The 64,321-nt window shown below is 43.1% G+C and overlaps 1 protein-coding gene and 1 pseudogene across 3 annotated transcripts; one reads left to right on the top strand and one right to left on the bottom strand.

Moving 5' to 3' along the window:
* The first annotated feature begins 9,857 nt into the window (after positions 1-9,857).
* ALDH8A1 (aldehyde dehydrogenase 8 family member A1) lies at positions 9,858-42,469 on the top strand. 3 transcript variants are annotated; one of them, XM_025383079.1, is made up of 7 exons: positions 9,858-10,064; positions 16,215-16,362; positions 17,925-18,080; positions 20,828-20,977; positions 26,575-26,831; positions 30,352-30,513; positions 40,986-42,469. In XM_025383079.1, exons 1-7 carry the CDS (start codon positions 9,927-9,929, stop codon positions 41,436-41,438), a joined length of 1,464 nt encoding a protein of 487 aa, XP_025238864.1. In that variant the 5' UTR covers positions 9,858-9,926; the 3' UTR covers positions 41,439-42,469. The 3 variants fall into 3 exon arrangements, with proteins under 3 accessions (XP_025238864.1, XP_025238866.1, XP_025238867.1); XM_025383081.1 differs by lacking the exon at positions 20,828-20,977; XM_025383082.1 differs by lacking the exon at positions 30,352-30,513.
* Positions 42,470-61,036: 18,567 nt separating this feature from the next.
* LOC112623438 lies at positions 61,037-61,917 on the bottom strand (annotated as a pseudogene).
* Between the last annotated feature and the right edge of the window lie 2,404 nt (positions 61,918-64,321).

Raw genomic sequence — 64,321 nt, 5'->3', positions numbered from 1 at the left:
TGGTTCCGTAATTGTGGCAAATGTATTATTCTAGTATAAGATGTTCATATTGGGGGGAAACTGGCTGCAGTATTTCTATAAATATGAAACTGTTCTAAATAATAAAATCTTTAAATTTTTGTTATATAGTAATTAATACAAGCAAAAGAACATTTGTAATTAATATGTAGATTAAAACAATTAAGAAAACCCCATAAACTCTTCCCTCTACTAATGATTAGAACATTAGCAATAAGTGCCATCGAAGCTATCCTAATATATCACAGCCTTTCCCCAGCCCTGACATTTCCCTTCTTTAAAAAAAATTTTTTTATGGGATATGAATAATATGTTCATGATATGAGGTAAGAATCCACTTCCTTTTCTGTTATGAATATTTTGGAAAATATTTCAAATAAATGAAAAGTTCCAAGTCCAATAGAAACAATTTTTTTCCTAAACCATGTTGCCACATGATGTCCCATCACTACTGAATTGAATATCTGTTTCCTACAAAATATTCTCCAGAGTGTGGTGGCTCACACCTATAATCCCAGCACTTTGGGAGGCCGAGGCCAATACCAGGAGAATACTTGAGCCAGGAGTTCAAGACCAGCCTGGGCAACATAGTGAGACCCCATCTCTACAAAAAATAATAAAAAAATAGCCAGTCATGGTAGTGCATGCCTGTAATTCCAGCTACTTGGGAGGCTGGGGTGGGAGGATTGCCTGATACCAGGAGGTGGAGGCTGTAGTGAGCCATGTTCATGCCACTGCATTCCAGCTTGGATGACAGAGTGAGACTATATCATCTATCTATCTTTCTATCTGTCTATATCTATCTATATCTATCTTAGCTAGCTAGCTAGCTCTATCTTCTGCATAACCACAATAATAATCAAAATTGAGAAATTAATATGTGTAGATTACAGCTGTTCAACTAGCCTCTATTAACATTTCACCAATTGAAACAAAAATGTCTCTAACCCCACTTTGTTCCTGATGTAGGGAGGGCAAGGCTATTCTCTGACTTGTCTTGGAGCCCTGCTGTCTAGGGGTTAGGGAAATCCCACACTCAGCCCCCACTCCCACCACCATAGTTCTTCAGTGGATGGAGAATTGTTGAGAACGTGACCTTCACTTTTCTGGCTCAGCATCCAGCACAGGGTCTCACTGTTACCCAGGCTGGAGTATAGTGAGCAATGATTGTGCCACTGCACGATCACGGTTCACAGCAACCTTGACCGCCTGGAGCTCAAGTGATCCACCTCAGCCTCCCAAGTAGCTGGGACTACAAGCATGCACCGCCACACCCGGCTAATTTTTTTCTATTTTTTTGTAGAGATAGGGGTCTCACTTTGTTGCCTGGGCTGGTCTCAAACTCCTGGGCTCAAGTGATCCTTCCACCTCGGGCCTCCCAAAGTCCTAGGATTATAGACATGAGCCACCATGCCCGGCATTAAAGAATCCACTTCAAGATACAGAGCCTTTTTCTGAAAGATCCCTGTTTGTGTTGCCTGTGAATCCTACATGCCATAGAGAATTTTTATCTCCACTTTGTTGTTATTCCTGGCACCTTAACAGAGTGTCAGTGTAGATTTCTGGATACCTATTCTGCCTAATGCTGATCCTTGTTTAGCTATATACTGGGCAAGTCTTTGCATCTGTCCTTTGTTCTTGATCCCTGAATGGAAGTCTAGGCAACCAGGGCTTCCTCCCAGGGTGAACAAATAAGCAGTGAGATCCCTGGCCTCATTCCTGGTTATTTGTATACATAGCCCGAGAAGCCCATGTTATAAGCCCTGCACCTCTTCTAGATATGCCTGAAAACATCTTGTTAAATCTCCTGGATGATAAGAAGTGGTCCCTGGCCAAGTAAAATCCTTCCTGTGAAAATCAATTCCTAAAAATCTTTCCCTTGGTAAACTGGATCTGATCACAGAGTTAGGAAGCCTGGAGGATCTGCTGCTGCATGGGAGTTGAGAGTGAGGGAGTCTTGTACCTTAGTACATTTTGAAAAGAAAAACAATGCCAGTCACACCCATTTTAAGGTATTGTGGGTCAGAATCATTTCTGAAGTCTACTTTGCTGAGCAGTTTTTTCCACTTAGTATATTTGGTGTAAGATATTATTTTCTCTGATTATCCTTGGCCATTTGGCCCAGAAGAACTGCATCTTAATTGATCCTAATGTCTGATCCTCCCCAAGTGTCCAGTCACAAATATCAATCACGGTACTGTGGAGTCAGATGGTAGCTGCTTCCAAAGCTCATGGCCTTTGTAATATCAATTCGCCACCCCTTAACTAGGTTTAAGTTTTGACATCTTAGCACTGTTTCCATACTGGAGAAGGTGTACACCTTCGCCCTGGAGGCTCCTACCTTCCCTCCACTGACCACAGCTTTAAGTCTTGCCTCTGAGCTGGGCACTGGACTTTCACCTCCTTGGTTAGGGAAGTAGGCTAGGGTTGCATCATTAACATGGTATGTAACACCTGTCAGGCCCCACGTATTTGACCATGCCCTTTTCTTTGAGGAAAAGAGCTGTGTCTCCTCACAGAGGGCTCTATTCCTGTCTAGATATGGGATCATTGCCCAGGGACTGCTATCTGCAAGACAAAGAGCATCAATGAGAAATTTTGAAATTTTAGCCAACTAAAGTTATATGCCTGCTAACCAGGGTAGGCTTGTTTATGCTGTGATTGGTTAGAAATTGGTGCCCAAATACAGTGGCATGGGAAAACACATGTTTATTTCATGCTAATTATCACCACATGATAGAACTGTACTCCGTAGAGTGACTTAGTCCAGGCTGACAGAAGTTCTCCATCCTGTACCTGCCACCGGGAACACACAGCCTTCCTAGTCTACAGGGAAGTGGGAGAGACAGTGGACAGTCCCCAGAAGGCTTGGCTTTTATTCAAAGACCCTGGCCAGAACTATCCAAACGGCCGCACCCCGTTGCAAAGGGGCTGAGGAGTACTCAGGAGGAGAATTGTATGTTAGAGAACATTAGGGGTGGCCACCACAGGGGGCACCTGGCATTTTCCCCAAAATGACTGAGTTTAATATAAGCATATGTGTTAGGGTCTTAACTGTTCACACTTGAAACAGAATCCCATATACATACTTCTTGAATTTCTCTCTTATACATTGTTCCTCTCCTCACCCAGTTTTTTTAGCCTTCAGCTATATCTCTTGGGGGATCCTGCAACCATCATCCCAAGACAGTGGTCCCATTCTGAGCGCTGACCTTGGAGGGCAAGGACATGTCCCCAAATTCCTGAGTGGAGCACATGCAACCAAAGAAACCTCTAGTGTTTCATATTGATAACCTTGCATAGGATAATTCTGATGTGTGATTGTGCACAATACTTCCTCCTAGTAGTGAGGCTAAGAAGATTGGGGTTTGGGGGTGGCAAATGGGCAAGAGAACAGCATCCTGCCGCATATAAGTGAGGGTAGTTATTCCAATAACAATAGCACTTTCATTTTAATTCATTCTATGTGATGTTTTCAGTAGGAGAGAAGGATTATAGAGGAGAGGACAGAGGCCAGAGAGCCAGGGAAGATTCTTTTAAATGTTTGTTTATTATATTATTTTGTTTATATGATATTACACTGAAGAGCCTGAAAGTGCCAGGAGAGAGGAGAAGAATGAAAAGTTAGATGATAATCCAGTGAGCAAGGTTCTTGTGGAGGCAGAAGTAAAACGGCTCCAGGTAATTTATTTGGCCTGAAATTACCCTCTGCTCTTTTAACTTCCTCTCCATGCTTCTGTTTCCATGCTCCCCTATCCTTCTCCAAAGCCTCATCTCTGATGGCTTCATTTCACTCTCATGGCACTCTCCGTTCCCCATTCTGTGTTTCTCCTGAGTCTAGCGTACCCCTCCCAGCTGCCTCATGCTGCCATGCTGTGATTTTTGTTTACCACTGTTGGTAGTTCAGAACTACAGTATACCTGGGGCCCCCTAAATCAGGACTGCCTCTCCCCTTTTAAAGAGAATAACTTTTGTTCTATTAGATAAAACCATCTTATTCTCTTTTGTAATATTCTAGAGCAACTAGCTCTCTTAGAATATTAGTATACTTAATACCTCCCATTTATAATTTTTTCTCAGTGCACTCAAGGTCTTGAGTCCCCTGTCCTCACTGTGCAGGACCTGGCAGTGAATCCACCCCTTGGGATGTGGTGGTAGGTAGATTCTGTTACCGCAAATGGGAGTACATTTCCCCCATGGGTCAGAATGGTGTTAGAGGGATGTGGTAGGAAAAAATCTGCATTCAGCAGGACACAGTGGCCAGCAGATGGAGCCAGCCAGAAGAATTCAGGAGCAGGTGATAACCCACACGTTAGTAGGTTCTCAGCCACTAGGCCCAGATATAGGATTTCATGTCTCTTCAAGGGAAACTGACAGGAGAAACATCTGTGCCAAGCTTAGAGAGAAGGCCTTGAGGGCATGTCAGAGCTCAGGTATCAGGACTGGGGTCAACGGACATGGTCAGACTCTAAGTGAGGCCCATGCTTTGTCCTCCAGGGTGAAAGTCTCTCCCAGCTCAGCTGAACTCTGGTTCCAGAATCATCTCTGTGGTTGACCTGCAGGTGGGGATCAAGTGGTTGCACTGTGGACAGAAAAGGGCTGACAAGACAGAGGGGAAGGGAGGGAAGGCCCAGCACATTATAAAAACCCAACGAGACTGGGCGTGGTGGCTCAGGCCTGTAATCTCAGCACTTTGGGAGGCCGGATCACTTGAGGTCAGGAGTTTGAGACCAGCCTGATCAACAGAGTGAAACCCCATCTCTACTAAAAATACAAAATTAGCCGGGCATGGTGGCATGCGCCTGTAATCCCAGCTACTCAGGAGGCTGAGGTGGGAGAATCACTTAAACCCAGGAAGTGGAGGTTGCTGTGAGCCGAGATCGTGCCATTGCACTCCAGCCTGGGCAACAAGAGCAAAACGGTCTCAAAAAAAGAAAGAAAGAAAGAAAAACCAGCGAAAGCCCAGCTTGAGCAGCCAATGGCACAAGGACGTCACTGGAACTGACAGATACGCCTGCTCTGCCACTGGGCCTGATCTTGTGTGGGGAGTTCTGATCAGTAGCAGGCACTATTTTGAAGCACCGTGTCTGGTTTCTGTCCTCTTGCTGTCACGTGACAGAAAATTCCTCTCTCATGCCATCCTTGGAAAAGTCCTTTCTTCAAAAAGATCTCCCTTCCATAGTCCTCCCATTAGAATCCTTTGCACTCTGTACAAAAAGACAAACATTCTGATAAGTCCATCAACATCAGGCAGAGTTGTTGGAGACCCAAGGAGATGGGCTACAGAAGTCTTTATACACACACCGGGTGGTACTCACTGTCTTTCAGCACCAAATTCACTTACTGGTACTTGGCTCTGTGGTGCCAGGGCTGGGAGCTGTGTATTTCTCGCATTCTGTCTCCAGCTGACCTTCTGACCATGGGCAGCACCAGTAAGAGCCTGAGACTACCTTCTGTCTCCAGTGCCTGTCAGTGACTCTCCGGCGACAGGCAACGGCGCCAGCTCCAGACTCCAGCTGCTCTGGGCCTCCCAGCATCAGCCACACCATGCCCTTCAGAAGTCCCACCACCGGCCGGGCACAGTGGCTCACACCTGTAATCCTAGCACTTTGGGAGGCTGAAGCGGGTGGATTGCCTGAGCTCAGGAATTCGAGACCAGTCCGGGCAACATGGTGAAATCCCGTCTACACTAAAATACAAAAAATTAGCCGGGCATGGCAGCGTGCGCCTGTAATCCCAGCTACTCGGGAGGCTGAGACAGGAGAATCGCTTGAACCTGGGAGGCGGAGGTTGCAGTGAGCTGAGATGGAGCCACTGCACTTCAGCCTGGGCAACAGAGCGAGACTCCATCTCAAAAAAAAAGTCCCAACACCAGCTGGGGCAGAGGGCGGAGAGGGAGGGCCCTGAAAGTTTCTGGTTTCTCGTAGCCCACCCCTTCCTTTTTGTCCTCCAGTTTAAAGAATGGCAGCTGCTTTTTGTGGTTGGTTGCTAATCTCTGGGTTATCTCAGCAGCCCTTACATGCTGTTTCAGCTTCGTCTGGGTAAACATTTCCTGGTATTAATTTTGACAAACCTGCCATGCTTTTTGTTTTCTGAATGGACCCTAACTGTATATGCGATTGTATTTATTTACCCATATATGTATTTATAGTTATACCTTGCTTCATTATGGGAATACATTCTGAGAAATGTGACATTAATTGATTTTGTGGTTGTACAAAAATTTTAGCTTGTACTTACACCAAGATGGTGCAGCCTACTATACACTTAGGCTAAATGGGATAGCCTATTGCTTCTAGGCTACAAACCTGTACAGCACGTTACTGTCCTGAATACCATAGGCAATTGTAACACAATGGTAAGTATTTGTGTATCTAAACAGAAAGATACATAACAAATAAAGTATAAAAGATAAAAAATGGTACACCTGTGTAGGCCACTTATCCATGGAATTTGTTCTGGGTGAGTCAGTGAGTGAATGGTGAGTGAATGTGAAGGCCTAGGACAGTACTGGACAATATACTGTACACTTAGGCTGCACTAAAGTTATGAGCAAATACTTTTCTTTGATAATAAATTAACCTTAGCTCACTGTAACTTTCCTACTTTATGAACTTTTCCATTTATAAAATACTTTTTGACTCTTTGTAATAATAGCTTAAAACACATACATTGTACAGCTGTATAAATATATTTTCTTTATATCCCCTTTTCCATAAGCTTTTTTCTATTTTTACATTTTTTACTTTAAAATTTTACTTTTCAATTTGTTTGTTAAAAATGAAGACACAAACACATTATCCTAGGTCTATACAGGGTCTGGATCATCAATACTTTCCACCTCCGCATCTTGTCCCACTGGAAGGTCTGCAGGGGCAGTCATATGCATGAAGCTGCCATCTCCTCAGATAGCAATACCTTCTTCTGGAAAATCTCCTGAAGCACCTGAGGTTTTTTTACAGTTAACTTTTTTTTTTTAATAAGTAGAAAGAATATACACTAAAATAATGATAAAAGTACAGACAGTAAATACATAAACCACTAACAGTCGTTTATTATCATTATCAAGTATTAGGTACTGCACATAATTGTATGTGGTAGATTTTTACACAAGTGGCAGTGCAGTGGGTTTGTTTACATCAGCATCACCACAAATGTGGGTAATGCCTCTCACTCTGACATTATGATGGCTATGATGTCACTAGGCAATAGGAACTTTTTAGCTCCATTATAATTTTATGGGACCTTTGTTGTATATGGGGTCTGTCGTTTACTGAAATGTTGTTATGTGGTGATAACTGTATTTATATATATGTGACCAGTGTTTAAAAAAATCAGAAGATATTTTCAACAAAAGCATAGTAATACGACCAAAAATCATTAACACAAAACAAAAGGAAAAAAAAAGTTTGAGACCAGCCTGGGCAATGCAGGCAAGACCCTGTTTCTACAAAATAGCAATAATAGTAATAATAATAAATTAGCCAGGCATGGTGTGGCATGCTTGTAGTCCTAGCTACTCAGGAGCCTGAGGCAGGAGGATTATTTGAGCCCAGGAGTTCAAGGCTGCAGTAAGCTATAATCACACCACTACACTGCAGCCTGAGTAACAGGGAAACTTGTATCCAAAAATAAAAATAAAAACATAAAAAATAAAATGGATTCAAAAAATAATTTTTGCATATGGTGCGAGGAATAAATAAAAGTTCATTTAAAAACAAAAAAGTAACCTAGAAAAGGAATGTTAAAAATTTTAAGCTGAGAAAAAATGTACACCTTTAACATCTTTATACAGCTTTTCTACTTTTTACTGGGTGAGGAGATTGAGCTCTTGCCAAGAATGTGGTTATGGCTGGGTGCAGTGGCTTATGCCTGTAATCCCAGCACTTTGGGAAGCTGAGGCAAGAGGATCACCAGAGCCCAGGAGTTCAAGATCAGCCTGGCCAACATAGCGAGACCTCATCTCTACAAAAAATACAAAAATTAGCCAGGCGTGGTGGCACACACCTGTAGTCCTGGTGACTTGGAAGGCTGAGGCAGAAGAATCACTTGAACCCAGCAGTTCAAGGCTGCAGTGAGCTAAGATCACACCATGGCACCCCAGCCTGGGCGACAAAGTGAGACTGTCAAAAAAAAAAAAAAAAAAAAGAATGTAGTTATGCTAAAGATAATGAGTTATATTTCCAAAGCTTCTGCAGAACTTTTGAGCTGCAAAGAAAAAAAGACCAAGAAGTTGGTCCTTTGTTCAGCAGAGTATCATAGATAGTCTTTAGATAGGCTGACAGGGGCCCGGAGCTTAGTTTCACAGGGAATGGGTTTGCCTATTGCTTTGCATCAGAGATTAGCAAGAATTTTGGAGAATATCTAGGGACCAATAAAGATGGAAGCAGAGAGGGCCTAAGGAGGTGCACAGCCAGCAAGTGCCCCCATGTGATCAATGAATTTTAGAATATTGGTACCTAATGTTCAACTGAATTACAACTATAAATCATAATTATAAAAGTAATATAGGCTTGCCATAAAATATTTAAGCAGTTTAAAAGTATTTAGAGTAAAAACACCTTCCCCTCAACCATGCAAATAGCCAAAGAAATTATACCATATATATTATTCACTAGCTTTCTTTTTTCACTTAACAATACATCCTTCTAATGTCTAAGTAGTATTCCTTGTTATGAATATAACAATTATACTGTAATATTCTCCAATTGATGGACATTTAGGTTGTTTTGATTTTTAAATTATCATAAAAAAACGATGTCCTGTGACTTACCTACTTGTTTGTGAGCACGTAATTCTGTAGGAGAGATTCCTAGAAAGGAAATTGACCAGACACTGACAAATTGCCCCAAGCAGTGTTCTGGGAACCCTCCCGCCTATGCCTAGGGATGCTTCTCCACATCCCCACAGAGTAGATGTTCTCAATCTTTAAAAATGCTCTCCAGTCTGATTGGCAAATCAGGCCACCTCTGTATTTCACATTCCTTGCTTAACAACAAAGCTGAGCATTGTTAATATATTCATTAGTCAATTGTGTTGCTTTTCCTGTGGATTGCTTTTTGGTATCTTTGCTTATCATTTCTGTTGGGGTGCTCATTTCTCTTACCAATTTGTAGAAATTCTCAGCTACATCATGGATCTGAACCCCCTGCTATATGTGTCACACATGTTTTTGGCTTGTCTTTATTTCCATGGCACATCTAGGAAGATGTGAACAGCCACTGTGGCCCCGGTTTTGGGATGGAGAGACAGCTCTTCGGAGAGAGGGCAGCCAAGGTAAAGAAACACAGATGAGCCATGGAAAGAGGGCATCTCTCTTCAGTCACCTGTGCAGGGTGAGCAGTGATGTGTTGAGAAAAAAGTGTATGATTTGGAGATTAAAAGGCTACAGTTCATCCCCTGCTAGCTATGTGACCGTGGAAAAATGGTCTAACCGCTCCAAGGCTCAGTTTCTTCTATAAAGAGAGGAAGTAATGGTTACTTCATACAGGACTGTTGTGTGAAACAAATGAGTAAATTCATGTAAAGGACTTGCTTCGGGGCCTGACATCCAATCAGTGTTTGAGCAATGAACAGTTTACAGTGTGAACCCAATAAAATCACACACACAGATGCCTTTTGACGATTTTAAAGGGCTATGAACACATACTTAAGTAGCTGTTAGTTTTACACACAATTATCTGTGTCAAGCAATGCACTAGAAGTCTGTGAAACATTCAGCCACTCTCTTAGTTCTGAGTTTGGAGACTGGAATGCTCTCTGAGAGTGTCAGGTGTCCTCCCACGTTCACTGATTGGCAAAGGGGAGATGGGGGCTGGGAAGGGGGAGGCTCACTCAGGAGTCCAGACAGTGGTGGGGACAACCTGAGTGCTCAGTCGTAAAGAGGAAAGGCAGAATTTTTCCTTGCTATGGCTGGAACAAAGGCACTTTTGATGCTGGAAAACTTCATAGATGGAAAATTTTTACCTTGTAGCTCATATATAGATTCTTACGACCCATCAACGGGGGAAGTGTATTGCAGAGTGCCAAATAGTGGAAAAGATGAGGTGAGTATATGCACTTAAAGAAGACTGAAATGTGTTTAATATGTTGGGCAATTATGGGTAACAATTTTCTAAAAGCAGAGGCAGTTGGGGGAAGATGTAGGATTGTTAAACATGATAGAAGGAAGATTCGAGTTCTAAGAAGATTTACCTTGTAACTGGACTGTATGATACATAGAACAAATGTCTTAATATATTCAGAAGTAAGTCATTTTTGTAGCCAAACTAACATAGCCCCGTGTGCAGTTTGTGTGTGTGTGTAATTCTCAAACATTTCCTAATCAGTTTCTAGTACAAAGTATTATTTGTAAGAGCTATCGCTTTGTTAAATATTCCCTTTTCTCCACCAAGCACTGCTTAAATTTACCACTATATCCATGGAATTTAAAAAAAAAATGTGTAGCATTACTAAAACAAATAAACAAGCAAAAAACTGTGGGCTTTATTTTAGATTGTCTTCTCATAATTTCTCATGTCTTCAAAATACCTAGTAAAATAAAATCAATCATTTGAATGATGAAACTCAAAATCAAATTCCCATATATTTTTGGAGTTAGATTCAACAGCATCTTTTTTCTTATTCAAAGTGTTTAATGGCATATGCATTACATTTTTTTAGCAATGTAGTATTAATTTTAGTTGGAGAATTTTGTAAAATATTTGAGATATATTTGATTAGCTATCAATTATTGACTAGCTGATATATATATAGTCATCTGATGCCTTATGAATTATAATTTATTATTTTTAAGGCACAAAGAACTAGATTATTTAAAATATAATTATCGCCTTCATATAAAGATATATATTCTATGCAAAGTTTTTTTTGAAGAACACTGCTATTTTTTTCTCTTTTGTTAATACTTCAAATCTGTCTTGCATTTAAAATAAACCTTTAGACTTAGGGATTAATGTTTGCAAATGTTGGTTAATGCATTGGTTAAATTATAATCTGCAATTTTGTTTGCTTCAAATGACGTAACACAGCTCTGGGAAATCCAGCTTTGTGTTTTCCACTCTTCCTTGTTTGCCAAAGTGAAGTTAAAAATGACAAACATGCCAAATTCAGCTGAAATATTTCCTGCAGTTAACTGCTCATATCTTTTTAGAAAATAGAGTGAGATATGGATGCACTAGCTAGTAGAGTAATAGATATGTTCAATTTCCCAGCAATCCTAATTCCAAATATCCTATCTGATCCCATAAGTCATAGTTTTTTTCTGGCTTGAAAAATATGGTTACCATACAAACCGCATGTCCAATTTCCCAAAGCATCACCCAGAAAAATGTTGCTGGTGCTGCTAACAGTGGCTCCTATTTATTCAGCTTTTGCTATGTGCTTTGCAGTCATTAAGCTCTTTTTAAAAAAATTAAAAAATTAATACATAATAATTGTACATCTTTATGGGCATATGCGACATTTTGATACATGCAGACAGTGTGTCATGCTCAAATCAGGGTAATTAGGATCTCCATCACATTAAACATTTATCATTTCTTGGTTTTGGGAACATTCCAAATCGTTCTTCTAACTATTGTGAAATATACAATAAATTATTGTTAACTATTGTCACTCTACTAGAACTTTTTCCTTTTAATCATATTTTTGTATTAATTAGCCAACCTCTATCCTCTCCTCTACCCTTCCCAGCCGCTGGTAACCATAATTCTACTCTCTACCTCCATGAGATCAACTTTTTTAAGCTTCCACATATGAGTGAGAACATGTAATATTTGTATTTTTGTGCCTGGCTTACTTCACTTAACATAATATCCTCCCGCTCAAATCGTGTTGCTGCAAATGACAGGATTTTGTTCCTTTTATGGCTGAATAATATTCCATTGTGTATATATACCATATTTTCTTTATCCATTCATCTGTTGATAGACATTAGGTTGAGTTTTTATCTTGACTATTGTAAATATAGTGCTGCAACAAACATGGGGGTACAGGTATCTCTTCAGTATACTGAGTTCCTTTTCTTTGGATTAAAAATTCCAGTAGTGAGATTGCTGGATCATATTGTTGTTCTATTTTTAGTTTTTTTGGAGAAACCTTCATATGTTTTCCATAATGGCTGCACTAATTTACTTTCACACCAACAGTGTATGTGTCTTCCCTTTTTTCTGCAGCTTCAACAGCCTTTTTTATTTCTTGTTTTTTAATAATAGCCATTTTAACTGGGATGAGATGATAACTCATTGTAGTTTTGATTTGCATTTCCCTAATAATTAGTAATGTTAAGCATTTTTTATATACCTGTTGGCCATTTGTACATCTTCTTTTGTGGACTATCTATTTAGATCATTTGCCCATTTTTAAGTTGGATTTGTTGGGGGGGGCTATTGAGTTGTATATGTATACATAAAAGCTCAAGCTCCTTATATATTCTGGTTATTAATACCTTGTAGATGGATAGTTTGCAAATATTTTCTCCTATTCTGTAGGTTGCCTCTTAACTCTGTTGATTGTTTCCTCTGTTGTGCAGAAGATTTTTAGCTTAATGTTATTTTATTTATTTATTTATTTATTTATTTAATTTTCTTTTGTTGCCTGTGCTTTTGAGGTCTTACCCAAAAAAATCTTTGCCCAAATCAATGTCCTGAAGTATTTACCCTGTGTTTTCTTATAGTAGTTTCAAAGTTTTGAGTCTTAAAATCTATCTAAGTCTTTAATCTGTTTTGATTTGATTTGGTGAGAGATAGGGGTCTAGTTTCATTCTTCTGCATATGGTTATCCAGTTTTCCCAGCACCATTATTGGAAAGACTATCTTTTCACCAATGCATATTTTTGGCAGCTTTGTAAAAAACGAGTTGGCTGCAAATGCATGGATTTATGTCTGGATTATCTATTCTGTTTCATAGGTCTATGTGTGTGTTTTTACACCAGTACCATGCTATTTTGGTTACTATAGTTTTATAGTATATTTTAAAGTCTGGTAGTGTACATTCAGTAAGCCCTTTAACATGGATTATCCAAAGAAGCAAGTTATAAGAACCTAGAAGTCTCTATTATGATCCTTATTTTACAGAGGACAGTGCTAACACTCTCATCTCTGATGCTTAGATCCATTGGTATGTGCACATGTGTGCACACACACATTTGCATTATAGCATTGCAGTTATAAGCACATACTAGAGTCAGACTGCCTGGTTCAAAGACAAGCTGCACCACTTGGTATCCATGGCCTTGACTTAGAGCTGAACTTCTGCAAGGCTCAGTCTCCTCATCTATATAATGAGGATAATAATGATATCTACTTTATAGTGTTATTCTGAGGATTAAACAGACTAATATGTGTAAAGCCCTTAGTGCTTGGCATATAGTAAATGCTTTCTATGCATTAGCTTATGCTAATATTGTTATATGTAGTACATTAATGTGTATTCTATATTACATGGACATAAGATGTGCTATAAGGCAACTTAGAAAATATGAGTGGACTTGAATTTTCTGAATAGCAAAAAGATCAGATTTTTACATTGAGTGGGAATTCATGCTCCTCTTGTTGGCTGGCAGTGGGGCTTCCTCATGACTGCAGCTAGTGGTGGAGGAAACCAAAGCCATCTCTTCCCCCATCCTGTCTACAGGTCCACATCCGAGATTTAGTTTTTGAGGTGAAGCCACCATATTTCTAGAAATTTCTAATTAAGATGAGAATCATTTTAAACCTTACTTCAAATCAGCTAAAAGTGATTGTATTAGTTCGTTCTCACACTGCTATAAAGATACTACCCAAGACTGGGTAATTTATTAAGGAAAGAGATTTAATTGACTCACAGTTCTGCATGGCTGGGGAGGCCTCAGGAAACTTACAATCATGGCCAAAGGGGAAGCAGGCATGTCTGGTGGCAGGCGAGACAGCGTGTGAAGCCCAGGAAAAACTATCATTTATAAAACCTTTAGATCTCATGGGGAATCACTCACTATCATGAAAATAGCCTCCACAAACCAATCACTTTCCTCCCTCAACATCTGGGGATTACAATTCAAGATGAGATTTGGGTTGAGAAACAAAACCTAACCATATCAGTCAGTTTGCATGAGGAAAATGAAGTAGGGGTGTGGGTCAGGTTTTGAATGAGGGCTACCACAGGCTCGGGTGGCTAGATTGCTTCAGGTCAAGTCCTCCAAAAAAGATGCTCACGGCTGCCAGAAGCCTATGGAAAAGGATTCTGAGTCTGAGCCAGGGCCCAGTGGTGGAAGACAGCTGTGATTCTAATAACTTTTCATGCATGTGAGAAAGGAGAGGAGTGAGACACGGGTTAGGGATTTGTCATCACTGGAGAAGGCATTACTTAGACATTGCTGGAGAGAAGAGAAAGGCAGAAGAGGACTTGAAAATTATTTTGCCTACATCACATTTTGGCCATGAGTTGATCCTGCCCATACCTTCCCATACATATATTGTTTCCTTTTGTATGTAACTCTAAAAGCAAGTACCCAAGCCATCTGTTCAGCCACAAATCTCCTCTTCCCCAGTAAGGCCTCTTCCACTGGGCAGAACCAGGCAGCAGGCAGAGCAACCTGTGATCCTGGGAACCACCAAAATCTGGGTTTGAGTCCTGATTCTGCCACTTATTAGCTGTGTGACCTATGGCAAGTTACTTGAGTTTCTGTGTCTCAGTTTTCTCATCTGTAAATTGGGCATAGAAATACTTATTTTATAGAATTTTATTTTATTTTTATTTTTTTTTTTTGAGACTGAGTCTGGCTCTGCCGCCCAGGCTGGAGTGCGGTGGCCGGATCTCAGCTCACTGCAAGCTCCGCCTCCCGGGTTCACGCCATTCTCCTGCCTCAGCCTCCCGAGTAGCTGGGACCACAGGCGCCCGCCACTTCGCCCGGCTAGTTTTTTGTATTTTTTAGTAGAGACGGGGTTTCACCGTGTTAGCCAGGATGGTCTCGATCTCCTGACCTCGTGATCCGTCCGTCTCGGCCTCCCAAAGTGCTGGGATTACAGGCTTGAGCCACCGCGCCCGGCCATTTTATAGAATTTTAAAAGGACTTAAACAAAATAATTTGTATAAAGTATTTAGCATATTCCCTTATATAAAAATTAGTCAATAAATTATGAATATAATTAGTCATTTCAAGTGAAATTGACAATCTGAGGATGTAATTTCACCCAAAATTTCAGACCTTATAAGATATGTCAGAGCTGAGTTAGAAGCTTTAGAGATTCCACATATCTAGATTAATTTTCTTCTTCTGTAATATATATACTATATATATGCACTATATATATAATATGTGTATAACATATACATTTTTTTGAGACAGGGTCTCAGTCTGTCACCTAGGCTGGAGGGCAGTGGCACAATTACAGCTCACTACAGCCTCTACCTCCTGGGCTCAAGTGATCCTCCCACCTCAGCCTCCTGAGTAGCTGGGAGTACAGGCATGCACCACCATGTCCAACTAATTTTTTTTAAAAAACTTTGTATAGAAACAGGGTCTCACTATGTTGACCAGGCTGGTCTCAAACTCCTGGGCTCAAGAGATCCTCCCAACCCAGCCTCCCAAAGTGCTAATATTACAGGCATGAGCCATCACTCCTGGCCCACAATATTTTTAAAAATTCTAGTTTCTGAAGTGATTGAAAATGTACATCTGTTAAAATTCAAATAGCTTCTTTCTAATGCTCTGATTACCACATTCAGGATGCATTGGTTGAAATGGAGTGTGTTTCTTTGTTTCTGTGGTACCCCTCCTTTGCTGGTCATGTAAACACCTGTGTCATTTACTTGGTGGGTGGCCCAGCACTGAGGCATGCTGAATATTCAAAATTAGGTGTGGGCCAGGCGCGGTGGCTCACACCTGTAATCCCAGCATTTTAGGAGGCCGAGGCGAGTGGATCACTTGCATTCAGGAGTTTGAGACCAGCCTGGTCAGCATGGTGAAACCCCATTTCCACTAAAAATACAAAATTAGCCATGCCTGTAATCCCAGCTACTGGGGAAGCTGAGGTGGGAGAATCACTTGAACTCCGGAGGCAGAGGTTGCACTCCAGGCTGGGCTACAGAGTGAGAATCCGTCTAAAACAACAACAACAAAAAAATGAGGTGTATGGAGACCTGAGGATTCTGGTTTCGTCCATCCCCTCAGGAGTAACAGCTTTAAGGTGACCCTCTCTCCCATTTGCTCCTCAAAGATCGAAGCCGCGGTCAAGGCCGCCAGAGAAGCCTTTCCCGGCTGGTCATCCCGCAGCCCCCAGGAGCGCTCGCGGGTCCTGAACCAGGTGGCGGATTTGCTGGAGCAGTCCCTGGAGGAGTTTGCCCAGGCCGAGTCTAAAGACCAAGGTGAGAGTTGCCTCTTAACTGTAACATGGGACTCAGGGCATCTCTGATTATTCATGTTACCCCTCCTGGGGCCATCGGGCCAGCCCATATGCCTGCTCCTCTGTCAATAGTAGAAGTGGAGAGCAAACCCTCTCCTGCTCCAGGCCTGGGAAGGCCAGGATTTGCAGCTGGCCCACCCCATCTCATTCAGATGGCCAGAGAAAGTCACATGGCTGGACCCAAAAGCTGAGGGGCAAAGAAATATACTCTGTCCATTGGATGAAAGGAAGTGCAAATATATACAGCAAAGGGCATGGACATAGAGAGATGAAGAACTAGGGCTGATCATGCAGTCTCCTACTCATTCTAAGCAGAAAATTTCAAAGCAAAGATAATTTGAAAAGCAGTTATGCAGTCAGGTTATTTAGGATGTTTTCTGATATGTCAGTCACCATTCCACCCCCGATACATTTTCTGATTTTTTTTTTCCACTCCTTCCCTGAGGTCAGGGTAATGGAGTAAATATCTGTAAATGTTTGCAAGAATATCTGTTAGGATAAGGCAAGAGTTTTAAAAATTATATGTGTGCTATAAACCAAGCCCAAATTCGAAAGCAGCCTGAGTCCAAGCCCTTGAAAAGGAAATAGTTCTCTGTTGGTGTTCCTGGCCAGTCTCCCTACATCGCTAAAGAGAACTCAGAAGCAGTCCAGGTAAGCTTCTGTTTCTCTTTCTACTCCATCCAGGAGCTAGGACGTGTAGGGCATGTGATGGGCGAGCAGGTGCCATGCAGCATCCCGTGCCAGGGAGTTCCCAGCCGCCCTTCTGATGACTCTACCATGTGTTGGGAGGTCATGAAATACACATTCCACGTGTGTGAAAGTGTTTCGTTTTCTGCTGTGCAAATACAACGGTCCTAACACCCATATTTCAATGCCTTTGTCACAGGTACAAAGCCTGGTGACTGAATTGCAAGAGTTTGTGTGGGTGAAGTGGTAGCATCTGGCAAACTGGGGATGAGAATGATGTGTTCAGTCCACAAAACAAAGATTATTGACTCAATTTTCACCCCCCACTTCAGTTTCCAACCTTATACCGAAATATTTTATGGTTTTATCAAACCATGATCAAATATTTGTGAGGTCAAGAAATGCCTGCCCGGCCGGGCGCGGTGGCTCAAGCCTGTAATCCCAGCACTTTGGGAGGCCGAGACGGGCGGATCACGAGGTCAAGAGATCGAGACCATCCTGGCTAACACGGTGAAACCCCGTCTCTACTAAAAAATACAAAAAACTAGCCGGGCGCGGTGGCGGGCGTCTGTAGTCCCAGCTACTCGGGAGGCTGAGGCAGGAGAATGGCGTGAACCCGGGAGGCGGAGCTTGCAGTGAGCTGAGATCCGGCCACTGCACTCCAGCCTGGGCGGCAGAGCGAGACTCCGTCTCAAAAAAAAAAAAAAAGAAATGCCTGCCCCAGGCTGGAAGGAATCCAGGCCGTTTCAGTGTGAGTTGGGACACGTGGGCGGTGGAAGCTGATGGATAGAGTGTCCCCATTAGCCGATAGTGCTTTATGTTGTTTGCTTCTTACAGGGAAAACCTTAGCACTGGCAAGAACCATGGACATTCCCCGGTCTGTGCAGAACTTCAGGTTCTTCGCTTCCTCCATCCTGCACCACACGTCAGAGTGCACGCAGATGGACCACCTGGGCTGCATGCACTACACGGTTCGGGCCCCGGTGGGAGTCGGTAGGTGCTGTTCAGTGACAGCCCGCCTCCTGCTTATGCTTGCAGTTGCTCACACCATTCTATGTCATTGTCCTCAAGGAACAGGCTAAGGAAAAGGAAAAGCTGATATTTTTCTTTTATCTAAAATCCATTGGCCTAAAAAATCTATTTCTAGTTTATTTTATTTGTGTCAAATTCCCTACTTTTGTTTTTTTAAACAGAGTCTCTCTCTGTCGCCCAGGCTGGAGTGCAGTGGCATGATCTCGGCTCACTAGCCACCACACCTAGCTAATTTTTATATTTTTAGTAGAGACAGGGTTTCACCATGTTGGCCAGGCTAGTCTCGGACTCCTGACCTCAAGTGATCCTCCCACCTTGGCCTCCCCAAGTGCTGGGATTACAGGCATGAGCTACCATGCCAGGCCTCATGTTCTCCAGTTATTCCTGAAACATTATCTTGGAAAATCATAGGGAAAAGAATGATGCTAAGAGTAAATACATAAATTCGCATGCTAGGATTTTTTTTTTCTACTTATATTTAAAAAAGGAAAAACCAGGCTGGGCGCAGTGGCTCACGCCTGCAATCCCAGCACTTTGGGAGGCCAAGATGGGTGTATCATCTGAGGTCAGGAGTTCGAGACCAGCCTGGCCAACATGGCGAAACCCTGTCTCTACTAAAAATGCAAAAAATTAGCTGGATGTGGTGGGGCGCCTGCAATCCCTGCTACTTGGAAGGCTGAGGCAGAGAGTCATTTGAACCCGGGAGGCTGAGGTTTCAGTGAGCTGAGATCGTGCCATTGTACTCCAGCCTGGGTGACAAGAGTGAGGTTCCATCTGCAACAGCTACTTGGGAGGCTGAGGCAGGAGAGTAGGTTGAACCCGGGAGTCGGAGGTTGCAGTGAGCTGAGATCGGGCCACTGCACTCCAGCCTGGGTGATAGAGCGAGACTCCGTCTCAAAAGAAAAAAAAAAGGAAGAACTATTTATGTACATTAAATAAATTAATAAGCGTAGGGCATGTAGTATGGTGCCAGGTATGTGATAAATAAGCCTCTACTGAGAACTATCTTACTTCATGCATTCCTTTGCCTCTTGACCTTTGGAGGAACGTATAAATAAATGTCTGCGATGACTAAAACTTTCCACTAGATGTCACTGTTTCCTCAAAGAAAAAAACAATCATTTTTTAACTTGTTACATTTTATGAATATAAGTTAAAAGGAAAAAAAAAATGGGACATCTCATTGCTTTGGTTCCTTGAAACCTTCAGAAATTATGTTTTCAAGGCATTGTGGAAAGCTCTACCTCCTCCTAAGAAACGTGCTAATACATTTTGCTGCAAAAATATTTTTATCCCCTAAAGAATGGATTTTTCAATGGGAAATGTAATAATCTAAAAGATGCATTTACTTTCATAGCACAGGCTTGAGGGAAGAGTATAAAATAAGGTGAATCAATTTCCTTTCAGAAGGTAGATTTTTATATTTGTGTGTTTTGTGGTTGGAAACCTGGGTAGTTTCAGAATATTGCATGGAGACACAGTCTAGCTGCTGATTACATTATTCATCCAGCAAATCTCTCTGATCAGGATACAAGTGATAATCTAGAGAGAATTTTTATTTAAAAATATTTAGCCAAAATGGATGTCACAGTCTATGTGCCAAAGGTTATTGGCTTTACTGATAGGAGGGCCCTCACAAGGAATACTCCGAACCTATTGGCCCCTATTTTATGAATAATTATAGAAAGCTTGAGATTTTATGTCTCAACCCACAACAGATTTGAAATAAAGGTAAAGAAACGTGTTAGAAGAAATAACAGCCGGACAGTTAAAATAATGAGGAAGGAGACTACATATAAGCAAAGCTTTTTGAAAAAGTAAAGCTCAGTCTATAAATCTCAAAATGCATCACATTCGAGAACTGTTTAGTGATAGGTGACAACTGTTTTTTTATTTTTTATATTTTTTTGAACTTCCAGGGGACATGTGCAGGATGTGCAGGTTTGTTACATAGGTAAATGTGTGCCATGGTGGTTTGCTGCACCTATCAACCCATCACCTAGGTGTTAAACCCAGCATGCATTTGCTCTTTATCCTAATGCTCTTTCCCCGACCTTCCCTGACAGGCCCTCGTGTGTGTTGTTCCTTTCCCTGTGTCCATGTGTTCTAATTGTTCAGCTCCCACTTATAAGTGAAAACATTCAGGTGTTTGGTTTTCTGCTCCTGTGTTAGTTTGCTAAGGATAATGGCTTCTACCTTCATCCATGTGCCTGCAAAGGACATGATCTCGTTCCTTTTTATGGCTGCATAGTATTTCATGGTGTATATGTACTCCATATTCTTTATCCAGTCTATTATTGATGAGCATTTGGGTTGATTCCATGTCTTTGCTACTGCTATTGTGAATAGCAAAGTGCTGCAGTGAACATACGCGTGCATGTATCTTTGTAACAGAATGATTTCTATTGCTTTGGCTATATGATAGGTGACAACTCTTTAGCTCTGGAGTTTGTATTGCTGTTGTTCATAATCAGGAACCATCAAGAAATGGGTAAATCATATTGACTTTACTTTGTTTTAAAAGGTGCAGTTGCTTGGAATATATTTTAGACTCATTTCCCTGAAGGTGGCTACATATAAGCAAAGCTTGGGAAGAAGTTAGAAGAGTAAGCTAAGTTTCCTACAGCATGAAGGAGTTTTGCGTTAATAACCCCACTTGGCCAGTCCGCCTCAGAGGGGTGTGCTGTGCTTCTGTTCTCATCCCTTAGCTGGTCTAATCAGCCCGTGGAATTTGCCACTCTACTTGCTGACCTGGAAGATAGCTCCAGCGATTGCTGCAGGGAACACTGTGGTGGCCAAACCCAGTGAGCTGACTTCAGTGACGGCGTGGATGTTGTGCACTCTCCTCGATAAAGCAGGTAATTAGGTGTTGGGGTTGCGGGGCAGGCACAGAGTTGGAGCAAAGCTATAGTTTATAGAAATCTTCCACTCAGCAGCACAATTGATTCCAGTGACGCCTTGGGCTTTGTCTTCTGATCCTTGTCTGGGAAATCCCCTCCACCCACAGGGTTCCCTCATCCTGCTTCCTGTCTTCAACGCCAGAGCAGTGCTACTGCAGGCAAGTTCCACTCCCCAGGGTGGGCCACTGGCAGCACAATAGTGACACAGACTTAAACAGCCCCATCAAATCAAAGACACCAGCCTACTCCAGAGAGTCAGTTAAAATCTTAAATTGGGGCTGGGTGCGGTGGCTCACGCCTGTAATCCCAGCACTTTGGGAGGCTGAGGCAGGTGGATCATGAGGTCAGGAGATCGAGGCCATCCTGGCTGATACGGTAAAACCCCGTCTCTACTAAAAATACAAAAAATTATCCAGGCATGGTGGCGAGCACCTGTAGTACCAGCTATTTGGGAGGCTGAGGCAGGAGAATGGCATGAACCTGGGAGGCAGAGCTTGTAGTGAGCTGAGATTGCACCACTGCACTCCAGCCTGGGCGACAGAGTAAGACTCTGTCTCAAAAAATAAATAAATAAATAAATAATAATAATAAAAAATAAAATCTTAAGTTGGAATCACAAGTTAATCTTGATGACAATAAGAATATTGCTAGGTACACCTATAGTGTGCTTAGCTGTAGAATACCTAGTAGAAGTAACCCGATTTTAAGAGCTCTAAATATACATCCTTCAATTTTCCCTGCCTTTGGGACCGCTCCTGGAAAGCTAATACAATATGGCCTCTTCCTAGCATATCAAAGTTCACGCGTTTGCTCCTTGTTCTTTTTCTGCTAATAGTTTATTGGCCGCATTCAGGATGCGCTCCTGGTTTTGTTCTGGGGTGTAGCTCCGCACAGGCACAGGCTGGCACTCTTTCAAGGTAGCAGGCGGGAGACCCCAGCAGCCCTCCTGTGAGAAGTCCCCTTAATGTAAGGTCTTTTGGCCACGTCACCCCACAGCCAGGGCAGGAGTGCTGGGTGGTGGGGACAGACTCACCGTCTGTCTAGCTGAGTCTTTCCTTGCTGCCTTTCAGCTCATCGAGGGGCACTGCTGGGCTCTCCTGTATCCACAGAATGCCCGGTGGGTAAGAGCCCATCCCTCTCTCCCTCTTCAGAACACCTTTCTTAGAAGCACAGACAGACACATTAACTTCCAGTAAACCCTGGCCAGTTCTTTAGTCCACGAGGAAGATGATGGCTCAAAACTGAGGCTGTTTAGGGAACGGCACTGGGCCTTCGGATCCCAGGTCCTCCGGAGGAATGAGGCCTCCCAGCCTAGGACTCCGGGTTGTCATCTGTGGAGATCCCAGGCTTCGAGGTGGAGGGAGTGGGGCGGGGCATATAATTTAAAAGTGCCGACCCTTCCCATGTTCCTCCTCTACAAAAGACCCCACAGTCTAATCCCATTCTTTGTAAAATGAAGTCTGTGGTGTGTGCAAAGGCACGACATATTTCTTCCCTGCCTGGTGACTGCAGGTTCCCCAGAGTGGACTAGGCCTGGGGCTTCCCCTCTACTGGGACTTGGAGGCAGGGGTGGCGCCGCAGAACCGTGTTCCCTTAACCACTCTCTCCTGAGACCAAGCACGTCTGGATCAGTGATGAGTTATCTTTCCCAGCCAGTCTGTCCTGAATCTGGCCTGCATGAGAGTTTCTGTTTCCATCTCCGCACAGCATTGATCTTATTTCTTGTGGGCTAATAAGCCCATGAAACTAAGACAGCCCTTCTCCTCTTTCCTCCATGGGTTGAAACTTCCTCCCCTGACAAATACAGCTTGTCATCTTCACCTTGCTCCTCTCTTGAGCCCTCGGTTTCTCCACTGGGATTGGGAGGAATGTGAACCACATCTGTGTCATCTGCTTTAGAATCATGTAAGAGAAGCTTTTAGTGGGGAGGGAAAAGCGAAAATAACTAATTCATTCTGGATGTTTAAAGAGTTAGCTCCTCTAGTCCTGGGCATTTAAACAGACTTGACGGATAACCTTCCTTTGAAATAAACTCATTTTTAAAAGGACACAGTGAATACTTCTGTGGGATTCCTGGAATAGTCATTGTTTCTTGGGGGCACCAAATATTTGCCCTAATTCCTGGAGTGCCCATTGACTGCATTTTCCTGGCCCTTCCCATTAGCTGTGTGGGGTGGTGGGGTGGGGGATGTGTGTGTGTGGGTGTGTGTGGGGGGGTAGGGAACGTGTGTGTGTGGGTGTGGGTGTGGGGCAGGGGATGTGTGTGTGTGAGGGGGTGTGTGTGTGCTCTATTTAAGCCTAAAATTCTTCTTGTTGCCACCCTGCCAAGCCCCGACATTTGAGGGGTTTCCTTCTAGTCTGTTCTCGTCTGTTCCTAACTTGTCTGTTAGCCACCTCCCCTGAGTTTTGCTAACTTGTTATTTGTCAATTAAACTGCTTTCCTTCTCTTATCACCAGAATCTCTTCAGGGTTAGAGGGCAGAGATCTTGAGAAAAATTCCATTAATTTCTGGGTAAAACGTCAAAATGGTACTGGGAAATAATGGCCAGCCGACATTAGCATCCAAGCCCAAGGGAATGTGATCAAAATGTTAATACCATCGAGGGGAAGGCAATTCACTGCGGCATGGGCTCATTTTACTGTGGGGATAAATATGCAGTGCTTCTGCATTCTCTCTCACCCTCGGTTAAAATGCTACTATGGGCGGGACGTGGTGGCTCATGCCTGCAATCCCAGCACTTTGGGAGGCTGAGGCGGGCGGATCACGAGGTCAGGAGATCAAGACCATCCTGGCCAAAATGGTGAAACCCCGTCTCCACTAAAATACAAAAAAATTAACTGGGGGTGGCGGGCGCCTGTAGTCCCAGCTACTCAGGAGGCTGAGGCAGGGGAATCGCTTGAACCTGGGAGGTGGAGGTTGCAGTAAGCTGAGATGGTGACACTGCACTCCAGCCTGGATGACAGAGCGAGACACTCTGTCTCAAAAAAAAAAAAACCAAGAAACTACTGTGAACATTAGCAGTGATTCCATTCATTTTTGCCTTCAGGATTGATAAAGTCTAACAGTCCACCCCCTCCTGCCCCACACCCCATTCACGCACATGCATATCCCATCACTGGTGGAGATGCTGGGCCCCGCCCAGGAAACTGTGGGAAACTTGTCCTTGTTTCATCCCAAGGGAGGGCCTCTCCTTCCACACTTTTCTTTGCCCCAACCCAGAGCTGGGGTGCTCTCACATGGTGCCAGCCACTCCTCTGACAGTGACCTACAGTCTGGGACTGACCTAAGTTAGATTTCAACAAATGTGCACGTTGGGTACAGAGATGCAACACTTAGGCCAATCCTAAGAACTGCCTAGACACAGCGTGATTATACAGATGACTTTCTTTTTGGGCATTATAGAGATGATTTTCTTTTTAAAACTTCCTTATTCATGAACCATTTCTAATTTGAATAATGTACACTAAGCATTCATTCACTCATTCATTTACTTAAGTCATTAATCTGCTGGCTTTGCTGCTTACTGGTTGTTATTCAATCTCACTTTGCCTCAAATTTCTTCCTGGTGAACTAAGTGTAATAAAACTACCTACCTCCTAAGGTTGTTGTGAGGCCAGAAGGGTGTGAGTCACGGATAGCAGTGGTGACCCCACAGTAAGCACCCTATCTAATGTTTGCATTTACTGGTCTGAGTTCCCTGTGCTGTCAGCTGAAGAATCATAAGGTTCATGCATTTGGAAAGGAGGGTTTTATTTCTTATAAATCGTTGCAGCCTGCAGACTGACCATCTTGCAGGCTGGGAAGTGTAGCCCCTGCCCAAAGTGGAGAACGAGTACTTGGAGGAGGCGTAAAGGGAACAGAAATTTATCCTGAGCAGGGTGGCTGAATATTCATGTTTAGTAGGATATAGGAGGAGTCATGAATATTTATAAACGAGAAACAGGTGCATGCATAGGAGAGCTTCATGTGTCTTCACTGGATCACGTGCTCAAAAAGATGGCAGCCTTAGCATGTTCTGAGGGTGGAGTTTTTGGTCATCTGACGTCAAAAGGTGAAGCAGAGGACATGAAAACCCTCATGACATACCCTCGGCAAGTCGGCCAAAACCAGTCCAGACATGGTGGTCAGTTTTTAGGAAGGGATGCGTTGTGAGACTGGTGAGCTGCCACATCTAAACTGCAAAGAGGGAGGAAAATTTGGTTGCAGTTTCAGATGTTTAGCTAAAGGCGATAAAGGAATAGGTTGTTCATTTCTTGTTTTTTAGAGCTGGTTTCTGCTTACACTCAGGAAAGAATTCTGGTTAAAGATTAATAAGGAAGGGTCATACTATGGCGTGTTTGACCTCTCACCCTTTAATGGCTGGGAATTCAGTTTTTAAGGTTTCTCTGGTATCCCTTTGGCCAAGAGAGGGTCTATTCAGTGAACTGGGGGAGCTTAGGATTTTATTTTTGTTTCTCAATGCCAAACTAGGCTGTGGCACAGAGTATACAATGGAGAGCAAAGAACAGATACTGTTTCTGCCCTTTGCTAGTGTACCTTCTAGGTTTGTGTGTGCAGGCAATGAACAAGTAAGTCCAGAAAACACATGGATAGGCCGGGTGCAGTGGCTCATGCCTATAATCCTAGTACTTTGGGAGGCTGAGGTGGGCAGATCACTTGAGGTCAGGAGTTCGAGACCAGCTTGGACAACATGATGAAATCCCCTCTCTACTAAAAATACAAAATTTAGCCAGGCATGGTGGTGCATGCCTGTAATCCTAGCAACTCGGGAGGCTGAGGCAGGAGAATCTTTTGAACCCGGGAGGCGGAGGTTGCAGTGAGCCAAGATGGCACCACTGCACTCCAGCCTTGGTGATAGAGCCAGACTCCATCTCAAAAATAAAATAATAAAAAAGAAAACACATGCATAAATGCACGAATATACAGGGTAGCAGGGTCTTGTGATAGTAAAGATGGGGGCACCCATTTTTGGTTGTTTGTGGTACTTGTAAGTTGGCTTTATAGTGTTATGATGTTATTTATAAGCAAGGTGCACAGGACTTCCAACCTGAAACCCACCCTCCCTGGGAGCCTCGCCTTCCTTCCCTGGGCCAAGATAGTCGATTTCTTCTTTGCTCCTCTGCCGCATGTATACACCTCTCTACTTAACATTTTCACACTGCATTGTGACTCCTGGACACCAAGATGGAGCAGGGGGCTGCTCCCCTAGGGGGCTTGACCTGCCTGAGACTATCTCTGCATCCTCAAGCCCTAAGGCCTAGCCAGTATTATGGAACGAATCACCTAAAATATGTTCCACCCTGCGTCTCTCTAGGGCAAAGCATCCGGTGGAATCCTACCTGGTGTGTACTGTGGGCTGAGGTGACTCTGTGGGTTTTGCTTTGCTATTAAACCAGAGGCAGTCATGAAAGTTCCACGTGTTGTAAAACCCAAGTGCTTCCTCCATCCCCACCCACTCCCATTCAAGCGATTGGACTTTCAAGGAGAATTTCCATGTAACTTGAACTCTTCAACATACCGAGAATTACTATAACTGATATGGTTTCCTATCCAGGTGTTCCACCAGGTGTGGTCAATATTGTGTTTGGAACTGGACCCAGGGTGGGTGAGGCCCTGGTGTCCCATCCAGAGGTGCCCCTGATCTCCTTCACCGGGAGCCAGCCCACCGCCGAGCGGATCACCCAGCTGAGCGCTCCACACTGCAAGAAGCTCTCCCTGGAGCTGGGGGGCAAGAATCCTGCCATCATCTTCGAGGACGCCAACCTGGATGAGTGCATTCCGGCAACCGTCAGGTCCAGCTTTGCCAACCAGGTGTGTCCCCTGGGGTTCTTCTCCCTCCCCTCCATGGCCCCGTCAAGCTGGATCTGGTTCATCACAGTGCAACGCCTGGAGCAAGCAGCTCAATCCAGTGCCATTTCCGTGAAGGCAGGATCAGTACATTGTGTGATTCCCTTAACTCTCTGCTCAATTTGAACATTAATTAGTGGCCCTGTGGAGTCACAGCTTCTGTTCAGCAAACTCCTCTTCTTGAGTTGCACAGCTTTTATCAGGCACCAGCCATGGGTGGAATGATTGATTTTGCTGCTCCGAGCATCGCCATTTCTTTATTCACACAGTTGCCCTGTCTTGTCTTTTATTCTTTTCTTAAACCTTGTCTTTCCTTGTGGTTCAAATGTCCTATTCCCAGTAAACCTGACTCTCATTTCAAAAGTATTCCAAATGCATTCATACACCGAGTTCCAAATACCTGAAACTGACTAGAGAAGATTTCTCGGCGTGGATTCATGGATCAGCTTTAGGGCATCATTGTAGCTTCTGAAATTACATAACAGATATTTCTCTGGGTTCTGTAGTTTTTGGCAGATTCTTTAAGGCTATGGCATTCCAAAGAGTTAAGAACACTAGACCAGATCAACTAAACAGTAGGCTGCAAGAAGATGGAAACGGTGCCTGCTTTTGTGTGGTATTTTCAATGTCAATGCTTAGAATACTGCCTAGGATATAGCAGATGTACATAAACACTGGATGATTTTCTTCAAAGGATATTTTTATTTTAACAGAGAATAAAGATATAGGCCAAAGACTTAGAACTTCACAGAAGGAAAGAGCAGTGAAATGAGAGATATGTGTATTGAGCTAACTCAGGTGACATTGAATATTGCATAAACTTTTGAACCTGCATTGCTTCACTGATAAAATCATGTGAACAATAATGATGTCTTCTAACAGGGTTTTCATGAGTATAGAGTGAAAAGTGTTACTTTTAATTATTATCTTCATGATAATCATAAGTGTAATTATTTCTCTCACTGTAACTCTTGAAGTGGCTAGAAAGATAGTTTCTGGATCAATAGACAATGTACTTTTACAACACAACTAATTTAACCATTAAGCAAGTTTCAAGTGAACAATTAAACCAAGTGTTTTCATGGCTTAGAGACAACAACAGAGGGACAAATTTTGTGGACTGAGAAACTAAGATGAGAGAAAGGTAAACTCTGTACTAAACAAATTCTGAGGAGCTGGGTGTGGTGGCTCACACCTGCAGTCCCAGCACTTTGGGAGGCCGAGGTGGGTGGATCACCTGAGGTCAGGAGTTCGAGACTAGCCTGGCCAACATGGCAAAACCCCGTCTCTACTAAAAATACAAAAATTAGCTGGGCATAGCGGTGGGCACCTGTAATCTCAGCTACTTGGGAGGCTCAGGCAGGAGAATCTCTTAAAACCGGGAGGCAGAGATTGCAGTGAGCTGAGACTGCACCTCTGCACTCCAGCCTGGGTGATAAGAGCAAGACTCCATCTCAAAAACAAAACAAAAAAACAAATTCTGAGCATGGAGATAAGAAGTGTAAGCTTCTCTCCTACCAGAATTCTGCAAGGATTTGAGTTTGCCCAGATAACCTTCCTTTTGGGAGTGTTTTAAAATGTAAATGGGGAAAGAGACATACACCTAACTCATTGGCTAATCCAAGGTCACAAATGGATTTTAGGCAAAATAAATAAAGCAGCTTGATTTAGCTGAGCAATGAATTCTATGTCGTGCATATTTCTTCCTTAATTGAATGTAATTGGCTTTTTTGAAGCATCTCTGTGTGACCTTGGACATGTACTAATTCAAAACATTTTTTCCTAACTGTAAACTGGAAAAGCTAACAGGCTACGGAATTATTTATAATGAGGAAAGCACCCTGCGCAGTGTCTGGCTTGACGATAGGCATTCAATGAATGATACTATCCTTTTCTTACTCTCTCCAAAGTCTTTCTTCTGGGCATCTTAGTATGCTAACCTATGCTTTCTGAGCACTGAGCAACAGGGAACTGGGTAAACCCCTCTAGCCTCTTGGTCATGCTCTCCTTCCCTGATGTCACAGGACACTTGTGCAAATGAAAGTATCAAGTGTTTAGACATTTCCCAAGCTAGATATGGAGATGATCCTAACAGCAATCCTGGTTGCAGAAAGAATATATTATTTCAAAACATTAATGGTTTAATCTGGACAATGAATCTTTGTACAAATACCAGGACAATCAGGAGGCTTCTATTTCCTAGGATTTTTGTGAAGTCAAACACAAACATGGTGAAAATGTTTATGCATTTATGTACTTGTCATGCATAAATGATGCTTTGAAAGTCTAGAATGTGGTTTGTAAACTGTTACATGCTATATTCAAATGATAGGGTTATTTTTCACTGAGAAATCTGTTATAACCCCTCCCCTGCACACTCAGCATCTCTATTTGATGTTTGTGAGGCATCTGAAACCCAGCGTGTCCAAAGCAGAGCTCTCATTTCCCTCCCTCTCCCTTCCTTGCAATACCAATCCTCTTCCCACCTCAAGTCTGCCCTTCCAGGGAACAGCACCACCATCTCCTGTGTGGCCTACTCTTGTTCTTGCCCTCTCTTTCCATTGACAGGTCCTGTTGGTTCTGTCTTTAAGGTATATCCTGAATCCCATCACTTCTCCAGTGCATCTGTGCCAGCTTCATCACTCTTCGGAGGTCCCGGGCCCCTGGAAGAACCTGTTGAACTCAGCGGGTCCTTTTCACATCTCTGCATCTCCATGGATGCCTCCCTGGTCCCAGCTACCTACACGCATCTGGACTTCTGGAATATTCTCTTAACTCCTCTGCTCTGTTCCTACACTTGTTTCCTTCCATCCTATTTTCCCAGAATGAGCATGTTAAAATGTAAATCTGATCGTATCATTCTGATGCTTAAAACCTTCCCTCATTTTTTCATGATACTGAGAATAAAACATAATCTCTTTATGAAACTACAAGACTGCACAATAGAGCCTTGCTAGCCTCCTGACCTCCTCTCCTACCATGCACTTCCTGTCCCTGCCTCTTCTTCCAGCCTCAGCCCCACCAGCTGCTTTTCCTCGTGCACGCCAGCTCATTCCTGCTGCAGGTCCTCTGTACATACTCTGAAGAATTCCCTGCCTCCAGATCTTCTCCCGTCTCGTGGCTTCACATCAGTCAAGATTTCAGGCAAATACCCCCTCTTTGCACGTGCCCCCCATGACTCCCTTCTGTAAAACAGCTGCCCCTGCGCCTGCCGTCAGTTTCCGTTCCCATCCTCTGCTTAATTTTCTTTTATGGCTTTGATCACAAGCTGAAGTTATATTATTTATCGAGTTTTTGTACTTGTGTTTTTGTTTGTCTTTCCCACAAGACTATGTGCTCCACATGGTGGGGAGTTTGTCTTATTTACTATTGTACTCCATTGCCTAGACCAGTGCCTGACACATGGCAGGTACTCAAAAGTGCAGAGTGCTCTATCCATGAAGGAGAGTGTCTCCAGCCTTGTCCCTGTTCTCATTCTTGGCAGGGTGAAATCTGTCTCTGTACCAGCAGGATCTTTGTCCAGAAGAGCATCTATACTGAATTTTTAAAGAGATTTGTAGAAGCTACCAGAAAGTGGAAAGTCGGCATTCCCTCTGATCCATTGGCCAGCATGGGTGCTCTGATAAGTAAAGCACATTTGGAGAAAGTGAGTAAATTTCTGCCATGTAAGTTACAGAATAAGTTCTTATTTGAAGAGAAGCTCAGTACGAGCATTGCACACCTCAGACTCTGAAATATTGTTAGTTACTACCCCATTTTTGGACACAGAGTCTAGACACTGTGGATAAGAATATGCAAATGCAGTCCTGGTGAATGTGCATCCACATGAAATTAATGAACTTGAGAAGTCGGCGTGGAGATACCACCAGTAGAGAGGGGAAGCCAAATTTCAAAACAGAAAGATCAGCTAATAAGGGTGATGTGGAAGAGTGCCAGTGATTTCCATAGGCAAGCATTCTCTTTGGAAAAGGTCTGCCTCTGGTTTATAGCCAGAAGTGCCAACACAAACAGTCCAAATTGTGTCGTCCTTAGTCAGTGGGGGACCAGGGGTAGCCCATCTGGAAGAAACCACTGATAGTCTCTGAGTGATTGATGAAACTCAGATCTTTAGGGTCATTTTTTAAGAAAAGCAGATCTGGCCCTTGACTGCAATTTAGGATTATTTTAATGTATTACCAGATGTGACTCCCAAAATAAGTCATACATTTTGGAGTCAGAAGGACTCTGCTTTCAGCTCAGTGCCACTGAGGGAAACTTGTCCCCATCAGCCAGCCAATGAGAGACAGCGCATTTACGTAAGTTTGTAGAAATCCCGGACACTGCACAGTGCACTCCCACATTGACTATATTTAACTTTGACTTTCAGGACACTGCAACACAGTTGCTTGCAGATGGAAAGATGAAGTAGCTTGAAGGCCTGTCCTTATTTCTTCTGTTTTCTCAGTGAAATAGGCGTCAGGGTGAGGAGGGGAAAAGGTGTTGAAGGTTTCAGGAGGGAGGAGAGGGTATGAAATCATCTCGCAGTAGGTCAGGAGAACAGAACTGGGAAATGACCCAGTTATTAGCAGAGCAGCTCAGAGGGCTCACTTGAGGCTTGTAGTCATTTACTGAAAGTGAGGCTGACCAGCATGGCGTCTTTTTCTCCAGCGAAATTTACCTACAGGATTGTGGGTACATAGACAATGGTCCGCCGAATGTCCAGTGAGACCAATAGCTGTTGATGGTCACGCATGGAGTGAAGATTTTCCAGGTGCAAGAGACTCCCCTGTTCTCTCTCATTCTGGCTCTTTTGGACACTAGGGCTCCCTGCCTGCCTGCCCACACCTGCAAATGACTGGTGAAAAACAATGTTAGTATGCCCCCGATCGCTTCCTGGGAAACAGGAAGGGGTGGAACAAAAGTTAACCTCCTAGAGTACCTTTCAGCAGGTTCAGGCAATACTGCAGGGTGAGGTTCCCTGTGCAATTCACTCACTCAGAATTTCAAAGTTCTTTCTGTATCAACTCAACAGATACACTATTTTTTTCTATTTTAGTCGCTACCATAATAACTATTTTAGTTACCCAGTGAGAGAATATATATTAGTGAAACAAATAGAAGTAGCAACTTTTTGTATCAGTTGAATGATCTCTCTCTCTCTGCCTCTCTCTCTCTCTGTGTGTGTGTAAGAGAGAGAAATCGATGCCACGCTTTGACTCATATTGGTAGCTATGGCTTTTCTCTGTGACACTCTAAATAATTTGTCTTCAATATGTGGTAATTCCTGTGGACTTTCATACAATATTTTTGATGCCCAGTATGTTCCTCCTTGGCCACAGGAGGTTTCTTCTTCTTTTTTTTTTTAACATGTACTAAGCTGAAATGAGCCACTATTGGAGAATTAAATATTTAATACTGTGATGACTTAAACAAGAAGCTAATGAGTTCTAGTAATTGGCATAGATTGCAGATTCTATGTGTTTATGAAATGCAACACTAAATAGGCCACATGCCCTCACCTTTAAAACCACTCCAGGAGCCCCCTCTTTAACCCGCTCTCTTGTCCTTCTGAGCCCACCGGAGGCCCACCTGTAGGCATCTCTGTCCTGTGACAACAGGCGGCCTCAGGTGGTCTCAATTGCTCTGCTACACATGGACAACAAGACCTCTCTCTACTGAGTCTTGGTTCCTTTCAGTGGAGAATGGTGATCAAGGCCAGCGTTTGAGCTTAAGGGTGACCATTAGGGGATTTCCTATGACATAACAAGTAGCTTAATGACATCCAAGAAGAGGTCAAGAAGAGGTGGCTTAAAACCTTGTGATGCTTCACACACACTGCCCTTTTTTTATTTTTTATTTTTATTTATTTATTTTTTTGAGATGGAGTCTCACTCTGTCACCTAGGCTGGAGTGCAATGGCATGATCTTGGCTCACTGCAACCTCCACCTCCTGGATTCAAGCAATTCTCCTGCCTCAGCCTCCCAAGTAGCTGAGACTACAGGTGTGTGCCACCACGCCCAGCTAATTTTTGTATTTTTAGTAGAGACAGGGTTTCACCATGTTGGCCTGATCTTGATCTCCTGACTTCAGGTGATCTGCCCACCTTGGCCTCCCAAAGTGCTGGGATTAAAGGTGTGAGCCACTACACCTGGCCACACTGCCTTTTTTAAGAAGGGTCCTGGCCAGGTGCATTGGCTTATGCTTGTAATCCCAGCAGTTTGGAAGGCTGAGGCGGGTGGATCATTTGAGGTGAGGCGTTCAAGACCAGCCTGGCCAACATGGTGAAACCCCATCTCTACTAAAAACACAAAAATTAGCCGGGCAGTGGTGGTGCGCACCTATAATCCCAGCTATTTGGGAGGCAGAGGCAGGAGAATCACTTGAGCCTGGAAAGTGGAGGCTGCAGATTCCGCTACTGCCCTCCAGTCTGGGCCACAGAATGAGACCCTGTCTCAAACAACAACAGCGACAACAGCAACAACAGAAGGCTCCTGAGCCCATGCTGACATTTCTAATGTAGCGAAATTACCTTTTAAACCTTGCTCTAATATCATAGTAATTTCATCACTGGTGATGATGTGTCATGCTGTGTATGGTCATACCCCATGTTACTCACAGTCAATGCCTAAGTCTTTAGAATAACCTAAGAAACTGGCTACGATCTTTCCCATTACCTCTGTGACCCTTCCCTTTCCTCATTCCACTCCTGCATACTGGCCTCCCTGTTCTTCCTGGAGAATACCAGGCACCCTCCTCCTCCTTGGCGGTTGCTCTTGTTGCTCACGCTGCCTGGAATGCTCTTCCTTCGGATGTATGCATGGCTCTCTCCTTCCCCTTCTTAGAGTAGATGTCACCTGAATGATGGCTTTCCTGCCTACCCTATACACAGTGGTACCTTGTAAAACTTTGACTTCTTTGGAACTTTATTTTTCTTCATGGTTCTTACTGTCATCTGACATGCAATATATATGTCTTACCCCTTTACTGACTATCTTCTCTGGACTAGAATGTCAGCTTCTTGGTCTGTTTCATTCATTGCTGTATCTTTAGACTCTAGAAGGCTCCTGGAACATAGTAGGTGCATAGTATTTGTTGGGCGAATGACTGAATTAACACTACATGATGTGTTCCAGTTACAGTATATTCCCCAAATTTAAGGTATCCATTTTCTTTGAATTTTTTTTTTTTTTTTTGATCCTTAAACTACCTGGAATTGGGTCCAAAATGCACAGGTCCTGGCCATCTCTGGCCAGCATGACTCAGCATCAAGACTCTGAAAGGAAAAACAAAATAAATACAAAAACTAGAACCCAGCCTTTCTCCAAGAAAATGCTTGAACCATCCGATCCTGGAGTCTCTAGTATCACTGATCACTAAATCATAACAATGATAAAGGGGCTATGTAGACACATACATGCATTTGAGGTTTGGCTTGAAATTCCTCTTTAACTGTTCACCATTGGTACAAGTCTTGGTGATTCCAGCTTAGGTCACAAGTAGTTTTGGTATCTAACTCTAGTTTTCTGAAAACATTTGGTTAAATATGGATCTTTAATACCTCAAGAGTATACAAATCTAACTTTTTAAATGCCAATTTAGGAATCTAAAAAATTACATCTAGATTATTATAAAAAATAATTTCAGATTTCTATAGCATTACTACAAATATACAAGTGAAAAAATTTCTGCAGGTTCATATTTCTCCACTGTCCTTGTGTTTCTCAAGAATCAACTTATTAAAAAGGTACCAAAATATTTCTATTATAACACATTTTAGTTATAGACACCATTCACATTTGGAATGCCTCCCAAATTCTTAAACTTTAACTTTGTGTTTTGGTGATTCCTACTTTTCATCACCCATAAAATAAACACAGAATTTAGCGAGTTTAGGTGTCAGAATACTTCAGCATAAAATATCCATATTTTTCCCTAGAGTAAAATATATACCCTGAACATTGTGTCTATGAGTGACTCCACAGAGAAGACCTAGATTACCTTTTCTTCAGTAGGTTTGTGGTTAGAATCTTTCAACCTAAAATAACAACATAGAGAAGGACTCTCTAAAGAAAATAAAAGCGACTTTCTTTGGGAATTAATGCCAGAAGATTATGAACTGGGATATGCGTGTTGTGATGGATTCTGGGCATAGCCAGGGAGGTAAAGGAAGACGAGGGTTTTTAAAGGGCAAATGAGGAAGGTGACACAATGTTGTTTTGAAACAATTATCGTTGGCTACAAGGATCAATAATAAGGGTGATTTATTATTAAATGGGAGCACCAGTCCAAGGCTGAACGGACAGTTGCTGTATAAACATCCTTGTAGAAGTATTTTTTGGGCAAGGTTGCGGTGGCCTTTGTGCAAGGTTATGGTTTTGGTAGAGTCTCTTGTGATAGTTTTTGTTATCAGGCAAATATGTGTGAGGACTCTGTCCGTGGCAGATGGTAGCAGAGGACTCAGTTTGCAAGTTCATGTCCCAGTAGCACAGGCATACATGTGGGAGGGACACCCTACTCTGAGTTTCTGAAGATGTGTCGCTCTCTGGCCGGCCCTCCTTCTGCCTCAGCCCAGCTCTCTATTTGGATTTTGTCAAGCAAGTTCTTATCTGAATCCAGACTAAGACATGCAGGGAGAGCTTGGTTTCCCTAGGGCTCACCTTGTTCTGGCCAGCTCCAAGCTGTGCATGCAGGGAATCAGGGGACCTAGAGTACTTTGCTGGGTTTGACCACAATGACTCCCAGGAAAAAGATTCTCGTGTCGGAGCTCCTAATATTTTTACAACTAATTTTCATCCCTTGCACCTCCCTAATAATACATTTGCCTTAACGTAGTGCTTCCATCACCCCATCTTATACACCGTGTTTTTACCAACCCCATCTTCCCCTAAAGGAAGGAGAAATGGGAAGGCCACTATTCCTCATTTCTCATTCCTCATTATTTCTAGCATCACAGCTGCAGAAGCTGTGGACAAAAACCAAGATTTCTAATAGATCTAAACCACTTATTATATTCAATATTTTTAAAACTTGAAATATTGGCAAAGCCCTAGACATGGTGCCAGCTTCTCCTGGACATATCTAAGTCCAGAAATGCCATCTTCTTTTTTTTTTTTTTTTTTTGAGACGGAGTCTTGCTCTGTCGCCCAGGCTGGAGTGCAGTGGCCGGATCTCAGCTCACTGCAAGCTCCACCTCCTGGGTTTACGCCATTCTCCTGCCTCAGCCTCCCGAGTAGCTGGGACTACAGGCGCCCGCCACCTCGCCCGGCTAGTTTTTCGTTTTTTTTTTAGTAGAGACGGGGTTTCACCAGGATGGTCTCGATCTCCTGACCTCGTGATCCGCCCGTCTTGGCCTCCCAAAGTGCTAGGATTACAGGTTTGAGCCACCGCGCCCGGCCCAGAAATGCCATCTTCTATTGAACCAAATTATGCCTGAAAATCAAGCATCTGTTTCACATGTTAGTTGTATTGTCTTAGTATCATTTCAATTTAGTATACTTAGGTGCCATGCATCACTTTGGAAATGATGAATCTTAGCAGTTACCAATTTTTTTCTGACCACATTAAAATATAAGGCCATAAACTCATATTTATCTTTTAAACAAAACTTTTGAAAGCCCCTAGATATTTTTACCATTGAACACTTTCTCTCTCAGTCAGTTTTTCTTTTCTTTCCTTTTTCTTTTTCTTTTTTTTAAAATAAATCTTCGTTGGGCATGGTGACTCATGCCTATAATCCTAGCACTTTGGGACGCCAAGGCAGGAAGATCACTTGAGCCCAGGAGCAGCCTGGGCAACATGGTAAAACCCTGTCTCTAAAAATTATACAAAAAAATTTAGCCAGGCGTGGTAGTGCATGCCTGTAGTCCCAGCTACTCAGGAGGCTGAGGCAGGAGGATCATCTGAACCCCAGGAGGTCAAGGTTGCAGTGAGCTGAAATCACGCCACTGAATTCCAGCCTGGGCGACAGTGAGATGCTGTCTCAAAAAATAAAATAATCCTTCTACTTTGTAATAATTTAAGATTTATAGAATGTTTCAAAGATAAGGCAGAGAATTTTTATATCCACTCACCCAGTTTTTCCCGTTGTTGGCATCTTACAGTCCTAAGGTACATCTGTTCATGCTAAGAAACCAGCATGTTACTATTAACTCAACTGAAGACTTTTCAATCAACTACTTTTGATTTTCTGCTTGATCCTTATAGAAAATAATTTTTCAGCAACTATTCTTATTAAAACTAAGTATAGCTAAATAGTTTGTACTCATCTCAGAAAGCTCCAAAATTCCACTGCTTCAAAGGGGAAAGATTTTGGACATGGTTAAAAAGTTATTCACTGTTAGATCGGGCACAGTGGCTCATGCCTGTAATCGCAGCACTTTGGGAGGCCAAGGAGGGCGGATCACTTGAGGTTAGGAGTTTGAGACCAGCCTGGCCAACATGGTGAAACCCCGTCTCTACTAAAAATACAAAAATTAGCTGGGCATGGTGGCTCACACCTGTAGCCCCAGCTACTCGGGAGGCTGAGGCAGGAGAATCTCTTGAACCCGGGAGGCAGAGGTTGCAGTGAGCCAAGATCGCACCATTGCACTCCAGCCTGGGCGACAAGAGTGAGACTCTGTCTCAAAAAAAGGAAAAAAAAAAGAAAGTTATTCACTGTTGAAAACTTGAAAATGGTACTTATCAGCAGCCAAGTTTTTTAAGAGAAAAACAATAAGGGTGGTATTTCCATAACCACAGCACATCTAAAACTGCTGGTATCTATGTAGCTTGCCTTGTTTTGTCATCCTCTCTGTTCGATCCCTCCCACATAGAGTAGGACTCCTCTCAGCTCTGCCCGCAATGCCTCCTCTGTATAAAGCCTCAGGAGGATCTACCTTCTGCTGGGAAACAGCCTGCTGACCCCATCTTCCTGTGGCTTAGAGGATCACTGGGCATCCGCCATCCTCACTGCTTCACTCTGAGTGTGTGCACAGATGAAATGAGATATGGCTTTACACTGAGTGAGCCTCCCACCAGCTGGGCTCCTCATGAGGCTTTCAGCTGAGTTCTCGTGAGAAAGCCCTGCTGTCTCTGCCTTTTGGGAGACAGCTAATAGAAACACCTAGAGAAATGTTAAGTATGGCCTCTTCAGATTGTGACTCTTCAGTTCTGTGTGCCAAACCATCTTTGCTGGAGGAGGCAGCGGCTGCCCTCTGCTGATGGTCATCTTTCCTCGTGTTACCCCAGAAGGCTTTGGGGCTGAGTGCCCAGGACGACCAGGCTGCCATCTGCATGCCAGCCCTCTCTGCCCCTACAGTGTGTTTTTGTCTTCTCCAAATCAGATTGGCCATGTGGAGTCTGGAGTTTTCATGTCCGTCCTACCTCTGCGTGATTGCCGCAATAGGTGGCAATGCCATTGGCAAAAGAATCCAATTAGAATATGTACAAGTTGTTTTGTAATGGCTGAGGGCTCAAGGACTTATGGAGATACAACATGCTCCTAAACGGAGGTATGATTTCCCAGGGTCCCAGTGACTCCATGGAATGCTTAGTAACCTGCAGGGGATTCTATCCTTGTGGATTGAGGATAAGGCTCCATTTGCCTTTTCGCAGGGTTGCTTTTTGTTTTTCTTTCTACCTCCTGAATCCTTCCCTACTTGACACTCTGGAGGATCTGGCTGTGTACCTGTCTGCCTAAAGATGCAGGCAACTATACAGAGATAATTCTGCAGGGTTTACAATGAGACTGGAGGCAGCACAGAAAAAGCTGACGGGTGTATCCCCTGCTAGGGCCAAGATTCAGACCTAACCAAGGCCCACTGTTGCAGTTTCCTGTCTCCTTTTATCAGATAAAAAACCTGACCTACAGAATGAGGGGTGTCTCTGAGGTCTCTCTGCTAATAAGTGTGGGTAACTCATTTCATTGTCATCACCAACATCATCAATAACAACAGAGGCTGACAGTCAAAAAGGCTTACTATGTACCAGGCATTATGCTAAATCTTTTGTATATATTGTCTTATTTAATTCTCTCAAGAGCCCTATGAATTAGTGACTGTGGTAATTCTATGTTTCAGATAAGGAAACTGTGAGGCATAGGACATCTAAAAGCCCTCAACTAGTAAACGGGTGAACTGGGGTTTGAATACAGCTTGGCTCTCGGGGTTACTCTTCTAACCCCTGTGCTCTGATTTTATGTCTAAAGCTACTGAGTACTAACTATTCTCTCTCCTGAAGAAAAAATTTTATAATAATTTCTTACATTTATAGCATATTACTAGTCATGGTTTTGTTCTCCGCCCTCCCCCCCACCCCAGAATTTATTGAAAATCTCTGTTCCCAAGCTGCTAGGGTAGATATCATCTAGTCATACTTTCTCTAGGAAATGAATTCAATTAGTGTGTCACCTTAGATATTAAATGTTTTGATAAGTTCACAATTTGAAGACTGACACTTCTCTTTATCTTTTATTATTCCAAGAGCTCCTGAGAGATAAATCATGTGATCTCATTCAGACATAATGGTCTAAAGCCAGGTACTCCTTGTGCTGTGCTGAATCATTGATGAAGTCCAGCCACTGCATCCCAGCAGGGCCTCCGGACAGCTGCACCTCAATTCCTCTGTTCACACAGGACACTCACCTTTGGAACCTTTTAATTAATGTGGATGAGTTAGTTTCAAAAAAAGAAAGAGAGTAGGGATCAAGAGAGGTACAAACTTATTTTAGTTTCTACCCACAAACTAGAATAGCATATATTCTGGGAAAACTTTGAGATCACTATGGATGTTGGGGGTGGAGGTTAATGGAAGGGAATATAAATCTGTACCAAATGTTCTACTTTTTAAAAAAGTCTTGAGCTGGGTGTGGTGGTTCATTCCTGTAATCCCAACACTTTGGGCGGATCACCTGAGACCAGGAGTTGAAGACCAGCCTGGGCAACATAGCAAGACCCCATCTCTTTAGGAATTTAAACAAAATGAATTAGACATGATGATTTGTGTCTATAGTCTCAGCTACTCGAGAGGCTGAGGTGGGAGGATCTCTTCAGTCCAGGAGTCTTCAAGGCTGCAGCAAGCCATGGTCGTGCCACTGCATTGCAGCCTGGGTGACAGAGTGAGACACTGTCTCTAAAAAAAGTCTTTAACTTCATGGTTTATTAATTCTACAAACCTGGAGCAAATTTAATAATAGAATAATATTACCTCTATTTTACATGGAAAATATACATATAGTTCTACACTGAATATAGTTCTACACTGAATATAGTTCTACACTGAATACAGTTCTACAATGGAGTTCTAACGTAATCCTGGGGCAGAATTCTCGATAGATAACTAAAAATCCAAAACATTATTGCGAAATTTACCCTGTCTTTGGTTTGCTGCTTTACTGCTGTTCTACATTTTTAATTTTTAGGACTACTTTTACACTTCTCTTTTGCTTATAATACCCCTTGGGGTAGAAAAACATATAATTGTGACTTCAACAATGTTTATTTATATATGTAATTATTACGAGTTAACTTGCTACATAATTTATTTCCCATTATAGTTAGCTAAAATATATTACCTAGGTGTATTTTCAGAGTATATTCAGTAATGAGACTAGAAATTAGAAATGATTTGTTCTGGAAGCTCATCTATTAAAGGGCATTCTGGCCTTTAACTAAATCTTACACATCTTTTTCTTCCCATTTTCTGCAATGGACATAGCTTCCAAAAAGGGAGAAAATATTCTTCGTGTATTTAGCTACAGAATATACATGAGTGTGAATTCTAACTTTACTGTTTATTAGCTCTATGAACCATTTATATTTTTCACACTCAATTATACTATCAGCAAATAGAAGATAATAATAGATTAACAATAGCTAATAATGTTTTGAGGCAATCAACTGAGATTGTATGAAAAGCACTTATCTGAGTTCCTGGCACTTAGACATTAAATAATTACTTCCCTCACTTATGTATGAAAGGTGAATGCCCAAATGATGCTTGGAGCACCTCTGCCCTCCTGCTTAGCAGCTGAGTGATAAGATAATTGACCCTAGATTTCTTAGGAATGACCTTCTGAGCCGATTAGAAAACATTGAATTTTCTGCTGATTTGTGTGAAGCCACATGGTAAGACATTGCTAATTATGATTTTTACCCACGCAGGTCAGAAGTTACGTCAAGAGAGCTCTTGCTGAAGGTGCCCAGATTTGGTGCGGTGAGGGGGTGGATAAGTTGAACCTCCCCGCCAGGAGCCAGGCAGGCTACTTCATGCTTCCCACGGTGATAACAGACATTAAGGATGAATCCTGCTGCATGACGGAAGAGATATTTGGTCCAGTGACGTGTGTCGTCCCCTTCGATAGCGAAGAGGAGGTGATTGAAAGAGCCAACAACGTTAAGTATGGGCTGGCAGCTACTGTGTGGTCCAACAATGTGGGACGTGTCCACCGGGTGGCTAAGAAGCTGCAGTCTGGCTTGGTCTGGACCAACTGCTGGCTCATCAGGGAGCTGAACCTTCCTTTCGGGGGGATGAAGAGTTCTGGAATAGGTAGAGAAGGAGCCAAGGACTCTTACGACTTCTTCACTGAGATCAAAACCATCACCGTTAAACACTGATCTTTGCTAATGGTGGAGCCACTATGGCCGATGCCTGGCTGCTGGGATCAGTTGTTCAACGTGTTGGATGAAAATCACGGCATGAATTCCAGCTATGCCTTGACTTGGCAGAAGGATATCTCTAGCTTATCCTCAGTTCTTAGTAATTTTACCCACTAGTGAAGAGATACTGTCTATTTTCAATGTGGACTCAGAAGAAAAGACTTCTAAGTAGGAAGACAGAACAATGATGCCAAACAGTTGTCAAGCTCCTCCCAGGTTATGTTTTTATAGTGTTTCTTTCATCATCTTCATTGAACTCTTCGGAATCTCCAGACAATCAGATTATTTCATTTGCAAGTATATGGTAAATTTTAAAAAAATCTACAATCAGGCACAGTGCCTCCTGCCTATAATCCCAGCACTTTGGGAGGCCAAGGCGGCGGATCACTTGAGTTCAGGAGTTCGAGATCAGCCTAGGCAACATGGTGAAATCCTGTCTTTACCAAAAATTTAAAAATTAGCTGGGTGTGGTGCCCTCTGCCTATAGCCCCAGCTACTTGGGAGTCTGAGGTGGGAGGATCACTTGAGCCCGGGCTGTTGAGGCTGCAGTGAGCCATGATCATGCCACTGCATTTCAGCCTGTGGGACAGAGTAAGACCTTGTCTTTAAAAAAAAAAAATGCTACAAACCCCAAAAGAAACAAAGAGCCATAATTTGCCATCTTTGGAGATGTTCTCCTTGTCTATTAACCACTAGCATGGCTAATTGATCTTTGATTGTACCTCATTACATAAGGAGGCAGTGGATGTCTTTGGAATTTGTTAGGGGAAGCTTATGTGGTAAGCTCTACTAAATGTATCTCTACAAGGATGAAAAAAAACAAAATAACTACCACTTTTGGAGGAAACTTGGAACAAGAAGAGGACATAGTTTGATCTATTCCTATGGTCAAGTCCAATCAATTCCATTTCTTAGTGTGTGCATCTAGTGAGGCTTACAACTTACTAACTCCAAAAGAAGCAATAAATGTTAAACAATTTTAGTAACCAGTATGGCATGTATCTTATTTTTGAATGCATTCCTCCTTATCCCCATCCTCTTAGGAATATGGACGTTTTACTAAGTAATAAAGATTTCAAATGCTTTTTTCTTTTTTGGATCCCCAAATGATGACAGGAGAAAACTGAGGTTTATAGAGGTCGAGCAACATAACCAAGGTCACACACATGGTATGGGTAGAGGTACGGTTTGAACCCAGGACTTTCAGGCTCCAAAACCCATGATCTCTCACCCGCTTCCACTTGCCTTAGCTGGTGCTTAGGAAGCAGTGAAGTACCTGTGGTTCCTGGCACACATGGTGTTGCATCTCTCCTCCAAGTTTCCATTTTGTTTTGCCTCCCCCATCTTCTCTCCTACCCACCTCCACTTCAAGGCCCTTGCTCAGTAGTCGTGCTACTCAGGAACACCTCCAGCATGGGCCTTCCTACACCGATGGGAGTGATCTGTTTGCATGTCTGTCTCCGTAACTGGACAGGAGTGTCGAAGGCCAAGGCTGCTGGAACTGCACTCTGAAGAGTCTCAATTCATAGCATAGTGCCTGGCATACAGAAGGTGCTCAAAGCAAGTTCTGGGAAGGGAACAAAGTCTTCCTGGTGCTCTGGGGTATTTGTTCCATGGTTTGTGTGTGTGTGGTTGAGGGTGATGAGAGGGGAAGACCAAGCTTTATAATTTTGCTTAGGATTTCAGATATATTGGCTTACTTGCAAATGCTGAGAAATAAAAGCCAGCCCCTTTCAGATCAAGTGATGGTGTTGGATGATACCTGGCTCTAGATTCTACCTTCCCTTTTCCTTTCCTCGCCTCTTCTCTTCCTCAGCTGAGTCCCCTTGACCTTAATCACTTTAGTGAAGAACCAATTTGAACATCAGCAGGAGGAATTTCAGCAACTCCAGTCTCTAGGAATCTGCATCTTCACTCTTGTAAATGGGCTGGCCTAAGCTCATCCTTATTCCTGAGACCCAAACCATATCTTGATTCCAAATTCTAGCAACTGACTCCTTGCTCCCTGTGCCTGCACAGCCACCTTCCACCGGCTTGTCTTGGTCCAGGAGACTGTTCTCTCCAGGGCTCAGAGTCAGCCCTGCTCTTGTTGGTTCCTGTCTTGGTCCTGGGTCCTGCCTGCGGAGGGGCCTGCTTTCGGCTGGCAGACATCCTGGAGGCCATTTCCCTACTTCTGGGTCTTTTGGATCTCTCAAACTCCTCCTGAGCTCACAAGGCAGCCTCATTAATGCCTATTTGAGCAAATGCTTTTCCTCCAACCAGCACTATTCCATCTGTCAGTTGTTATAACACTGTCTGAGTCTTAGCAGTCGAGCTAGAACTTCCCTAGTTTTGTTCCAGCCCCTACAGATCTGAGACTGAACTCCTCCCAGGCCATCCATGCAGTCTCAGGTCCCCACAGCAGCGGAGGCACCACTCCATTCTGTGCCTACACTGCAGCAGAGTCCCACGGGACTGGTGTGTCCTGGCTTGGGGCTTCCACACCCCTGCTGTACTGTGCTCAGAATTGACGAAAGACAGAATTGGGGTGAGGGTGTCCACAAGGGTTTCATTTTTAAGCCAGTTGATGGGCATATAAGTGCTCACTATATTATTTCATAAGTCAGAGTTATTTATATACCAAAAAAGGAAAGTAGATCATATTGAAGGGACGGCCAGGAACAGGCTGAGAGGAGAAGTTGAGAAAAGGTGGGAGAGACTCCTCCTGGCAGAGCCCAGAGGTCCTAAGCTTGAGGCTCAGGAATGGACAGCAGCCGAGGAGCAGTGCTTCTTAGACTTGGAAGTGCTCCTGAATCACCAGGGATTCTGTACAGAGTTGGATTCAGTAGTTCTGTGGTGGGACCTGAGATTGCACTTGGAGTGTCGAGGAATTAGAAGACACTGATTAGAAGACAGGTACCTCCTCTCCTCTTCCTAGGTTTCGGGAGAAGCTGGCTACATTTGCTCCCTGCTGGAGACACTAGAGTAGAAGAACTTCCCAGGAATGCCTCTAATGGAGCTCCAGGCACACAGCTTGAGATAGCTCAGGACCTTCCATGCAACACTGGGGAGGAGGAAGGGAGAGGTAGCCCCGTCTCAGAGTGACATGCACTGCAAAATGTCACCACCCAAGGCAAAGTCCTCCTCACTGGTAGTTAATGAGGATGCAAGATGAACTCTCCACACTTCTTAAAAAGAAGCTTCTTCGCTTCAGAAAATGGGGATTTAGTCCCCCATTCAGCAATGGGTATGGGTAAACTGTTTTTCCAAATTTCAAAAAATAACTTCGTTAATTACCCATGCCAATCAACAATATCATTTTTTTTTTTTTTGTCGTTGTTTTTCTTTGAGTCAGACTCTCGCTCTGTCACCCAGGCTGGAGTGCAGTGGCACGATCTCAGCTCACTGCAACCTCCATCTCCTAGGTTAAAGCCATTCTTGAGCTCAGCCTCCTGAGTATCTGGGATTACAGGCACCCACCACCACACCTGGCTAATTATTGTATTTTTAGTAGAGACAGGGTTTCACCATGTTGGCCAGGCTGATCTCAAACTCCTGACCTCAAATGATCCACCTGCCTTGGCCTCCCAAAGTGTTGGGATTACAGGCGTGAGCCACTGAGCCCAGCCAACAATATCATTTTTATTAAAAAATTACTGACCAGGCACAGTGGCTCATGCCTGTAATCCCAGCAGTTTGGGAGGCAGAGGTGGGTGGATCACCTGAGGTCAGGAGTTCAAGACCAATCTGGCCAACACGGTGAAACTCCATCTCTACTAAAAATATAAAAAATTAGCCCTACGTGGTGGCACATGCCTGTAATCCCAGCTACTTGGGAGGCTGAGGCAGAAGAATTGCTTGAACCCGCGAGGCGGAGGCAGCAGTGAGCGGAGATTGCACCACTGCCCTCCAGCCTGGGAAATAGAGCGAGATTCTGTCTCAGAACAAAACAAAACAAAACAAAACCAAAAATAAGCAACAACAAAAAAATGTACCAAGCAACCAAGAATTATCAATTTTTTCAGAGACACTAAAAAGTTGAATGAGTCCCCTCAGAAAGATGTGAGGGGATAGCGCATTTATAAATAAGAACAGGCTTCTATAAAAAATTAGCAAGCAACAACATGAAAGGGGTCTTGAGAAATTAAACAATTGATTCTCCAAATAAATTTTAAAAATTTATAGAATTGAATCATTAATAGGGCTGAAAACAAATTAGTAGTCTGGAAGATAAAGTTGAGAAAATAGCTCAGGATGTAGAGAATGACAGAAAAGGAAAAATCTGAGAGAGTTGGCGAGACGCAGGATAGTTCTAGAGAGCTATTAATATGTAATTAATTCAAAATGTAAAAACAACGGCAAAAATATGGAACCAGCCTAAATGCCCGTCAACCAACAAGTGGATAAAGAAAATGTGGTATGTGTGTGTGTGTGTGTGTATACATATTTTATATGTATACATACACATACACCATGGAATACTACTCAGTCGTAAAAAGGAATGGAATAACAGCATTCACAGCAACCTGGATGGAGTTGGAGATCATTACTCTAAGAGAAGTAACTCAGGAATGGAAAACCAAACATCCTATGTTCTCACTTATAAGTGGTAGCTAAGCTAAGGCATAAGAATGATATAATGGACTCTGAGTTTCCCAATGAGCAGGGTGGAAGGGGCGTGAGGGATGAAAGACATTGGGTACAGTGTACACTGCTCAGGTGCTGGATGCACCAAAATATCAGAAATCAGCACTAAGTCACATATCCATGTAACCAAATACCACCTGTTCCCCAAAAGGTATTGAAAAAAAAGAAGACAAACAGGGGGAAAATAACCAAATAAATAGAAAAATAAAATTTGTCTGAACTAGAGAAACTCTTTTTAGATGGAAAATACCATGTTTCAAGAAATACTCGGTGGAAAATTTTAAATTCCTAGTGTAGGCTGAGTGCAGTGGCTCACACCTGTAATCCCAGCACTTTGGGAGGCCGAGGTGGGAGGATATCTTAAGGTAAGAAATTTGAGACCAGCCTAGCCAATGTAGTGAGACCCTGTCTCAAAATATTAAAAATAAAATAAAAAAATCCTAGTGTAAGGCTTACAGAGTGAATCAACAGGATACCTACCCAAAAAAAGCACATAAGATTGTCATCACTCTTTTCATTAGTAACATTGATGCTAAAAGACAGAGAAGGAAAACTTCAAAGTTCTCAAGGAAAATTATTTTGAACCTAAATTTATATGCAGCCAAACTCTTATTTGCGAATTAAGGTACAATAAGATATTTAATGACTCCAAAATTCTCCCTATTTATCCTTTCTGGTATGACTTGGGGATGTAATGCAGCAAAAGGAAGCAGAATTCAACAGAACAGACGAACTGCCTGAAGAATGAAATGAAAATAAATTTTAAGTTGTTAGATATTAAAAAGAGTCCTAGAAAGCTATTGGCTCAAGTCAGGACAGGGAAGACAGGACGTGGTGATTGAAGAACATCTTTAAAAAGAACATGGATTTAAAAATATGGTTTAATAATCTGGAAGATCTTAGATATATGAAAAAGCTAAAGGGGAACAGAAATATGCCACCCCAAAATAGGCTACTTGGGCACATTGATTGTTTTGAGCTGAGGGTAATTAAGAAAAAGCAGACACAGGAAAAGCTATTTTCCCCCTATTTGCCTAAAAGGAGAGCATAACATTCTCTTATGATAGTGTTCTCTCCTGTACCAGGACAGAAAGAATAGCCTTTATTTCTGGAGATGGAGATGGTGCTGAGATGTCTGCATAAACAAACCTTACAAAATGACATTTACCTTCACTGTTTTTTCCCCCCAGATATTTACCTTCCTACAATTTATTGGCTCTAAAAGCCCAAACCCCCTCTTCTTTGTTAGTCATTTCTCAACAATTTACCACTTTTTGTTGAAATAGTACTTAAGGCCCCAAGACTAGCCACTTATTTGGGTTTTTATTTCTTTTCTATGGAGCTCCCATGCACATAAAATGTAAAATAAAATTTGTATGCCTTTTCCCCCTGTCAATCCGACTTTTGCCAGTTTAATTCACAAGGCCCACCTGAAGAGGGTAGAGGAAAAGTTTTCCTCTCCTACAGAAATAAGATAAAAAACATGTTCGTCTACTTTGTGTTTGTCAAGCATAGATCAAACTCAAAACTTTACATGATTCTAGAACTAGCACAGGAATAATTTTTTTTAAAAAGGAGGAAAAGATGGCTTCAGAGTTTTTAGGAGCTAAAATTAGAGGTTGTGGATGATATGATTAAGTACTGGCCCCAGGGACTTTTCTGGCCAGGATGTTATCTCCTCATTAAATGCTCAGATCATCCTACTAGAAGGCTTCATTTTATAAGAGAAGAATTCATTGCTTTAATAAGTTTAATCCAAAACACTTGAGTCAGTAAATTCCTACAAAATATTACTCCATACTCCCAAGTTGACTTTTTTCTTGTTAGATTGATTTATTAGTACTTACTCTCCCTCCTAAGTTTTCAACTACAAAGTATTATTTTCTCTTTCAAAGCCCAAGCACATACTTTGGAGAACATTATAGAAATGCTGTGATTCACTCTATGAGTTATAACCACAGTCTCTCAATCACATGATGGAGAGTAGAGCCCTGGAGAGGGCTACTCAAGGGGTAATGAACTCTCTAAATATGATTCACTTCAGCAGTGGGCTGGGCAAGGCCATACCTGTCTTGGTGGCGGTCGGAGGGCTCTGGCTCCATTCTTCACTCTTTGGGCCATAGTCCTTGCCAAGCAATAGGCGCCTGTTAGCAGATTTTGCACTGTCTGATGAGCCAGGGCACTTGGCTTCCATATTCTCACTTAGCGGATGTGTGGGTGCTACTCAGAAATCAATAAAAACTAGAATAGCAATTATAATTTGGTTTCTGCCTCATTGTAAACAAGTGTGTCATTTCTCCAGGACACAGGACAATTACTATAGTGATTTTGATTTTTATTACATTCAGTGCAGCAGATTTTTGTGGAGTCTCTATGCTGTCCACGGCATTGATCTTGAATCTATAGGGATAAAATAAATCCTGACATACATCTAATATGAAAAATAATCTCTGCCTTCAAGGAGTTTGCACTCTACGAAGAATGGAAGAGTGTCGGAATGCATTTTCAGAGCACTGAAGCATAGAGATAATGCTTATGTATATTTAAAACTATATAAATAATAGAAAAAAGAAAAAGAAAAAATGGGACTGGGATGCCTTAAGATTCTTCAGAACGCAGAAATGAAACGTTGCTTTCTGGATGGCTAACCTCTAAGGCAATCAAAATAGAATATAAATAGCTATCTATTGCTGCCAAGGCTTAAATCATTTTTCCAAATTGTGTTTGCCAAGACAAAAGGAGGTATTTTCTGTAGCACAGGAGAGGTGAATGAGAGGATGAGTGGGTTGAATAGTCCTGAGTAATTATTGCATTTATTTAGGTTTCTGCAGCTATCTATCAGGCCCTTGGCTTATGATAGCAAATGATAATGAACAGTCAAAAGGCAGAAATAGCAACATGCACCCTATCATGCCACAGGAACATTATATTCTTTTTATACACAATACAGTGCAAAGGTTCAGGGAGAGCGAGAAGTCTGACCTGAAGCCATTTTTCCACTACTCATCATTTTTGACAGTTACAAGAAATTCAGAGAAGGGATTTTCTTGTCTAATTATTTCTAATCTTAAAGTTCAGGGAGTCAGTCTTTCTCGAGATTAGGATGCACTAAATACATCCTGAGGAAAGGGTGCAGTACATGTTCTGCGAATACTGTCCAGGAGCTGTGAACTCTCTCCCTTTATTTAGGATATCAGAGGGAGGGGCAGGAGAGGGGAGGAGAGTTCAGTCATCTCAGCTTGAAGCAAGCGCTCGGTAAGCACTTTGGTATCACTTCCATGGGGGACCGTATCACTTCCATCCCAACGACTGAACTCAACCTGAATGCAGACCACTAACTGAGACCAAGTCCTAAGCTTCAGAACCCCAGGAATTACTAGAAAGAAGCCCTCAGAGCTGCTTTCTGGTGGATTATTAGTAGGAAAATGCATTTCCCCTAAAATACCTAAAATCAATGCAAAGAGGACCTCAGAAGTATGTATTTTGCTGAACTTGAAACATCAGAGAAATTGTTCAAAAATCCCCTGAAGAGATAAATATGCTGATATTCAAATTTTTACCTATCTTGATGATTCTCACATGCTTTGATTTCTCAAGGATGTTGCATGAAAATCAGATTTCCTCTATTAGAAATTCATGAGCGCCTGCTGCTTACTTCCCAGTGGCAGTCCTTGGGACCTGATATGTAGGCACTTTCAAAAGATGCTTCCGGAGAGCATTTTATGCTCTGTGCAGGAACCTGCTCCCGCAGGCAATTGGCACCTGTAGTCACAGAGCCCGAGGCTCTGGGACTGTCACATAAATTGTGTAGAATCAGAGGCTGCTCCCCACACAGCAGCCCAACCACCCCAGATAGCCCCACTGCACCTTCAGTTCCCCAGGGAAGGGGTTTCCACCCTCTCCTGCCATTCCCTATGTCTGAGCTTGAAATATTAAAATAGAGTACTGGTTTCACATATAACTCAATGCCAACAGCTGTAATTAAGAACACATAGAGGCCAGTTGCTTATTATATGTAGGCAGGAGCTCCAAAATACTTAATCAGAATTTGCAATTAGTTGTCATTGTCCTCAGAATACCTCTACTTCTTGTCTATTTCTATAGGTTCTGTATATTTTGTATTCTAGTTCTGTTTAGGAGTTGTTTGCTGTAAGATCCTTGGTGAGCCAATAAGCTTTTCCGTGCCTCAGTTGTCCATCTGGCAGTGGGGAGAGAGCTACACAGGGTGATTTCAACATCCCTGGCAATTAACCTTGTTATGATTCAGTGACTCCATGAATTCTTAATATTCCAGGAGTATTTTTCAAGGCTTTGTTGGAAATTGTTGAGTCACACTGGAATGAATTGCCATTATGAGGTGAGGTTGGAATGTTCTGATCGCTCCAAGGGTAATACTGGACTGAGGAATGTGGAGGAGGGCTGCGACGAGGTGTGGGATGGGAAAGTCATCATCAGATGCATGGAGCTGGCATATCCTAGGCCAATAGACAAGATTAGGCAGATTCCCAGCACCTGATGAATGGCCAGCTACAATCAGAATTACGATTCTTCCCCGAAGAGCGGCCTATGATTTGTTTGGCAGAAGACTCAGAATCGTGATGACGATGATTTGCACCGGCCTTTGGGTGAGTCAGCACTGACACCAGGCACCGTCAAGCTTGGCAGCAGAGACTGACAGTGACTGTCCTGGACTGTTACACGCATTTCAGAAGGCTTGCTGTAGACACCTAGGACCAAAATATCTTCCCCACACTACAACCCGAAACCCTCATGAACAAAGCCTGAAGTGAGAGGCTTGGCCCTGGGACATCTCAGGGGTGAATCTAGCCTATATTAATGGAGTCATAGTCAGCTGCGGGCAGCCCCACGCAAAGAACACTGGAAATTCCCAGAAGATAAGCAGATCTGAAGCAAGGACCAATGGCTTTGAATCAATCTTTCTTTCTTTCTTTCCCTCCCTCCCTTCCTTCCTTCCTTCCTTCCTTCCTTCCTTCCTTCCTTCCTTCCTTCCTTCCTTCCTTCCTTCCTTCCTTTCTTTCTTTCTTTCTTTCTTTCTTTCTTTCTTTCTTTCTTTCTTTCTTTCTTTCTTTCTTTCTTTCTTTCTTTCTTTCTTTCTTTCTTTCTTTCTTTCTCTCTCTCTCTCTCTCTTTCCTTTCCTCCTTTCCTCTTTTCCTTCCTTCCTTCCTTCCTTCCTTCCTTCCTTCCTTCCTTCCTTCCTTCCTTCCTTCCTTCCTTCTTTTTTTAAGACGGAGTTTTGCTCTTGTCACCCAGGCTCGAGTGCAATGGTGTGATCTCGGCTTACTGCAACCACCACCTCTCAGGTTCAAGCAATTCTCCTGCCTCAGCCTCTCAAGTAGCTGGGATTACAGGCATGCACTACCACGTGCATGGATAATTTTTGTATTTTTGGTAGAAATGAGGTTTCACCACTTTGGCCAGGCTGGTCTCGAACTCCTGACCTCAGGTGATCCGCCCGCCTCGGTCTCCCAAAGTGCTGGGATTGCAGGTGTAAGCACCGCGCCTGGCCAAAATTGTCTTTCAAAAGTCTGAGCTCAGTGGCTTATGGGAATATCTAACATGGATGGCCTGAAGGCAGGTGGAGCATCCTAGACCAGCCCCTGGCACTCCCTGTGCCAGGCAGAAGGGAAAGAGTAGTGCAATGGGAAGTTGGTTTCCAGGAGATCTGCCTCTCCAGGTCTTCCTGCTGAGCAGCCGGCAGCACTTGGGGCACGAGAGGACATTGTTCTCCTTTGACCTCACCTGGAGCAGACTTTCCAGGTTGTCTCTGGGGAAGGTGTTCTCTCCAATGTCCCTGGGTGTATCATGACACCAGATAATCTCAGATTCCTTAAAGCAGCTGGGGATAAGAGGGCTAGAGACCTGGGATACCCTTGGAGAACATGGAGCTCAACCTTCCCGGTTCCCACTCCCAAAGCAGCAACAGGAGTTTGTAAATACATGCATTATTATTTATAAAAGGCTGATTGTGACATGTTAAAAAAAAAAAAAAAAAAAAAAAACCTTAAGAGTGCCTAATGATGCAAATGAAAGTAAAAGTATTTCTCTCCGTGTTGAGCTAAACACTCCCCTCTCCATCCTTAATTGTTCTTCCCAGAATTTAACCATTTAGAAATAGTTCTGGATTTAGGTCTTCTATGTCTTCTACACAACAGAACTAACTCATATGTGTCCGCACATTTCTGGCCACATCAACTTCAAATAATACACAGTTTTCCAGTTTCCTACAATGAAAAGGTGTGAAATTCAGTACACGTACCCTACCTCATCCCATCTGCAACTCCCCTTCCAATTTTTATTAGTTACATTAATATTTTAAGACATTTGGCTAGGTGTGGTGGCTCATACCTGTAATCCCAGCATTTTGGGACGCCGAGACGGGTAGATCACCTGAGGTCAGGAGTTTGAGACCAACCTGGCCAACGCAGTGAAACCTCGTCTCTGCTAAAAATACAAAAATTAGCTGAGCATAGTGCCAGTTACTTGGGAGGTTGGGACAGGAGAATCGCTTGAACAGGAGGCAGAGGTTGCAGTGAGCACCACAGCATTCCAGCCTCAGCGACAGAGTGAGACTCCATCTCAAAAAATATATATATATTTTTATTTGTATATAAATATATTTTCTATAAATATAAAAATATATATAAATATATAAAAATATATAAATATAAAAATATATTTATATAAAATATATTTATATAAAATATATATTATATATTCTTATATTTAATAAATATATATTTTATATTTATATATAAATATATATTAAGATATTTAATGGTTCCATGGATAACTTTAATATGTATAAATTTTAATCTGTTGATTTATTGAGTTTTGACATTATCTACCTTCTTATTCTGTAAGATAAGGAAAGTAGATGGTAACCACCATCCTAGGCCTCCATCCTTTCCCTTCTCAACTCGCCTGCTGATTAATTTCATTATCTAGGTTAGTAACTTCTGCACTCTGTTCTGTAATTTTAAGTTAGCTTTTTGTACTTTGTCTACAGCTTGACTTTAAATAAAGAAGGATAAAAACCAGTAAGAGAAATTCATAATATTAAGATAATATACAGGCTGGGCGCAGTGACTCATGCTTGTACTCCCAGCACTTTGGGAGACCAAGGTGGGAATATTGCTTGAGGCCAGTTCAAGACCATTCTGGGCAACATGATGAGACCTCATCTCTACAAAAACTAAACAAAATTAGCGGGGTGTGGTGACGTGCACCTGTAGTCCCAGCTCCTTGGGAGGCTGAGGTGGGAGAATTGCTAGAGCCCAGGAGGCTGAGGCTGCAGTGAGCCATGATGGTGCCACTGCACTCCAGCCTGGGTGACAAAGTAAGACCCTGTCTCAAACAAAAGATAAGATAAATATTAATTGCAGAATCAAATAGTATGTAAGGTCCATAAAGATAGAAAGACTATTTTATGTTGCCAAAAATATCCACCCAAAAAGGTGAAAAAATGGATTCCTTTTACTTTTACCCTTCTATTTATCCAAGTCATATCACATTTCAGTTTGCTCTTCTTATCATAACTTCTGAATAGCTTTTCCTTTCTGTTTCCTTAAATGGATAGAATAGACATATACCTTGGAAGGGAGGGGAAAAAACTTTCCTCTATCCTGGTAGGTTTTGTGTCTGGGACCTGCAGATTAGACTGACAAAAGACAGATTAACAGAAAACAAAAGACATATAGGCCGGACACCACGGTTTATGCCTGTAATCCCAGCACTTTGGGAGGCCAAGGTGGGTGGATCACCTGAGGCCAGGAGTTTGAGACCAGCCTGGCCAACATAGTAAAACCCCATATCTACTAAAAATACAAAAGTTAGCCAGGCATGGTGGCGCATGGCTGTAATCCCAGCTACTCGGGAGGCTGAGGCATGAGAATGGCTTGAGCCTGGGAGGTGGATGTTGCAGTGAGCTAAGATCGTGCCATTGCACTCCAGCCTGGGCCACAGAGCAAGACTCTGTCTCAAAAAAAAAAAAAAAAAAAAAAAAAAAAAGACATACAATTTTATTTAATATTTACATGCACAAAGGTCTTCATAGAAAAGAAGAGCCGAAGAAATGGTTAAATTTGGGAGGCTTTATACAATCTTAAAAAAAGATAATAAATCATGGAGAAGTGATAAGAGGAGGAGTGTGGGCATCTAGGGATGATAAGTTTGCTTCCCAAAGTTAAGGAGGTAGGGGCTGGTCATTTTAGGAACATTAAACTCTCTCTGTGGAACCAGGCCTACAGGAATAAGTGTCTGTCGTGGTGTGTGCTCGTGTGGACACCTACTCTGGGTGTGGGGATTTGGGAAGCCTCCTTACCTTCCCTCATTTTACATTACTTTCTCTCCTCCGCTTCCACTTTCTTCTCCTCCTTCTCCTTATTTTTATTTTTTGGTATGTTTTACATTGTAACTTTATTTGTCTACAGATCTCTGGGTTTTAAAAAATATCTGCGCCATCGAACATTTTTCACCCTCCTCCCTCTCTCCTACCCTTAAGTATTTCTTCGATACCGTCGGAACAGCCTGTACCCAGAGCTTGGATCATGGGCTCCTCAGCAATCTGTACATGCGTTTGTGTCACTGAGTAGTGCTAAATAAGATGAAGTGTTAAGATTACGGGGATCTGTATTAGGTTACAGATCCTGAGACATCATGTGAGGTGGTGTGATGACTAATGTTCCCTGGCACATTTTCCTAGCTTGGCCTTTCTGCAACCTGTGCAGTTTTCAAGGAAATGGCTGAGTGGTTTTGTTCTGGCTGAGTGGCAGGGAATGGGGACATGTTAGGAGACACCCATCTTATCTTCTTTTCAAATTGTGCTGAAGATCAGAAACAGGAAAAAAAAGTCCAGCCTGGCTGGTTGTTACCATTGACACGGCATGTGAGCTAACTCATGCTGAAATTCCCTCCTAGGTACAGTGATTGCTGAGATGTCTGGGCAAATACAGGTTCCTTTTTAGCTAAGTGTTTCCTTACCTGGAGCTGCTCAATACTGAAAATAATCGATGTTTTTTACTTTTCTACTGCCTTGAGGGCCCTGGTGTGGGTCAGCGCTGGGCTGGGAGCGTGATGCTGCTGAGAGTTGAGCAGAGAAACTCGGTGGCTCTCTGCAGCCTGTCCCCGCAGAAATCCTGGCCAACTTCAGGAAGGGGAAGTGGGTGAGATCTGGTCAGATCTCTTTGTATATCCTGACCTAATCATCATAGCCCTTGGCCCCCTGGTCTATGGCTCATGGTCTCTGTCCCCCTGTAGACAGTATGAGTTTCATCAGGCTGAAGATGGCTGATCAAAATAGCATTCTGCAATGAAGCCAAGGAAATATTATACTGAGTACAATGACGCTCCTTTATTTTCAGTACAATGAAAATAAAATCCTTCTCTAATTATGAATTATTTTTGACATCTGAATCTGAGCTCACAAATCCCAGTTTGCAGAGCTAGTTTTATTTACTTGGATGCAGTGTGAAAGAGTCCCAGACCAGGGGTTTAGGAGAGGTGGCTCTGCTGTGTTTCAGGCTGGGGCCTGGTGGTGCGACTGGGCTATGGCCTGGTTGTTGTAGGAGACCAGTAAGGGGCAGGACCCTGCATTTGATGTTCCCAAAGGACTGAGGTGAGTGCTGAAGGGTAGGACACCCAGCAGAGCTCTGATAGGAATTGAGAGCATGACTATGGCAATGACCATGAGGGGGTGGTTGCTGCAAGCAGGGGGAAGCAGAAGGGCACCTCCTGTCTTAATGGGGCCAGGGCATTACAGTGGGAAGCAGGAGAGGTTCACAAATTCTGGCAGGCAGAGTATGGCATCAGGAAACCTGGTTATAGACAGCAGGGCTCTGCTGAAATTCAGGGGTGGGGCTCTGATTCCCAGCAGGGAGATAGGAAAAAAGCCAGGCAGAACCCCAGTGCTAGACAGTGATGGGAGCACCGGCAGGGTTATCCAGAGAGGGAGTTTTTACTACGTTTTCAGGGAACTTAGAGAGTCTTATCTTAGTGACCTGTTATCAGAACTGAGGCACCGTGTCAGGGATAAGCTAGCCACCACATTGACTTGAACCTGGAGTCCTTGAATCGTTCCTTTCTCAGCCCAGTAAGGCTCAGCTGGGTTGAACCTAGAGGTGAAGGTCAAGTGGATGATGTGTGTGCAGAGGAAGGGAAAGAGGTGGGGCAAAAATGAGCTACAGATGCTGGGACCTTGCCTAAGCCTGATACTTCTTGGTCTAACAGTTCAACATTAGGTATCGTATATAAAAGCGATTTCAGAAAGAAAATTCATGTGAAAATTCAGGTCAAATAAGAATGGAGGTTTTTCCATAGAAATTTTATAAGACAGAGATGCAAGGGCATCTTCAAGCATAGAACTTTTGTCTCAGCTGTCTGTTTTTCTGCAAAAGCCCTTTCTTCCTCCTCTAGGCCTCTATAACCCCTACTTAGTCTACTGGTCTTTTACTATTATTATTATTTAGAGATGGAGTCTTGCCATGTTGCCCAGGCTGGTCTTGAACTTCTGGGATCAAGCAATTCACTGGCCTTGGCCTCCCAAAGTGCTGGGATTACAGGTGTGACCCACTGCACCCAGCCATACTAAGCTTTAAAAACTCATTTCGGGCCGGGTGCGATGGCTCATGCCTGTAATCCGAGGACTTTGGGAGGCTGAGGCGGGTGGATCACCTGAGGTTGGGAGTTTGAGACCAGCTTGACCAACAAGGAGAAACCCCATCTCTGAGAAAAATACAAAATTAGCTGAGTGTGGTGGTACATGCCTGTAACCCCAGCTACTGGGGAGGCTGAGGCAGGAGACTTGCTTGAACCAGGGGTCGGGGGGGCAGAGGTTGCGGTGAGCCGAGATTGTGCCATCGTACTCCAGCCTGGGCAACAAGAGCCAAACTCCGTCTCAAAACAAAACAACACTAAAAACCTAATTTCAGTCACCGTTTTCTGGGGAAACCTTTTCTGCATCCCTGACCAGGTGGCATCCTGCTTCAAAGTTCTCAGGTAGCTGAGTTGGAATTTTACGTATTTTTGCCCTATCATTTAATTACTACTGGCCTCTCCCACTGAAAGGCACGTTTCCTGAGGATAGAGGGCATGTCTGTCCTTTTGTTGCTGGGTCCATAGACTTAGCCCAGTGCCTGGTATATTTTAAGTGTTCAGTTAATATTTGTTGACTGACTGAATGAATATTTTGAGGGAAATAGAATTCTTTTTTTTGTAGGAGAAAGCAGGAGCATTACTGACGGTATTTGGTATTGTAGAACACTTAGGAAAATAGAACACCCTAGAAACATATTTCAAAGACCCCCAAGATATCTGAGGAGACAAGACCGGAAGGAATTGTAAAGCCTGGAAATACTGACAGCTATGGCCTTATATCTTTGGCCCAGATTTGACATAAAAATAAGCAAAAGTGAATCTTAATAGGTTTTTAAAGGAAATTCAAGTTCATTTACAGGATAAATAGAGGGTATCACAGTTCTATCCTGTTTTCCCCTCTCCCTACCCCCTACATTCTGCATCCTGTCCCCAGAAATGTATTAAGTTGTTACAAAAATAAACACTGGATGCATTCTTTTTAAATTTTATTATTATTATTATTATTATTATTATTATTATTATTATTTTGGAGAAGGAGTCTCACTCTTGCCTGGACTGGAGTGCAGTGGTGCCATCTCAGTTCACTGCAACCTCTACCTCCTGGGTTCAAGTGATTTTCCTGCCTCAGCCTCCTGAGTAGCTGGGATTACAGGTGCCCACCATCACGCCCAGCTAATTTTTGTATTTTTAGTAGAGACAGGTTTCACCATGTTGGCTAGGCTGGTCTCAAACTCCTGACCTCAGGTGATCCTCCCACCTCGGCCTCCCAAAGTGCGGGGATTACAGGTGTGAGACAATGCACCTGGCCTAGATGTCTTCTCTAAGGAGGAAATAAGTTACGCCCATAGCTAGAATGGAGGCTGTAGAGTAGGGTATCCCTTATTTAGTTTTGATGAATGTGAGAATTCTTTGGTTTCCAGCAGCAGAATCTAACATTGGCCATGGTGTAAATTGCATAATCCAAGGGAAGTGTGGAAAACCAGGCTTGGAAATGAACTAGAATAGAAACATCTCTATGTAGCCAAAACTACGATTCAGACTTGCCTGGGTAGAGCTGTGTATATATTTTCTAAAAGCCTATTTCATTTTTATTCTATTTATCAAGTTGCTTGGGTTTCAAGTTCTATGAGAAAGCAGTTGTTTGGGTTGTTTTCTGCCCAGAGAATCTTAATACTTCCACCAGACTTTACTCAATGGGGAAGATAATTTCTTGAAAAAAAAAAAAAAAAAAAAAAAAAAAAGTGGGCCGGGCGCAGTGGCTCATGCCTGTAATCTCAGCACTTTGGGAGGCCACGGCGGGTGGATCACAAGGTCAGCAGATCGAGACCATCTTGGCTAACATGGTTAAACCCTGTCTCTACTAAAAATACAAAAAAATTAGCTGGGTGTGGTGGCGGGCGCCTGTAGTCCTGGCCACTCGGGAGGCTGAGGCAGGAGAATGGCTTGAACCCGGGAGGTGGAACTTGCAGTGAGCCAAGATCGTGCCACTGCACTCCAGCCTGGGCAACAGAGCGAGATTCCATCTCAAAAAAAAAAAAAAAAAAAAAAAAAGTGACGTGCTATTTCCTAAAAAAGGAAGTAGGAGTGCAGGGCACCATCAACAAATGAATGGATGAACAAAATGTTGTACATAGAGATGAAATAGGATATTATTCAGCCTTAAAAAGAATTGAAATTCTGACACACGCTACAATATGGATGATCCTTGCAAACATTATGTCAAGTGAAAAAAGTCAGAAACAGAATCAATACTATATGATTCCACTTATATGAGGTTCCCAGAGTAGTCAAATTCATAGGAACAGAAAGTAGAATTGTGGTTCCCAGACCTAGGGGAAGAGGGGAATGGGAGGTTACTGTTTAATAGGAACAGAGTTTCAGTTTGGGATGAGGAGGAAGTTCTGGAGATGATTGATGATAATGGTTGCATAACAATGTGAATTTATTTATTTATTTTGAATTGTGTAGCCCTTTGTTAGCAACTAAAATAGAAGGTATCTGTTGTACAACATGGGTAGTAATTGACTATAACTGGAGATTTATTATATATAATACAGACCATTTATAAGTGCAATTTCTTTATTGAAAAGCTTCCACCGTTTTTGTTTGTGTACAATTTGCAAAACTGTTCTGAAAGTGGAATATATGTGCACAAGTCTGTGAAGAGCGCAAATTTAGGATATGGTAAATGCTTTACAAGTTACTTTCAAAAAGCTGTCTGCCACAACCGAGCCTTTACATTATCTTTTTTTAATCAAAATATTTTGATGCCAGCCTTCCTTCTGAGAGGTGACAATGTGCTAGCAGTCCTCACTCTCAGCACCTCCTCGACCTGGGCGTCCACTCTGGCAGTGCTTGAAGAGCCCTTCAGCCCACCACTGCACTGTGGGAGCCCCTCTCTGGGCTGGCCCAGGCTGGAGCCAGCTCCGTCTGCTTGCCGGGAGGTGTGGAGAGAGAGGTGCCGGCAGGAACCAGGGCTGCCCGTGGTACTCACAGTCCAGCGTGAGTTCCGGTGGGCACGGACACGGGCTCAGCAGCCCGGCATTCCAAGCAGCCAGCCAGTGATGTCGGCCCAGGGTGGTGAGGGGCTTAGCACTCCGGCCAGCAGCTGTGGAGGTTGTGCTGGGTCCCCCAGCACAGCCGGCCCACGTGCACCGGGCTGGAATTCTTGCCAGGCCTCAGCTGCCTCAGGACCTGCAGCCCGCCAAGTCCGAGGCCCCACCCTCCGTGGTGGGCTCCCATGCGGCCCAAGCTTCCCTGACGGGTGCCGTCCCCTGCTCCCTCGTGCCTGGTCCCATTGATCGCCCAAGGGCTGAGGAGTGCTGCGTGGCTCAGGACTGGTGGGCAGCTCCGCCTGCAGCCCCGGTGAGGGATCCACTAGGTGAAGCCAGCTGGGCTCCTGAGTCTAGTGGGGACTTGGAGAACTTTTATGTCTAGCTAAGGGATCGTAAATATACCAGTGAGCACCCTGTGTCTAGTTCAAGGTTTGTAAATACACCAAAGGGGACTCTGTATCTAGCTAACCTAGTGGGGACTTGGAGAACTCTTCTGTCTAGCACTCTGTGTCTAGCTAAAGGATTGTAAACGCACCAATCAGCACTCTGTCAGAACGGACCAATCAGCTCTCTGTAAAATGGACCAGTCAGCAGGATGTGGGTGGAGTCAGATAAGGGAATAAAAACAGGCTGCCCGACCCAGCAGGGGCAACCTGGTTCCCCTTGCAAGGCGTGGCAGCTTTGTTCTTTCACTCTTTGTAGTAAATCTTGCCACTGTTCACTCTTTGGGTCCACACCGACTTTATGAGCTGTAACACTCACCGTGAAGGCCTGCAGCTTCACTGCTGAAGCCAGCAAGACCAGGAGCTCACTGGGAAGAATGAACAACTCCAGACGCTCTGCTTTTAAAAGCTGTAACACTCACCGCTAGGGTCTGCAGCTTCACCTCTGAAGTCAGCGAGACCACGAACCCACCAGAAGGAACTGCAGACACATCTGAACATCTGAAGGAACAAACTCTGGACACGCCATCTTTAAGAACTGTAACACTCACTACGAGGGTCCACAGCTTCATTCTTGAAGTCGCAAGACCAAGAACCCACTATTTCTGGATGCACTACCATTGCCCTAAACTATAAAGCATTTTTTAATGAGTTGAAATCAAGGAAGGACTATGCCTACTAGAAAAAAAGAGAAGAAAGTTCTATTAGTTTGAGGTTTCACAATCCCCCCAAACCAGGACCAATATCTTGGTAAAGGTTAGGCTAGGACCCTAGACTGAGTATGAGAATGTGCAGGTGGCCTCCCTGAGGATTCAGAGCTTCAGTGGACCGTGAGTGCTCCAGCTGCATAAGTGCTGAACTGTCTTGCCAATTTCTACACTGGTTTGACTGGGCGTAATTCAAAAACGAAAAGCTCATATTCTTCCATTTTTCTGGAGCTCTGTGATAGCATTTAATAATACCCCAAAGGGATGTCTTCCACATATAATATTATGGTATTTCCTCAAGTAATTGCCAAAAGATATAGGGTCTAATTCTATAATACACCCATTTTATCTAGATACTCAATGGATCTATAAGTCTCCCCCTGGGATTCATCATAGTAACTGTAACGAAACCTTTGACACCAATGGCAAAAATCAGAAGAAACTACCAAGAAATTACTAGGATCCGCTAGATATTTACTGAAGAGTTTTCTGAATTCCTGTTCTTTTGACTCACTCAGAGCTCCAACCAGAATAGGGATAATGGTAAACTCATTCTTATGGATTTCCATGGCTTTATGTGTGTAAGGCAAATGCATTTCAATACTATGTTCATATTTTGTCTCAGAAACATGCGTTCAAACATTCCTGTTTTCCACAGTTCTCTGTAAATCTTTTGGTCAATATGAAGATGATACAGAGATGTCCTGTATATATCCACACTGGAAAGTGCACATTGAGAGAGGGACACATGATGAGAAGGCCCAAGGATGAAAATTCTCTGGGTAATAGACGGATCCACTTGTTTATAAGCATGGGTAGCACAAGACCCACAGTACGTATATCCTGCATGGAGTGCAATAATGGCTCTAGCAGGTCTTTCTGTAGACTGTACTTGTGAAAGCCAACCTTCTAGCTGTGCATTCAGCTGTGGTCCTGGGGCTGAGTACCAGCTCCCAGCATGACTGACTTCCCGGCAGATCACTTGATTGGACATCTTGATGCCTGTGCCACGTATGGTGCACGAGGATAAATCAACAATGTGAGTATATTTAATGCCACTGAACTGTACACTTAAAAATTGTAAATTTTATGCTACGTATATTTTACCACAATAAAAATAAAGAGCCAGAGTTAATCAGTGTCAAGACATGGAGACTGGAAGGTCATGGTCATTGGAAGAAAAGGCCACCTGGACTCCTGCAAGCTCCAGCATTTCTGTGTATCTTTGGGCAAGTCCCAAAACCTCCCTGAACCTCTTTTTCTCAAGGATAATAACACCGGCCCTATTACCTACTTCATAGGAACTGGATGGTACTGTGAAAGTATTTGGTAAATGTTAAACATTCTGTACAAATGGAAGGCATTAGCATCTGAGGGAATGGAAAAACTCTTTGTAAATCCGTATGTCAGTGGCCTGGGTGATAAGTGGAGACCACCATCCTTAGGTTAGTATTCCAGGTGGATTTAAAGGGTTTGAACAAAAAAATCAGAGCAGGGCAGGAAACAGTCATTTATGTACATGCTACAAAATCTAAATTGGCCTGAATTGCCCTACTGTGCTGCCACTCCATTAGGGCTTTACAACCCTCGGTGGAAGGCTCAGCCGTATCCATAACTTTCGTGAAGCAGCTGGTGTTTCCAGCTCAGTGTCTCTAAATGGCCTGGCCAACAATGGAGCTGTTAATGAACATCCATAAAAAGCCAATAAAGGGTGCCTGTTGGATGCATATGACCTATGTCTGGTACAGGATTTGGGCAAATAAAATAATGATTGGTTCCAGGCACAATTCCAAAGTTTCAGCTTTGGAAACCAAAGGTCTATTTCTATGCTAACGGCTTATTTGCTAACATGAGACCCAAGGTACAGGGTTGGAACAGATTTCTTTGCAAAAATTCTTTTTTTTTCCTTTTTGAGATGGAGTCTCACTCTGTTGCCCAGGCTGGAGTGCAGTGGCACAATCTTGGCTCATTGCAAACTCCACCTTCTGGGTTCAAGCGATTCTCCTGCCTCAGCCTCCTGAGTAGCTGTGATTACAGGCGCATGCCACCTCCCAAGGCTAATTTTTGTATTTTTCATACAGACAGAGTTTCACCATATTGATCAGGCTGGTCTTGAACTCCTGACCTCGTGATCTGCCCGACTTGGCCTCCCAAATTGCTGGGATTACAGGTGGGAACCACCACGCCTGGCTCATTGCAAAGATTCTTCTGGTCCTGATTTCTGCCTAAAGTCTTCAGAGAGGGACCATTGTTAGAGTTATGGTTTGATCAGCCTCTAGGGTTATTGGAAGAAATGCTAGTACGTTTACAACCTTTGGGTAGAGTTTTCTGGTCATCCTTCAGTGATAGCATTTGGCTTTTTCAGTGTTTATGCATAGAACACAGTTCCAACACCTGCTGAGCAGGTGCTTGGGGCTTCAACCCTAGTTCTGAATTACATGTTTCCTCTTAACTCGCTGAGGGCTACCTGGCTTTAACACTTTCTCACTCTTGTGTCCTTAAAGGTCCTATTCTTAAATTTTCATTTCTTCCTTTTGAATTTGACTGTTACATAACTTTTATCTATCTCTATCTCTGTCCACACACACACCCTTAGGTGGCTTCTCCTTCCAATGACTGTGACCTCCCATTCTCCCTGTCTTTGCAATGTTTGACTCTGGCTGTCCTTGTTATTTTTATTGTGGTAAAATATACATGACATTTACCATTTTAACCATTGTACAGTTTAGTGGCATTTAGTATATTCACACACACACGCACACACGTATATTTCTACCCATTCTTTATGTTGGGAGTGGAAGGAGAACTTCCTATACATGCTCAATTTTCCATTCTGGTGGTTTTGATGTTTGGCCATTCAGAGACCCTGAGAGCCAAGATGGCGCTGCCCTAGGGAGCTTGTTGTATCCTTCTGGGGCTGATGATTCCATGGTGGCCAGTCCATGACCATTTGGAGTCACTGTAGCCTATTAGGAGGAAAGGATTGGCCCTACTCATTACCATACGACTAGCCTTTTCATGGCATTGGAATTATTCATTTTTCTTGGTTGAAAGTGACTTCATTTCTGTCTGTGCAGGAATAGATAGACCAGAGTTGGGGTTGGGTATTAGGGAGAAGAGACATGGTCAAGAGAAAGATACGAAAGATTTAGAAAGAGGAGCAGAGAGGGGAGAGTAAGAATGAAGACAAAGAAAAGAGAAAGGAAGCTAAGGGGAAATCTGGATGGTCCAAGACAGAGAAAAGAGGAAGAGGAGTTAGGATGGGTGGGTGGGTGGAGGGTAGGAGATGCTACTTGCTTCTCTGCCTGGGAAGGCTCAGCTTCCAGCAGCAGCCAGCCTTGGTCTGTGGTTACATCTGGATGTGGCTGGTGGCAGGGGAACACCTCTCTAGTCCTGTC

Source organism: Theropithecus gelada, chromosome 4 (assembly GCF_003255815.1).
Source record: "Theropithecus gelada isolate Dixy chromosome 4, Tgel_1.0, whole genome shotgun sequence".
Classification (NCBI taxonomy): domain Eukaryota; kingdom Metazoa; phylum Chordata; class Mammalia; order Primates; family Cercopithecidae; genus Theropithecus; species Theropithecus gelada.
The sequence above is the reverse complement of the archived record's forward strand: the minus strand, read 5'-3'. Positions and strand labels throughout refer to the sequence as shown.

What these genes read in the sequence shown, in the direction of transcription:
- ALDH8A1 (XM_025383079.1), top strand. Translation starts at nt 9,927, where the DNA reads ATGGCTGGAACAAAGGCACTTTTGATGCTGGAAAACTTCATAGATGGA. An exon ending in CAAATAGTGGAAAAGATGAG is followed by an intron (nt 10,065 to 16,214) that starts GTGAGTATATGC and finishes TGCTCCTCAAAG; the next exon opens with ATCGAAGCCGCGGTCAAGGC. An exon ending in GTAAAGCACATTTGGAGAAA is followed by an intron (nt 30,514 to 40,985) that starts GTGAGTAAATTT and finishes TTACCCACGCAG; the next exon opens with GTCAGAAGTTACGTCAAGAG.